At 44.1% G+C, this 60,948-nt stretch overlaps 1 protein-coding gene across 1 annotated transcript; it reads left to right on the top strand.

Annotated features, from left to right (window-relative positions):
- Nucleotides 1-1,973: 1,973 nt before the first annotated feature.
- On the top strand, nt 1,974-32,825 carry foxo6b (forkhead box O6 b). The gene is made up of 2 exons (XM_030063988.1): nt 1,974-2,471; nt 31,061-32,825. The coding sequence occupies exons 1-2, from the start codon at nt 1,974-1,976 to the stop codon at nt 32,765-32,767; spliced, it is 2,205 nt and encodes a 734-aa protein (XP_029919848.1). The 3' UTR covers nt 32,768-32,825.
- Nucleotides 32,826-60,948: the final 28,123 nt, after the last annotated feature.

Raw genomic sequence — 60,948 nt, 5'->3', positions numbered from 1 at the left:
TCCAGGGACTATTTTCTGGCAAAGAGACCGTATCACTCCGACACAAAACAGTGCTGCTGCTTTTAGGAAAACTAATGTGGACGACTTTATTACAGTGATGGAATACTGGTGTGAGGAAAGTTTGAAGTCTCTGAGAGTTCATTTTCATATTGTAGTGGAATGAATGGAAACCAGCGGCTGGATAAAAGGGAGGGACAATGATGTGAGAGTACTAAAATTTGACTGCTTGTTTTGGGAGAGTCTATACATTTTGTAGATGTTACTGTAAAAATCAAAATCATCGGTCTGACTGGTTAATATGTGGAAAGAGCATCAGTCCCTTACATATATGGATTTCCTTCCACTTACAGATGTTACTAGCAGCCCTAGTTACTTACTTAAGTATGAATCATTAAATTAGAGATGTGCGATGTGGATATACATGTTAGCAAGACATTGTGAATTATGAATCCTGTAATAAATCAAGCCTGCGTCCAATAAACCTAGACTGGCTCATTAATCTAAACTACATGGGAAAATGGTGTGAGCTTCATCAGGTATTACCAGTGTAGGTCACACTTTTCACCTGTACAGTCCTGTGGAGTTTCCGAACATCACACAGGAGACTAAAAAAAAGCATTCTTTAAAAATATATAAAAAGCAACAGGTTTTTTTTTTTTTTTTTTTTTTCATAAAGTTTCTCATCATTAGTCTTCTAATTGATGAACAGCCTATTGCTAATTGGAATATTTAAATACAAACACTGTATGAGAAAATGGGGAGAAAAAGTAATTAATAACAATAATTGAATTTTAAAAAATCATCTCGGCTGTCATCGCGGAAAAAAATATGATGATGATAAATTGCGCACGTTGGATTCAATTTGTTGGTGTATGTTCTCCAGAAATATCTGCCTTTTTTTTTTTTTTTTTTAAATAGCGTGTTTAGGAGAAGATGCTGCCCCCCCGCCCCTCTCTCTCTCTTTCTCTCTCCCCCTCAACCCCACCCCCTCTGGAAACCTGTTCTGGAGGGAGTGACTTGATCCAAGCGGCGTCCAATTATATGGAAGCAGCACTTATTCCACTTTATTCCAGGCTCCAGTTTAGTGGCTTGAAGCCTTCAGAGACACACAGGCTCGTACTGTACAGGCAAGGGAGAGGGGGAAGAGAACGGTACCCATGTGACATTTGAACGGGAAAAGCTAAAGACAAAGGTAGAAAAATCTAGTTTTCTCTATGAAGTCAGGCGTCTTTGGCGTGGCAGGGAGACACAGAGGATGCTCCACATGAAAAAAACAAATCCATGAGGGTTTGTGTTTTTTTTTTTTTTTTCTCTCGTCTGGAAATTCTGCGGCTTCATATAAATGATTCATGAGAGCCTATTTCTATTTCTAAGGGAGTAATTGCGCTCGGAATGAGTTTCAACTGAAGCCGGTCACCAGCCTGCAGAGAAGACGGTAGAAGAGGGGTCAGCCGGAGAAAATAAAAAAAGTCTATTAATTTGGGGGAGTTGATAAGCATTCATTTCGCCCGCACTGGAGCTCGTCTGTCAAAGGGATCAACTGTTGCTGCAGCCGGAACGACCATAAAGACATTCTCCAAGCGTGTGTCTGGCTTTCACAATGGATGTTTGACCGTCACTTGGTCCTGCATGCAGCCCCGTAGCCGGTGTTGTGCAATTAACATGGAAGAGAGACTGATATTGTTGTTGATGCCTCGGATACACCTTCATCAGTCCTGATGTGATGCCACATTGTTGCACTGAGGAGAATGATAATATCCCACAGCGCTCCCGGCTTTTTGATATTGGTTGATCATCTTTGTGTGTGAAACAATAGCGTTTTTATTTTTAATTTTAATTTTTTTGTTTTTTAGACACGGACGCAGTTTTGGGCATCTCAACTCCCTGGCAAGAAGTAAAAAAAAAAAATTGATCGTGGCTTTTCGTTATAGTGACCTTGCCCGGTTTTGGCATCTATTCAGGGGGAGATCACCATGCTGATGATGATGGAGAACAGCGGCATGGATGCGCATCAGGTTGATATCGATTCGGAATTTGAGCCTCACGGTCGGCCGCGGTCCTGCACCTGGCCGCTGCCGTGTCCGGAGGATTTCCCGGGGGGAGAAGAGGCGAGTCGAGGTCTGGCCCTGGCATCGGTCAAAGTGGAGCAGTACAACGTGCCTGCGTGCCGGGCCGAGAGAAAAGGCGGCGCTCCGGCGGAGATAAAGCATCCAGCCGGCGCCCCAGCCCCCGTCGTGGCCGCTCCTGCCTGTATGTCCGGGGCTGCGCTCGATGTGGCCGGCCAGCTGCGCAAAGCCAAGTCCTCCCGGCGGAACGCATGGGGAAACCAGTCCTATGCAGACCTCATCACCCGTGCCATCGAGAGCGCCCCGGAAAAGAGACTCACCCTGTCACAAATTTATGACTGGATGGTTCGCTTTGTTCCTTATTTCAAGGATAAAGGCGACAGCAATAGTTCAGCCGGCTGGAAGGTAGGCCATATGAAAGAATTTTCTGATACCACGGTGAGGGTTTTAGTGGAGAGGCTGCACTGTAGCCTATATAATCTCAGGCTGTGTCTGCAGCACAACTCGTGTTCCGTAGCCTGTATCTTACAGCCACATAATTGACCCTTGGTTCCAGCAATTTATGTCAGTGGCGTGTCCCCGTGTCACTCCACGCTACATTGTGTGGAAAGGGGCGGTGAGCATAGTTGGATAGGAGTTCACTGGGTTCATCGTATTTAGGGATTGCGGTTTGTGTAGAGAAGAAGCCTCCAACGCACCCCCCCACCCCAACACACACACATACACACCCCCTTCACAGCTCCTTTTGGGTAGGCAAGTATTACGCGCTGTGACGCATTCGTAAAGGCTCTGATTTCAAGCCTATATTTCTCTGCATTATCGGGTCACACGAGGGACAAAGTGTGCTCACGGTCAGATTAGCAATTCCTCGGCTGAAGCGTCACCCATGCCGCCTGTTGGGTGCTCTGGATGAACCGTTTGGCGCCACCCCGCCCCCCTGCTATCCATTGCGCGCACGTTGAATTACGCACAGGCTGTGCAATTGCATGGTGCGAGGCAAGGGGCTTTAAAAGGACAATAACAAGAGATGATGACATGGGGTGTCACACCAAACAGATGAAACTCCAGATTATCCCATAAATTCAAATTAATATGGGGTTAATCTAATAGATTGGTCGCTGTAATCTTCTTAAATTTACCACCCATTCTGTGCAGGGATTAATGGTCTTTTGTTTCCAAGCCCTGTGTAGCTTTCCTTCATTGAAATCTTTATCATCAGCAAACTTGTGCTTCCACATGGCCCTTTATTGAATTCTCCACTAATTTCACAACCTGAACATTCTTGTGATTTGGCCATGCCATTTCCACCATGTGTTTTAGGGATATATTCTTCATAAATTGGTCCTCTGTTACAATGTTTGGCAGAGCTCCACTTGGCTTTAAACCTCATTGGGAACAGAGGATGAATCAAGACGCTCTAAATTGGGTTCTAAGTCATATTTAACCACAAGTAAGTAAAATTGGAATCAGATTTTTTTCCAAAGTATCTACATGAGTGGGAAAGTAATGGCTTCGACAGTGATTGCTTTCAAAGCCTTCCTCACAATATTTTCACTCATGTTTAAATATGGATTGGTGACCCTACACTCTCTATTTTTTAACCTATATTGTTTTTTTTTTTATATACCAGAGGTCCAGTAATAATCAGTCGCTGGAGTTTAGGGAAATATTTTAAAGTTAGTGCTGCCTGGACGCAAACACCTGGGGCTTCAAATATTAAACTCAAACACAAATCCCCTCTTGATTGACAGCAGGCTTTTATATTTATTTGCATTGTTTTCCCCAGGAGCTTTAAAAAGAGAACGACTCGTCTATCGTTTACCACAACGGAGGTCTAATAGATGGCCTGGAAGCGTTTTTGAGGTTCCTCTGAGGTTTGGAGATGACTGCTGGTCAGCCCACTTCCCTCTGTGGGTTTTCCTTATGGAGAGGGGAAGGCTGAGGGGAACACAGAGGAAGGGGAAATACAAGTTGTGGCGGAATTAATAGGCATCTTACACCGGCTCTGGGCGGTTGACATGGGACCGATCCAAAAATCCAAACCCCATCAAAATCCAAAATCCAAACTCCATCTTCAGCCCATGCCGTGTTATCTTATCATGAAAGCAAGTGTCATTCTCTGTTTCTCTCTCTCTCTATCCATCTATCACACGCACACACACAAGTTTCAAGTTTTCTTCTGGCGTGATACCAGCCTCTGAAAACATTCGTAGACGAGTGTTATTAAGATGCACATTAATCTCAATAAAGTCACCATTTGATTTAGGTCTGAGTACATGAAGCAGCAGCGGCCCAGTTCAATCTTTATGGTCTGGGGTTTAAAATTGGATTTAAGGAAGGGCTTAATTCCCAGGGCCTTGTTTGTGCTGCCCAGGGATGCCCAGCTTGATGCCTGCTCCCATTCCAGCTTTGCGTGGAGGTTTTGATTGGCTGGTTTGGCAGCAAGCTGATTGGTGCGGAGGCTCCAAGTCGAGGCAAAAACAACTTGATTCAATCATAATAACACTCTTTAAAAAAACAAAAACAAACAGAAAAACACACACACACACACACACACACACACACACACACACGCACATGTTGGACTGTAACAGTTGGCAGCGATTTTAATGAGATCTTAAGGATGGAGGTGCACACACACACACACACACACACTCACGCATACATTTGCGTACCATACACCCTCACACATTCCTATATGTTTCTGCTCAGATTGAGCAGACACAGGGGAGGCGGAGGGGGTTCAGTGTGTGGGGGGGTCTGGGGATTCGGGGAGGGGTACATGGATGGATGGCTGGATGGGACGAGTGGGAGGGAAATAAGATCCAGTCAGAGTCTTGCTATTAAAAGCAGTCTTTAAGAGCTGTTGTGTAATCCTGTCTGAGAGCTGCTGCTCAATTCAGCCGCTGGGCTCTTTGTCTTCATCTCGGCCAGCAGCTTCTCCTGCCTGTTAATATCACACACACACACACACACACACACACACACACACACTCACACACTCACACAGTAATTTAAGTGTCACACACGTGTTTAAGTGTGAAGCAAGCACGGCTCCAGTGATGGCTATGTATGGATTTCTTGCACTGTAGGTCACACACACACACACACACACACACACAGATTTGATTAAGTCTCCAGTGGTAGTGCATGGAGATCTTTGATTGTGGTACAGTGGTAGCACACGCAGAAACACACACACACACACTTGTTTAAGTATCCGGCAGGCAGTGGGGTTACTGTGATGACTATGTATGGATTTCTCTGACTGTGGTTCAGTAATTGCGGTCAAGTGTTTTGGCCATGTTTACTCCAAGGAGGAGGCTGCGTTGGTCATAAGAAGCGAGTTCTGTAGGTGGTCGCTCGGGGAGGGAGTTGTGGTGGTGGTGGTGGTGGGTTCTAAGCCCTGCTGGAGCACCGTCATGGACCTTTCACAAGTGGCTCTGCGTGGGACAGGATGCGCCGTGCCCCCTGTCGGCAGCTGTCCTGCACACAAACGGGTAGAAAACTAATGGCTAACACTTTACCTTGAAGTGGTTTTCATAAGATGTTACAAAGTATCATAAGCGCATTAAAATCGTATTGCACGTGTACGATAATTATTGTAATCAGACTGCGACATAATGAACGCAGCAGCAAAACGCAGGGAGAGATGAATGCGTTATGGAGCAACTGTATAGTTACAGACATGTCGTTAAATTGAGTATAATTTTTTGATGTTTGTTGGGTGATTACATTCTCTTCTTTGTGGCTTTGGAAAAGTAGAGGTAACTATAAAACAGGGTAAACTATGAGTTCCATTGGGTGATCATCATAAGCCAAACAACCACAATAAAAATAAAAAAAATCGGTTTTGCTTCCAGAAAGGCTTTAATTCCTGTTTTTCTTCAAAGACCATATCCTTATGTTACTTCTAATGGTGGTAAACTGATTTTAGCTGAGTTTACCTTCTATTACGTCCCTGATTGCATTGTAAGAAAAGTTTATCTGTGCCTCTAATGGGCTTATAATCTGCTTGGAATGCCTCACAATACACTTCAGGTAAAGTGTTGACGCCCACGTTGACGGTCACCACCCTATTCTGCTGAGTTTCCCCGTGCAGCGGGTTGACGAGGAGAATAAGGTGTGCAACACAGACAGAGAAAGCAAGAGAGAGAAAGACAGGAGGTGGTGAGGAGACATTTTGAAGAACAAGGTATTATTTGTCCTGCCAATAAAACCCTTTTGAATTGAATTCTGAATTGAGTGGGAGAGGGAGAGAGGCGGAAAGAGAAAGAGAGCGAGAGAGAGAGAGTGAGAGTGGTGGCGGTGGCCCCTGCTGCTGAGCACATTGATAGCAGCCTTAATGCCTGTGATGCTCCAGTGCCAGCCGAGACAGAGGGGAATTGGTTGGAGATGGTGGAACAGGCTTAGAGGTTTCCCTGTGCCAGCCGGCCTGGCGCTGCCTCAACAGAAAGCCCTCTGCACCGCTACACAGTTATTGTTATTATCACAAAGGCGCAGCAGAAGGAGAGGCAGCTCTCGAGTTGGCGGACTTGGCACTGGGTCGGCTGGAGGCGGGGAATGGGAAGAGGGATTGGAAAAGGAAGGGGGACGGGGGGGTTGATTCTGTAGGCCACCGTAAAAACTCATTTGATCAGTCCTGTGAATGGAGGCAAAACAGACAGGGAGAGTCACTTAGGACTAGAAAGACAGCGGATTTTGAAACGAGAAGATCAGCTGTCATTTGATGCAGGACGTTTGATGTAGGGTGCTGGGGTGGCGATCACGCCTTCCGCAGTCTTGAGAGAGGGCCCGGAGATAAACAAGGGATGCACCGATGGTGGAGGCGGGGTGTTCGCGGCTGCTTAAATGAGTCATGGTGGTTGGAATAGAACACAATATTCTCAACTCTTCAATCGGTTGGAATAAATCTCCGTTGAGGATGTTGAGAAACGCTCTTTGGACGGAAATTCCAGAGAGGAAACCAAGTCCAGACGCACACACACTCACTCACAGTCAGTCAGTCAGGCAGACTGATCTTGGGAATTGTGCCTGGTGTGTTGTAAAATGTCGGTCCCAGCGCACATTGTCTCCATGTTGTCTACCAGACCTCAGGGCTTCAAAATGTGTCTGGCTCGGCCGGCTCGGCCAATGAGTCGGGCGCTAGTCAAAACCCTCAGTCCTTGAACTACACTGTCAGACTGTGACTCAGCAAACAATCAGCGCCTTATGTCCATAACTAGTTAGCTCTTCAATTTACAAAACAATACATAGAGGGAAAGCTCTGACAAGGTTATTATAAATCTCTCAATTCCTCATAAATGTATCCCTTCATATTACTGCTGCAATTGCTAGATAATTACTCAGAGTGACAGCTGCGGCGCAGCACAAATAAGAAACCTTTTGATTTCACACTATGAAATAACCTTGAAAGTAATGTCTTACCGGATAATACACACAATAATGAACAATTACTTTTCAAATAATCCTAACAATCCGAACATATCTTTTCAGTGCAGCAAAAATTTTGGGAGCACTTCAGCTGAAGTGATACATTGCAGGTAGACTTTGAACCGATTAGAGGCTGAAATAAACTTTTCTTACAATATAATTATCAGACTTCAGCGTAATATTGTCTCATTAAATATGCAGTTGCTTCATAAAGTATTGAACCTGCTAAATTTCATTATATCAAGCACTGATTATCATAATCATCATGCACTCAGGCCATGCTTATAATGTGTTTGTGATGCCTTATAAATGCCTTATGAGCACCACTTCAAGTGTTACTGAAAACAGGATTAGCTTTTGAGTTCCTATACACACTAAAATGGGTTTGATAGAAGTTTTTATGGAGGACGATTCTGTGTGTGTGTGTGTGTGTGTGTGTGTGTGTTGTTTGCATCTGTGCTTGTTGTTGTGTTGCTAGGCCTGATGGGAGTCCAGGTCCGGGGGGTGCAGCTCTAGTTAATAATTCAGATGAGGCTCATTATCAAGGCAGCGCAGATCTCTCTCTGATTCCACCTTAATTGCAGGCAGGATGTGCCTCTCAGACACTCTCAAAGTCACTCTCCCTCCTGTCTGCAGCTGCAAATGACTAACACACACACATGCGCGCACACACACACACACATACAGATCTCCACTGGTTCTCTTCCAAGGCCTCACCTCAGTGCAGTGGGTCCCCTCATTGAGATCAGGCCAGTATCTTCATGCTGCTTGGACCATTTTGAGATAAGTAGATAAATCCAACTCAGTGCCTTTGACTATTTCAGAAAATTGACTCAGAGGGCAGGCATGTGCTTATATTATGAGTAACTTGCATTTTTAATCAGATCCTCATAAGGGCTTTCTCCTGTTGGAGGGCTCAGCAAAGTAAGATTGATGGGAGGTAATCAGTCAGAGGACAGCAGCTCTGTGATTAATGCTGTGGGAGATTGAAGCTCTCAGCATTGGGCTGGACAGGCTGGATCGGGGGTTCACAGCCCTTTTTCCACTCTGAACCACAGCAAATTTTTGCGGACTTGGCAATGGGGTGGAGATGCAAAAGACAAGAGCTGGTTGTTGTCCTTTAAGCAGTGACAGATTTATTTCATAATCTAATTAGGGCCTATTTCACTGTAAGGCTTCAGTCCATTAGGCAACTTTGCACTTTGGCAAAGATAACTGAATTGTTGAAAGTTTAAAGGCCTTCATCGCCCAGAAGTCATGTAACCTTGCATCAGTAAACTGCGCCCTCAAGCCTAAATGTTCCCTTAGTGCCCGTAGTGTGGAGAAGAGGTTGTGGAGAGGTTCAACCTTTGTTGGAAACAATACTGACAGCAGAATTACATTAGAGCAAATGGCGTGAATCTGTGGTGTCTCAGTTAGTGCGGTTGGGACGCTTTTCGCTGCCACACTCTTTGTGAAAAATAAAGGTGCCAGCTGGAACCAAAAATGGTTCTTCAGAGTGCTGCCACAGAAGAAGCAATTCTGGTTCCACAAAGAAGCAATCAGACCATGGCCCTTAAAAAAAAAAAAAAAAAAAAGAAACACTTCTTAAAAATAGTTCTTCAAGGAATCAGCAATGGCTGCTTCAAAGAGGGGAGAAGAGAAAATCTAATGAAAATATCCTTTAATTCTAATTTATTAAACAAAAATAGGTGTCAGCTGAAACTGAAAATACAGTTCTTCATAGTTATGGTATAGAACAACCATTTCTGATGCCACTAAGAACCTTTATACTGTGATTCTTTTCTTTAAGTAATACTTTTGAAAAAATGCCCCAAAATGCTTCAAAGACTTACCAAAAACAAACAAGCAAAAAATATATTTTTTTGAAAAACTTTTTTAAGAGTACAGTGAAGAATGCTTTTCAGGGTTTTTATTTATTTTCTTAATGAGGAACCATCCACCAAATAGGTGTCTCTTCATGCTTCTTAGTGGAACCACACAGTCTTTTAAAGAACTATTTTGGAACCATTTTTTTTTTAAGGTTTTCATGAAAGGGTTAGTGTTTACATCCAAATCTTGGTTGGTGCAGCTTTGAATGATCATTTTGACATCAGACAATCAAGAGCCTGATATTCTGATGGATTTCTGATTGATCCATTGAGCCACACAAGCTGTTTTCCACTGGATAGCTTCAAAAAGGCCATTCTTGTTGGAGAGATTTACCGCACCACAGTAAGGTTTGGTGTTTGGGAACCTCTGGCTTTGAAGTGCAACCTTCCACCATTTTGGATGCAGGCGTTTCTGTATTCAAGACCAAGGAGAGGCTTGACCAGTCCTTCAGCTCAGTATGAATTTTGCTGATGGAAACGGTCCTGTAACCATTGGGCACCAGCACTATCAGGGTTAGGGGGTTGATTTCCCATGGGGCTACCCTTACTGAAAATACATGGATTCTTTGTTCTGAGAGATATTTTGGATAAAAGCTTCAACCCAATTGCATATGAGATAGAGGGGAAATTATTCAGCAGTGGTGCAGAAAAAAAAAAGAAAAGAAAAGAAAGGAGGGGTATTTTCTAAATGGTGCCGAGGAGGTTAAAATGTTTTTGGTGGAAGAAAGGGTTGTAATTGTTGACAAAGAATAGCACGGCACATACGCAAAATGCTGTGCTCCATCATTCTGCAATATTATCAATCACCATTAATGCCAATTGTTCTCAGAGGAGTGTGCGCGTGTTCAGGTGATGTTCAGCATCGATCAGGCCATGCTCATATGGTGGCTATTGCATTGTTCTAGACGTATGTAATTGCACTTTAATTAATAGTTGATAAATAGCTGGTGAACTGTTACTTTTGAAAAATGTTCACTGTATGTAATGAAGAAATTGGCATTAATATCTTAAGAGTACAACATTCCTTGGTGTTTATCTGCAGGACTATATAGTTACTGGCTCATTATCTTTTTAAAGAAATGTTAACAAGTTGCCACAGTTGTGATGTGTCTGCTAACGATGTCACGTCAAGCTTAGACATAAGAAGAAAAAAAATCACACACAACATGTCTGTTGTCTATTGTCACTATAAAGGAAGGTCAGGGAGGGTATTTTTTGCTACTAATGAATATTCATCAGTTTAACGGCATGTTTGTACAAATTACAATACAGGCCTTTCAAGCTGGAGTTGAGTAGAATAACTTCCAATCCAGCAGTTCACAAGTTTATCAATCATATATCTTTAAACTGCTTTAGATCATGGCTAAGCAGATTTACTGTACATTAGGATATGGCCTTATCATACAAATTGAGCGTGTGTGTCTCTGTGTGATGGCTTGCTGAGGGCGGGCAGAGGTTAGCAGTGTAAGACGGCCTCTCCGAGTGGATTTCTGTGTCAGTTTGATGAAAATAGGTCAGGATTCAGTGCTCGGCGTTTAGCATTCTACCCATGTGATGGCTGACGCCGAGCCTGACGACAGCTAGCCTCGAATGAACTCCAGACTCTCTCTGTCTCTTCTTTCTCCCTCCCTCCCTCCTCTTTCTTCCTGCCTCCCTCTTTCTCTGTAATCTAAACTCTGTCCTGTCATCCTCTGTCTCTGCTGTGGCTTCTATTGCTTGAAGCTCACATAGTGAAATTCAAATCTGCAGCTGTGACCGTAGACTAAGCCTGCTCCTCCACAAAAATTGCTCTTACATCCACAGTAATCTGCGTTTCATAGAATTTATATGATTCAGATGTACTTTTGGATATTGTAGTCCCGCTTTTGAGAAAGAAAATGTAGATGTGCTGCACAGTTTATGAGGATAATATATCAACCCTGGCCAGCATTGACCTAACTCATTGTAAGGTCTACAGTATGTTTGGTCACCTCTGGCTTGATTTATTATTTTCACACAGCAAAGGCCTTCATCTCTCAGCAATGAGAGATCATCCCTCCAATATACATCAAGTGTTTGTATTTTCATCACAAATCCTCCATGTATCATTATTGGAGGTGTAGCAGAAAATCAAACATATGTGATATGGCTCAATATCGAAAAACCTGAAAAATATTATCTTGGGATTTTTTTTTTTTGAAAACACAACCTTATTTTTAATTTTAAATTAAAATTAAAAATCTATCTATCTATCTATCTTTGTAGATATGTATATATAATTATTTCTGCGCACATAAGAACACAAAAAACATATAGGTCTATGTCTTCACAATAAAAGCATGTACAGAGAAGCTGAAGAGTGACCGCAGTGGTTTGTTTAAATCCCAGAGTTCGCCACAAATGCAAGAGCAAATACGGTGAAAAATGCCTTGAGAGGGTCCAAAACTGAAGGGAAACAAAGCTGAATTAGAAAAACACAGCTGAGCGGTTTATGTGGACCGAGGAAGAGGCCGACGTCCTCCCACAGTCACAAACGAATAAAAGTCGCCATGTTAAAAGGAAAACGCCGTTTTCACAGAATTCCAATCAGGTGAGCATTTTTTTTCCAAAATTTTCGGTGAGCAAAAATGGCATTTTCATGTGGATAGATGGAAAAGACAAAGAAAAAAAACATCACTGTTTGGACGTAGTCTACATTAGCCTAAGAAGAGTCAATTAATATGAACTAACAGTTAGTGTCATTATCTAGCCAATACCCAGCAAGTGAATTTAACCAAGCAGTTATGATGGTAATGGCAATGATGGTAACCATATTTTCCAGTTAGTGAGTTAAAAAGCAGAGAGTGGTTCAACACAGAATTTGTCATACGTATTTGTGGTGAAACGGTTGGTTAAAATGGTTGAAACAGCGTAAATGTTACCTGAAAGTCTTCCGTGTCAGTGTGTATCTCTGGATACTATGGAAACATGTCCAAGTTGCCTGTAACTGAATTCCCTGCCAAGCCGTGTTCCCTCTGTAGCTTTTTTCCCTCCTCCGTCTCTGCCTTGTGCTGTGTTGGACTGCACCTCCCTAACTGATTTATTGGCCCTCTGAAAGTCTGACTTCATCAAATCCTTGATACCGATAGTCATATATACTGTCTTTGATGAGTGCCACCGAAGTCAATGTGTGGATTTAATAGTAGCATTAATCTGCCTGTTTAATGGTGTTGTTGAGTGGAAGGTGGTCACCGCAAGACGCGGCACTAAAAGATGAGTTATGGGCCCAGCCGTCGAACGATGAAAGGGCAAAATGCAAAACAGTTGAGATGTGGAGGAGACTGACATTAAGAGAGAGGTGGCGGAAATAAACAAGGTCTCCATATACACCGTATAGCAGCGAGGGAGGAGGACCAAGCCGGAGGAGGAGCAGCAAGAGAACGCTGAGCTTGTTAGGGCTTCAACGCGAGCCGATAAATAGAATAACATTTTTTTCACGTCATGTTGGGAAAGTTTTAAAGAAACCTGTAAGCGTCTCGCAGCGGGAACAGGAGGTCTCGCTTAACAGGCTTTATTTGCAATTTGTGTTTTATGCTTCATCTAATGTCAGCTAATTTATTGATGATATATGATAATTGATTTTCATGTGACATTTTGATTGGATCGGCATTATTTTCCATCTCTTCATAACCCTGTTTAGCTAATGGGCATGACAAAACTATGGTGGGGATATTTAGGCAAAACATGTTAACACCTTTTTTAAGTTTTCTGTTTCCCAAAACTGACAATGCTGTGACAACTTGCTCGCATTATAATGACTCTGGCAGTTTTTCTTTAACACTAAGGCTCTGGGAGGATTTTTACAAGGATTAATTGGCTATGTTAATAAATAGTTTTATACTAAATATATAAAGCTAATATTGGCCTGTAATTAAGAATCAAATACCGACCAGTCAGTGTGGTCTACCTATGCAATGATGCATAAATGCAGTTTGTTAGATTATACATGTATGACTGACTGACTGTCTATGGAAGGAATTTAACCTGAACTGATTCTCAATGCACAGTTTGTTCATCTGATTTCATCAATGAATCAAAGAAAGATCAATTTGAGTATCAGTGAATTTATCTTATTCTCAGTCCTAGTGTTACAGTTTCAGTGTCCCATGATGTGCCTTAATACAGTTTCAGAGGCTTTTCCAACAGTACAAGTCTGGCAGAATCAATTAATACTTTTATTTTTATTTTTTTTGTGGGAATTGTTTTGGCATCGAAATAGAGTCGCATTCGATATTGGCATCAAATATCATCTATGGGCAGCTTCAATCCAAAAATATCAATATGGGACACCAGGTGAGCCCTACAGTAATGAAGATGATGGGTGGAATGAAGAGGAGAGGACGGCTGTAGCGGCGTGATTGCGTGACTGAGCAGCACGCTGGGCTGTCTCTGTAATTCTCTCAAGAAGGATATTAAAGGCGTTGTGCTGAGGCCTTCCCTCCACTCGGTCCCTGCACGCCCTCTCCTTCTCATTCTCCCTTTCCCTCTCTTTCCGTTTCCCTCTATGTCTCTGCTAATGATCTGCTCCGCCTGTCGCTGCCTGGCTGACTGATGCCCACTGACAGCCTCACTCAGGCGGAAAGGCTGTAGCCCCTCCACTCCCCACCCCCTCAACCCCTCCCACCCCCACCACCCCCCACCCCTCCGCTACACAGACGCACACAAACTCACTCACACACACACACACACACACACGCACACACACACAGAGTAATGAACTCCTACACATTTGATCATCACATATTATTATGCATGTGTGACACACTTGCACCACACACGCCAGCTTGCATAACCGCTCACGGTAAAGCGAGGATAGATCTACATTAACAAATCACGGTGATTTGTTCAGTCACATGTCAACAGTGGTGTATGTAGAGTGGATGACAAACACACATGGAGCGCATGCAGCATACATCACCTCCATAGATAGGGATCGCCGTCCAACATCCAGCACCTTATGGGCCTTGACGGTATAGCTGAGTGTTTTTTTGCAGACGATGATGCATCGTATTGTTGTAAAAATCATTTCACGTTTGCTTAAGGTGGAGAAGTTTTTGTTGCTAGAAAAAAATAATGAATGCAACAAATACATGGAAATGCATTTGTCATATAAATAATGATGCAACTTTGTTTTGATTGGCTGAACAAATGGTGCTGTCTCATGAAAAGTAGATTTAGATGTTCTGAAATGTCTATAAAATATCTAGCCATCCTGACTTTGTAGAGGTGTCACAGTGCTATTTTCCCATGTGTCTTGCCAATCATGTGCTACAAATTCACCGAGCCCATTTCTTTGTTTTCATCTTCAATTAAGAGCATGAAATGTGGCAATCAGCCCATTACTCCACTGTGAATTCTTGAAAATTTGGTTTATTCTCTATTTTCTGACGGAATCCTACATTTAGGAAGCATGTGTTTATTCCTTTCAACCTAGCTGATGAAAATGCACCTATTTGCTTTAAATCTGGGACGGAAACGTAACTGGTGGAGTGTCTTTGAATGTCTCTCCCAAGCAGGGTTCAACTGATAAGGGCTTTTGAATGCCAATACTGGTTTTGATATTTTAAGCTGTTGATAGATGACATTTTCTACCAAAATTCAGTGCATATTCATGCATATTTGTGTGGAATTCAATCAAAATGTTCCATCAGATTCAATTATCACAAGTTGTCAGCACATTAGCAGGTATTAGATGAAGCATAAATACTTAAATGGTCCTCAGAAAGGAAGCGTCACCACTTCATTTATTAGCAACACTTTGAAATTGGTGGCAACTGGCTGCAAGAGCCCTTTAGTGTTTTTTAAATGGATGCACTTGAATTTGTATTATACTTACACTATACTTAGACTTTTTATACATCTCTGAAGCTCAGACTTTTTTATTATTAGTATTTTTTTTATTTAATGTTTTCTTTTTCAAAACCAGTTAAACCGCAGCAGGACATAACAAAGGCTTTATGGGTACAAATATTCTGTGATTTACAGAGATCAGGGACATTCCTTACATCCAAGTAAAACTATTGGTAGAATGGGTTACATCCAATGTGATTTTGCATTGCTAGTTGAATAGTAACTTTCACCCAACATTTAACAAAAATCTCCAATTGAAGCCTTTGTATATACATCAGTTTTTCCAAACGTAACTCAGTCTTGATCCTAAATAGTAATTGCTCCTTCCCAATAATGAAATTGCGTGAAATTGCAATTTGATTAAAACATCTAATTAGAACCAGGGCAAGTTTTTTATGCCAGACAAAACCTGTGTAGTACTGATCAATTCTGCAGTAACATTCTGTAATCAGTCTATTATGGGTGGATGAGATTGACTTGCTAATGTCTGATCTCTAATTCTAAGGCCCATATCGGCTCTGTGTATCGGTCTAACCTTCCTCGGCTCCGTCCCGCCGGCCCATCTCAACATCAGTGTCTTGCCAGGGGAGTTTCGGGGAGGTTAGAAATGAGGTCAGTAAGCAACACTCTGACGCAGGGCGACACCCTTGGGCTCCCCTCGGTCCCAGCCTGCACACGACTCATGATCCCCCAGCTGATGGCTCAGCTTACCCATTATAGCCAGCCAGGGTTATGCAAGGCTCTCGGAGGCCTGCCGGCTCTGGCACAGATCTGACCGGGACGGGGCGACTCAGCCAGGTACTGCACTGCTGCACTCTGTCTCAGTCTCTAAATACCACTGGGCCACACACAATGGAGTTTTATGAATATTGATTCTGCTGTTGTACTGATCTTGATTTTCTATGACTAGATAATATCAGGCTATTATTTACTAGAAAGGCAGGTTAGGCTGATATATTTGTTTGCCGATATTGTCCTTTTTGTTAAAAATCAGATATTGGACAATCTGTTCCACTGATAGAATGAAGGTTCTGCCTTTTGTTCATTGGTTTTTTGTTGTTGTTTTTAATAAATTAGGATTGTGTAAAAACTGAAAAAGTAAAAACCTTAAAATTAAAAAAATATTACTTAAAACGATTTAATGAATTCTGGGGGAAATGCTAAATCTTATAATAGGCTGGGCTTTCGCACATAGAAATTTAAAAGGTAGTAAATGTCTGTATGGATGCTGGTATCATTCTTCAAACACACACATCAGTTTAACCCTAAATGAAAGTGAAACTGAGCTATTAGAAAAGAATGGCACACACACACACACACACACACACACACACACACACACACACAACCCCATCCTATTCCATTTTATCTCATGTCGAGCGACCGTTTCAAACTTTGTTAGCTGTGGTCCAAACCTAGAAAATGGAGAAGTTATTTCTCTCAGTGGCGGTTCAAGGCAACGCGCTGCTGTTTAGATGTGCAGGAGGAACAACTTCAAGCCTCTAATGAAGTTTCTGCTCTTTGAAAGACTGAACGCGCCGCGATACTCCACCCCTCTGCTACCAGCTTGACCCCCCCACCGAACCCACCCACTCACACGCACACAAACACACAAATGCAAACACGCACACATGCGCAGACACTCAAATGCACAAAAAAAAAAACACACATTCCAGCATCTCCATTAGCAATTCATGAGCGGCGTCTCATTAGACTTTAAGTTTTACCATAGGCCTCTGAAGTATATGGCTGGAGCAGTTATTAATATTTCATAGTCTCCCATTGAGGAGCTAAAAACGAAGTCGACCCGCTTCCGCTACAAAGTGACTCGCGCTCTTCTTCCTCCACCCTCCCCCCCCCCTTTTTTTTTTTTTCTTTTTCCTCTACTTCTTTTTTACCCCCACTTTTCCCTGTTCGTTAGACTGCCTTCTCTCTCCTCGCCGTTCGCTCCTCGCCGCCGCTTTTTCTCTCCAGCTTCCTCGCTTCCTGTCCCTCTCTGCCACACAGACCTTAACTCAAACTGACTTAATTGGGCTGTCTTTGTTCCGGGAAATGTGGGCATACCTTCCCCTTCTCCCCGAATCCTCGGCAGAGAGAGAGAGAGAGAGTAAAGAGAGGGAGAGGTGTAGAGAGAGGTAAAGGGAGAACGGGACGGGGTGAAACGAGGGGAGGGAGGGAGGAGGAGGGAAGCGGGGTAGAGGGGGGGGGGGAAATGAGGGAACAGAAGATGGAGGAGAAACCCGAGTGAACCCTGCGATTGCTCTCCCAGTGCTCCCAGTGCCAAGCTGGGGTTAGGAGGTTCGGGGGGTGGGGGGTGTGTGGCATATGTGTGTGTGTGTGTGTGAGTGTGTGTGTGGAGGGACGGGGTGATGGGGATGAGGATGGGGGTCTCGGGGGTTCATGGGGTGTCTGTCAGACTGGCAGACAGGAGCTCTGCCCCCGAAACAAACCCATGCATGAATAAGTCAATAAAGCCATGTCTCCGTGTTTGTGTGTATGTGTATGTGTGTATGTGTGCTTGTGTGTGTCACGCGCATATGTGTGTGTGTGTGTGCCTGAGCGAGAGGAAAGAAGCGGAGGAGAGCATTAGATGAGGTTGAGGGTGATGAGGCTTCTTGTTTCCCACTGTCTGTGAGAATGAGGCAGACGCCACATTCCCTGGCAATGAGAAACAGACTGAGAGAGAGAGAGAGAGAGAGACAGAGAGTGAGTGATGAAAAGAGAGAGAGAGAGAAGCAGGGAGACAGAGGGAGCACAGCGAATTGGCTGGGACAGTCGCGGGATGTTTGCATTTTGCACGAAAGCCTTTTGGGTACGCATGCAAACACATGCGGGCATGCAAACATGTTCGGGAATGCACTCGGCACTGCGTGTGTGTGTGTGTGTGTGTGTGTGTGTGTGTGTGTACGGGCATACAAGAGGTAAGAGGTGTAAATATGCTCCACAGTGCAGCCTCCACTGACACACACACACACACACTCACAAAACATACCTCAATGTGATTAGGTAGTTTTAAAAAATGAAAAGAATGATTTAATAAGAGTCTAAAAGAAACAGAGAAAAGAGAGAGAGAGAGAGAGAGAGAGACAAGAGGACAGAGAGAGTAATGGAGGATTGAAACAATTCTGTGTCCTTGGAAACCAACAAGGCTAATTTGAATTTGAGACTGAGGACTTCTCTCTTCTTTCTCCTCGTATGACCTCCTCCTCGCCCTTCTTCTGCATTCCCCAATCAGTTTAATCTCTCTCTCCCTCTCTTTCTCTCTCTCTCTGTGTGTGTGTGTGTGTGCGTTCATCCCTCCCAGATGCTCTCTCTTTCTCCCTCCCTTTCTCTCTCTCTCTCTCTCCCTCTTTCCCTCTCCCCATCCATCGTTTATTACCACTCACACTCTCCAAAGCAGATTTCTTTCCATGACGGATGTGCTCTGTGAACACGCGTCCAAAAAAGCGCTGTTAGATCTTAACGCCGTAGTAAAGCCGAGAGCCGAGCGGTTCACTCCAGGACAGGCGAACGCCGCGGTGGGGAGGAGGCTGGGGGGGGGGGGGGGGGCGAGCGGGGCTGTGGAGGGGGCGAGTGTGTGTTCCCTGTGTGCGTCTCCTCGGCGTCTTTGTCAACGCCTGGATCTAGTTGTGGTCGGCCGGCGAGCAAAAAAAAAAAAAACCACGTTGTGCAGACACCAGGCCGACACACAGGAGGAGACGCAGCCGCGCATGCCTGGCCATGGGAAAGCCGCGCACACACAGGCGCGTTCAAAAGGAGGAGGGGTGGAGGGGTGGAGGGTGGGGGGGGCTTTTCAGGGTCTCCCTCTTTTCCTGCTTTCACCTCATCAATTTTCGCCGCACATTGTTTCAGCGCTCTCTCTGCGCTTCTCCGACAAGCCCGCTGCCTTACAGGCGTCTTTACAAGTCCTCCTCTTTCAACATCTTAACCATAACCCCCTCAAGCCTCTCTCTCTTTACTTTGCGCCGGCCTCGCTCTCCCTCCCTCTCTCTCTCTCTCTCTCTCCCCCTCTCTCTCTCTTTTTCCCTCTGTCTACGATGGTCAGGTCTCATGGGGGAAGACAGTTGGCAGGATGCAGGCTTGCTGCCATGGCAACAGGAACCCTCCCTCTCCCTCAGGTCTCCTTAGCAACTAGTAGCTTGGCATTGTAGTAATGAGCCGGCCCAGCGTGCCATGCTAGCGAAGCACGAGATGTGTGTGTGTGTGTGTGTGTGTGTTTGCGTGTGTGCACTTCTTTGTGATGTGTGTGCACTCTCGGCGCGTGTTTTGTGTAGATACTTGAGATTTAAATTGATGCTTTAGGATGAAACGTCCATCCATTCAGTGTATTATTTCTGCTTATAAAATTTGAGTTTTTAGTTTCCACGTGTTGAGCGTCGTCGGAGTAGTTCTGTGTGGCACTGAGGCTCCGTGCACCCCTGATGAAACCTCGCTGCTGAAACGCCGATAGCCACTACACATCGCACATGAGGGAAGAGTGTGTGACTATCGTTTTTTTTTTTTTTTTTTTTGAAAATTGGCATGCCTCAAAAGTGCACATCTGATCAGAGATGTGTTTCTCTCAAAAGAAATTTGAGCCTCTCTCAAAAGGTGTGACGGTGTGAATTTGCAAATGATTTCCTAGGAAAAAAAAAAAAAAAAAAAAAAAGTTGCCTTAATTCACATTTAGTTTTTGCTGTTATTTCCCAACATTGGCTTAGTCCAAAAAAAAAAAATAAATAAATAAATAAATAAATTGCCTTAATTCACATTTAGTTTTTGCTGTTATTTCCCAACAATGGCTTAGTCCAAAAAAAAAAAAAAAAAAAAAAAAAAAAATTGTATTGTAGAGTTTGAGTGTAGACTCTTCCTGTAAATTTGCTGTGATTACTATTTCCAGCTTGCTTTTGGTATTTCATGGTAAAATCCCTGTCTTTGTGTCGGGGGCCCTGATGCAGATATCAAGTTACAAAGATGCAGTTCAACAAATGATTATCCCAGATGAACAGAGACGCTTCACCCAGGTTTCAACACAATAGGAAGCAAAGCGTGTGTATTCTTACGGATGGGCCTGCATCTTATTATCAGGGCTTCCAGTGAGACATGACAAAACATTATTAAACTATGACACTTTTAAAGATGAAGCTATACCGGAAGAGGTTTGCAGAGGCTGATGTGACATCGCCGTTTCAAGTTATTATACATTTAATGTGCCGCTGAAAAGTGCCTGTCATCGCCGGTGTGTGTCTGCAGCTCTCAGTCAGTGTATGGACGGGTTTGACAGCTGAGTGTGGAGGTGGGTGGTGCTCTCTGGAGACCCGGTGGCAGGTGTGATCAGGCCTGTTTCTCAGCTTCCTCTCTTGCAGCCGTTGGCTCCCATAGGTGTCACGATGCTCCACCTGGCGTGTGAAAGCCCCCATGGGAGGGATGAAAATCACAGCCATGGAGGTGACTCCTCTCATAAGTGCAAGTCAGGGGTGGAGGTGACAAACTATTGCCTACTTACTTTTGTTACCGTAATTATCCACTGCTGTATTTATTGTTTTAAGTAAGTCGTTTTAGTTTCACAAAAATCCCTTCAACCAAATGTTAAATCACTCCAACATGCAATTTTGTTTGAACTAAAAAGCTGTACCTGCATTTAACCTAAGCTAGCATGTGGTGGATCAACTGAATTATCTAATCACAGCTTTAACCCTATAAAGCCATTTGTATCATATATGATACACATTTCAATTCCATTTTTCATTTTCAGTTTAATCAATACTTGACCAAAATACTGTTGTATACCTTTGAACACTTCCCCTGTTCACCCTGGACCATACCATTGGCACTTCAAGTACATATCATATATCATACACCAGAAAGGTTGTGTAATAACATATTTTTGATTTTTATATATATATATATATATATATATATATATATATATATATATATATTTTTTTTTTTTGTTATAGGACTAAATAAAGGGTTCAGTTTCAAAAAATTGGAATTTTCTGCCAATTCTTTCATAGTTCAGGCTTTTTAGGGTTAAAAGTTATCAAATATATCCGTGCTATCATCTTAGGTAGCATTAGCCATAAAGTCATCCATCTGCAGTATTAACCTAACAGGTTTGTGTGTCTGTTTTTTTGTCTAGCATGTTTTTTTATGTATAATGGGGATGGCATTTAATGTTTTTTTTTTTTTTTTTTTATCACAGCTTGAAAGATAGAAATTTCAGAATCTTGTTTTTAGAGCGTTCAACACGGTCAGTAACAATGTGCCCGTCTAGGCTAACTCCAGTTCTCTGATTTTAATATTTTCACTTCACTTCAAGAATTCCATGCATAGCTATGGATTGAGAAAACTGTATGACTTTTAGGTGAATGAAATCTTTTAAAAAACAGTTGGGTACATCACACAGAACAGGGTTTCAGGAACGAAGCCTGACTTTGTTAGTTCCTTAAAAGTTGTGAGGATACGAGGTTTTCATCCGACAGCAGCGATAATGAACTCTCTGTCCTTTTGTCCTTTTTACATTGCATGGGAAAGACCATATGTAAACAATAGAGAAAACTGTTGCGCCTGCTTTTAATCCTTTAGCGCAATTGGCAGCAACTGTGTAGGTTCCAATAAAGACAGGCTGAGGAGAAAAAGCAGGGCAACCGCATACTAATAAAAGAAAAGTAGAGGCAAAAAGTCATCTCATGGTATTTGTTAATCCATACTCTCTCAAAAACATGCGCAGGGGAAAAAGTTCAACATGCAAATACCAACTAACAGGGCTCTGACACTTCCATTGATGGACGTACAAAATGACAGCAGATTGTAGATTTCTGAGAGCTGAGCAATCATTAACATAATTCACGTTTACTTAGTAATTTTTACTGAGTAGATGTTAAATGAGCTACTTTTTACTTTTACTTAAGATCTTGACACCTGCAGTGTTACTACTTTTTAAATTTTGACACAAATTTCAGCAAAGTAACAGTCCTCTCAGCTGGTCGGTGCCTCTCTCACCCCTGGTGTGTGTGGTGGGAGGAGTACTGACTGAAATGTCCTGGAAGGAATGGCCAGCACCACAACAGGAAGGCAGCATCACTCTTGGCCCTTCTGGGCCCATCAGCCTGCCTAGAGCTGGCTGTGGCCCGAGGACCAGGCATCACTGGCACACAGGGAGGATTTTCCGATCCCCTGCCCCGCTTTCAGATGCTCGTTAATCTGCCGGCTCTATTTTTATCTGGCCTCTTCTCCCGCCCCCGGGCTCTCCTCCTCCACTCGGCTCCTTATGTCCATCCGCAGAGGGAGAGGCTGCCTCGGCAGGCCGGCAGCTCCAATTAGAGGCCTCTCCGCTGGGGATTGGACTTGCTGTCCGCCCCCGGCCCCCCAGGCTCTCTTCCCGTCTACCTTTCTCAGGTTAGCCCCAGACATCGCCTCGCTCCCTACCTCTTTCTACCCGTCTTTCCCTTCCTGCCTGCCTTGTTCCACTGTCTTCCCGGAGCAGTGGAGCTCCACAGGGAGTATGGGGGAGTGAAAGGCCTTCTGTCGCCTCAGGGCTGGCTCTAGTCCCTCTGCTGTGCTTTGAGGAGAAACTGACTGGTGCACCTTTTAGGAGACAACCTCTTCTGCTGTCGAGTACTACTGCTGCCGACTCTAACTCCCATACTCCTGTTACAGTGGACACTATTTCTTATTCTACACAGAAAAATGAGGCTTGTAACTCACTTTGGCTCTAGAAAAGTTGTTTTAATCCTGCCTTTTTGAACCATTTTAATACATTCTGAAGTGGTTCTTTATAACAAGGCAATTATTCTACGTAGAACCATTTAAGAATGGTGTTATCGAGACGTGTTCTTCATGGAACAGGTTTGACGACCACAATGTATCATCAGTCATCCATCACTGCACCTTTAGACATTATGTTGTCTATAATGTTTTAATGGTATAGTACAAGCATTATTGTTTGAGTACGAATCTGAATTGCTTTGTCTGTGCCATTTCTGGCCTCGTACACAACCAAGTTATTGTGTTGCCAGAATGGTCCTAGTTACACCGCATTCCTCTGTATGCTTTGACCTATTATTTCCTCCAATCCACCAAAGAATAGTATCTTTTTTTTCTTTCTCAGCTTAGTCCCCCCCCCCCCCTCCAAGTCTTCATGCTCACACCTTCCCCAACCCCATTAATCCCTCAGCCTCCCACTTCTTTATTTCCCTTCAAAGAGACAAGCGCTGCCCGTGACATCAGTCACAGGAAGTGAATCTTTAGCGTTGACTAATTTCCATCGATTGCCTCCAGACAGGCTTAGCAGACGAGACCCATTCCCACACAGAGCCTGGCTGCTCTCATTTAAGTCTCCCCGCCTGCAGAAAACACTCCACAATGAACGCAGTCAGCGCTTTTATCTTCTCCCCCACTCCTGCTTATTATCAAATAAATGCGCGGCATAGAGAGATACCCATTGACAGGACCGTGCATAATGACTCCTGGCTGTGTGAAATGGATTAATAAATAATGGTTGAGCAAGGGGAGAAAACGGCTTTGCCTAGTCCCACTAGTTCTCAACAAGGCGGCGTAGAACAATCCCCACAACGCTCGGCTGGATTGTGCCGGACCACATCTAATGGAGCGCTGCATGGAATTTAAAACGCAACACTCCTTTTGAATGCTCCGTGGAATGCGTCATAAATTAGAAGGGGCTCCTTAAAATGTGGAGCAGGAAGCACTATAAAACCCACTACATGATGTTCCCGCGAATCCTCCAAAGAATCCCCCTCCAACAGACTTCTCCGCGGAGGATAGAGAGGTAAACGCAGCCTATAAAAATGTCCAGGAGCAGAACTCCTCTGCAACCTGTTCCCCCCTCTCGCTGCTGACAGACCTGCAGCAGAAGGTAAATCAGTTTCCTCTCAGTTTCTCGCTTCTGCTTCCACTCTCTCTCGTGAGTATACCGGCGCTTCTCGCTGTAACGCACACATCCTGCAGTTTACAGGTGCAGGCTGTATTGAATAGCTAGCAAAGAGACACACACCGGAGTGCAGATAACACAAGAGGCCTCCTCGTTTTTAACAAAGCATCGCCATCCATCTCCACGCGTTGACATATTGCTTCATTAACACTCTGGGCTTTGTGTATATATCGACAGCGCCCTCAAAATGGGACCGAGTAAAAGTGCTCTTGCTGCCTGCGCTGTAGTAAAGGGGCTTATACAGACTATAAAACCCAAACTGAGTCTGTAATAGTGAAATGTCCCCTGGCTGGCACTGTACCAATGTGCCAAAGTAATAAGTCTGTCTGAGACACGGGGTGAAAAGGTCTCAATCTCCTTAACGCTGGATTAAGGAGCAGCTTGATCAAGGCGTCTTAAGTGCTTCATTTTGGAATCAGGATCAATGACCGCTAAGAAGAATTGAGCTAGGAGCTTCAGTAGGTAGAGCTGATTGAATAGGGTCTAATGACTTCTCTGAAGCCTCATACACAGGAGGAACAACTCATAGATCCTGGCCTCGTTTGAAAATGGTTTTATTTTAGCCATTTATTTCGCTTTCCCCGTGAAAAAACACAGAAAAAGGTACATCTATTCCTCAGCTCCGGCTGTCAAAGGTTGCATACAAAGTACCGCAGCCTGGCATTAAAGTGGACACGGTAACCCACTGAACTCTGGTGAAAAACATGTTTTCTACTGGAGCGGCAACAACAGCAAGGCCCTGACGTGACATGGCGGGGGTCAATCTGGACGTATTTTGAAGACCCGTGAAACCTGTGCTTGTTTTTCTTGGCTCGCAATGACTGCCCGACCAATTATGTCTATCATCACCGCGCCCACCCTCAATCGCGGTGATCCGACCAATCCCCACCCTGTCTCTGTGGTTTCAGGGTGAAACCCAGCTGAGGAGTGCCCAGAATTAACCAGGATTAGCCTCGGATTGTCGGGGATTACTCAGGCTGGAGAGGGATTAAGTATGATTGCCAGTTTTGGGGTGGGAGGGGGCTGGTGGGGGGCAGTATGTGTACGTGCGTGTGTGCGCGCATGTGTGTGCCCATCATATGTGAATGTATGTAAAGTTGTGGAATTGATATCGCTGCGAGTGCGTCTGCTGTGTGTTTGCTTCTACCAGGTCGAGAAAAGAATGGAGAATGAATTGAATTTAATTTCCAGGATTCAGAAAGTATAGGCACTGCATAAAGAGGCTGGGGATGCCAACATCTTTCATGTACAGTCTGATCCCTTGTACAGTCCCTTCATTTATACAATAGAACAGGTTATTACCTAGCCAACTGTTGGAATTATTTGTAATGTGTTAAACTGTTAACTAGTTCACATTTGATATTTTTATTTAATAAAAATATCAAAATATATTTAATCCTTTTTTGAGTGTGGCTAACTTTAACATTGTGTCATAAACGTTAGCTGGGCTTTGTGCTAGGTTTGTGCCCATTCGTCTGAAGGCCTATTTTTCTGCCTGTTATCATGAAAACAAACACCCATTATTCCAAAACTACTATAATGTGAGAAATGTCCATGCTATATATTTGGTTACGTTTAGACAGGGGTTTCCTCAGGTTAGGGTTTGGGGTAAACGGGTGCATGCATTTCCTGGCCGGGATGCAAAGCTCAGTGGGCTATGGGCCTTTGGAGCAATGGGTTTTCGGAATAACGGGCTGTTGAACTGATGGGCTTCCGGTCCAATGGGACATTTTTTGGAATATTGGGGTGTCAGAATAATGGGCTGATGGTCCAGTGGCATGGCACTGCAACTGCAACCAGAGTTACAGTGTTTTGAGATGAACATCAAGGACAACTAATTCACAACTGGATGAAACAATAGCGAATTAACCCTATAGCCTGAAAGCCTGAACTATGAAAGAATTGGCAGAAAATTCAATTTTTTTGAAACTGAACCCTTTATTTAGTCCTATAATAAAATATATAAAAAAAATAAAAAATTCAAAAAATATGTTATTACACGACTTTTCTGGTGTATGATATATGATATGTACTTGAAGTGCCAATGGTATGTGTTCAGAGTGAGCAGGGGAAGTGTTCAAAGGTATACAACAGGATTTTGGTCAAGTATTGATTAAACTGAAAATGAAAAACGGAATTGAAAATGTGTATCATATATGATACAAATGGCTTTATAGGGTTAATAAAAAAATACTGAATTATGTCAAATCTGTCCTGTTAAAATTCAAATGGTAAAGGTGTAGGCTCGTGGTTTATAGTGGAATTTTTTTCATGCCATCCCCTTAACTTCAGTGTTTGTGGCATCAAAGTTTGGCACCAAAGCAAATTTAGAATGCTGTCTCACCCTAATCCTGTATTCCTTGGGAGAAAGAGCTAATAATTCCTAATAATCACATAGCTCAGATACTTGAAAATAACTTAAAAAAAAAAAAAAAAAAAGCCCCAGTGCCTTCTCAGACTGATCACAGCCTGATCGCAGACTGATAAGGTCTAGTTGACAGCCATATTGCCCTGTGCTCATCATCATACTGAACACTGGCCAACATCATCAAATTCATTCAAGAAAGGAAAACCTCGAAAAAAGTCTGGGGCTTTCAATTTGAAAATGTGTAGAAGTCCTGTGTGTAGATACTGTACATCAGTGTGTTCAAGGGCCATTAGCTAACCACTCAGCTGGCTAGCCACTGACTCAGTGGAAGCAGCAGTGTGTCAGGGTCAGGCTCTGTCTCTATTTATGTATAAAACACAGTGTTGGACATGGATATAGTGCAGCCTATTCCCTATGGTGGAGCCGGCTGGATGTGAGGACAGTTTCAGTCAACAGTCTGTCTGTAACAGTCCATCTCCCCCCCGCATTAGCACAGGGGCAAAGGCTGAGAGCAGAGGGAAGGCCCCTCTCCACCTCAGAATTGGTCTTTGGACAAGTTAATATATACACTACACCAGGGTTACACTGACAAATTGGGCTAATATTGGCCTTTTGTTGAAGTGGTAATCTGTAAGTTCCTTGTTTTATTATTTTTTTTCTTGTCTTTTGTGGTTAGCACTCTTTGCTGTGGTGCGCTCTGCTCTCCCCTTCCTAGGGATCACTTCTTGACAATCAAGCAGTGTGTCCAGCACTGTGTTGACTTTTTTCTCCGATTTTCTGTTTGAGTTTCTGTAGGTGGCGCTCTTTGTTTGCTCACCACCGTGGCCATCGCGGCTTATTCTACTTCGGTTTATTCCAAACAAACTGGAAACATAAATCATTTCCTGTGTGCATGAGGATTTTTCCAAGGGAAGACCTACCAGACACTGAGTATTTACAACAGCCAATGTAAAAGGTGCCATGAATTGGCTATAGGCTGAAACTCTGCTGTGTTATAGTAATTATTGACAGTGATAAAATGGACAATTACTATTGTGAAGATTTTGTGGATTATTACTGTAATGACTGGCTATTGAGCAGCTAATGTCACCCACCACTGATATGTTGAATATGATGTAGCTTGATTGATTACATATTTAATGTTGAATTGCTGCTAAATTGTCTTATGGGAGAGCTCAACCTAAATTGATTATGGAGCAGCATTTTGATTAGATTCCACGCCAGAATGTATGGATAATCAGAATCAGAATGAGAATAAATAAATATTAAGGAGAAAAGAGCAATTAGGGGAGGACGGAGTGAGGTACAGTGCACGATTGAAACAAATAATATTTTGAACTTTGTTGAGGATTTGTGATGCTTTTTTTCTTTTCTTTTCTTGTCTTTCTTTTTTTTTTTTTTTAATCTTTTTGTGTTTAGATGATGGGTCTTACAGGTCCTGGGTTCAAATATTTAAAGAAAATCCCATGTACCTGAGTTTCAAGCGATTCCCAAAATGGAAAGCATTTAGGCAAGCCATTTTAATGTTTACAGACGTTTTACAGATATCTATGGGAAGCCCTTAATCTGAAGTTATTCCTTGTGCAGTTTTCATGGAAGCTTTCCCACTGTCAAAATACGATTCAGGGGGGGAGAAATGCTGAATACTGAACACCTTTCTTGATTTTTTTTTTTTTTTTTTTTTTATGAAACTGTTTGAAGATACTGAATATCACAAAAAAATATTTCTCATTGGCAGCTCCAATACATAAATATCAAAACTAATTAGTTGAGCCCTAATATTTACGTTATATTGTGCAGATAGTTGTGAGATTACAGTACAATGTATCAGTAGGTGTAGGAACAACAGTCTACTCTTGTGGTATAATGGTTGTTCTGGTAGTTGTACGAATACTGTCTCTCCTCACACACAAACACACACGTGTACACACACACACACACACACGACTTGCTAATCACTGCTCGGTACAGGTAGTGAGGCGTTGGGACTGCTGGTGATTGAGCCTCCCCGGTGGATTGGAAGCAGGAATCTGACAGACTCAGATAAAAGGCTGTTTGGAGTTGCCTGCAGCATCAAACAGCATCAGCCGCCTTCTTGCCTCCTCCCTCTCCTCCCCACCATCACCACCGTCACCTCCCCTCTCTTCATTTCTCCCTCTTTTGGTTTACTCTGTTGCCATGGCTACGCCCAGCCGGAGCCGTCATGTTGTTGAGGAACCTGTCAGGGCGCCGCTCTCAGATCACCTGACGTGGGTCGCCTCCATCGGCGGCCTCTTTCACACGGCGTCATCGGTTTCAATTTGGCTTTGATTAAGTCTGCGCGGTGCGGCGCGGCCGTGGCTGCGGAGTGCGGTCCGCCTATTTTGTTGGTGAGCGCCGAGCTTGTGCAATTTCACAGACGGCGCATTTTGGAGAGGACCCCTCCAAGGGGCAGGAAAAAACAAAACACACACACAAAAAAAAAACCCAACAAAACATAAATACATCTCATCTATCCAATTTCCACCTCTGTGAACTCAGCGTAGTCGAAGCAGCGTGTTTTGAGTAGAGCTTGGGACGAAATTACCTGTTAGGAGTCATGCTGAGTGGCTGGGGGTGGGTTGTTGGAGGTGGGGGGAGTTGTTGTGGGGTCTTTTTAACACGAGCGAGAACGGTGCATGGGATGCAACGCTGATTTGCAGCCCACTTAAAGCTGAATTTCTCCCGTAAACATTTCGCGAGGAGCCTATTACCCGCTGCTCCGGATGCTGCGCTTTTTCATAACAAGCCGGAACAACAAAGAGGCATCACCTCTTTCAGGTGGCCGTCCAGTTCTCAGCCGTGCAAGCTACATCAACTGGGGGTGGGGGGCACGGGGGGGGGTGAAACACATATGCTGACTGTATGGATTGCGCCGAAGGGTGAACGATTAGCTGCCCCGCGAACACAGATGTGCATCTCTTGCTGTTTTTTTTTTTTTTTCGGGATATTTGGTTGACTTTCCATGCGAATGAGCGAAGAACGAAGGTTGGGAGGGGTGGGGGGGGTGGGGGAGGGCAGCAGGTTGGAAATTGTGTCAGCACAAGGTGATGAGAGGATGGATGCGGAGCGGGAGAGAATGAGCAATGCCGTGATCAAGAGACACTGGGACATGGAGAGGGAGATGAATGGGGCTGAGAGCAGGAAAATTGGACAGGAGGCGGGGAGTGAATGAAGATAGAGAATGGCTTGAGATATCAGGAGACAGAGATTGTGAGCTATGTGTAGGTAATAAACAAGGCAGAAATAGATAGATATCTCCAGAGAGAAAAAGAAAAGTGTGTGTGCATGTGGGGGGGGGTGGTGGAAGACGAGGGGTGTGTGTGTGTGTGTGTGTGGGGGGGGTGTTTCTCCCAAAAGATCAGAAACAAGAGAGAAGGTAAGAGGGAGAGAGCGAACTAGAGAAAGAAAGGGGAAGGCAGACGAGCGAAAAGGGGGGGGGAAGCTGGAGCAAGTGTGTGAATAATGATACAAGCAGGGAAGATTTGGATGAACATGCTGTACTTAGACTAACTTGGCCAGCTGAGATGATGTGTATCCCCGCTAAGCTCTCCTTTAGGCGGGCTTAGATCTCATCAACTCACTCCAGGTTGGCACCGGCTTCAAATGCTGCTGTGGAGCCCTGGATTAGCTATAGAGCCATCACTCAGACACTTAAACACGGGTCTGTGGAGGCTTATCCTACACACATCTAACCCCCCCCACCCCCCCACCCCCACTGCACTAGCACCACCACCACCACCACTCCCCTTCAAAGCCAGTCGGAGGAAGACTTCATCATAATGATATCCGCACAGCCGTCATTGCCCGCGGTCATGTTAATTGTGCCATGATTTTAAAGGAGGTTAAATGAGCACGTCTCTCCCCTCATCCCTCCCTCACTTCCTTCCCCTCTGTCTTATTCCAGCCGTCTGCATGAGTGTATGAGATGCTTTTTTTTTTTTTTTCATTCTGGTGCTCTTCCAGATCTTCTCCTGCCAAAACCCCCCCCCCCCCGCACCCCTCCCAAGTCTCCCTCCCTCCATCGCTTGCTCCCTCCCTCCTTCCCCGTCTTTGGCTGGATCTCTGGCTCTCATATTTGGAGGCCCTGCAATCGATATGGGCTGTCTGTGATTGGGTTGCCTCGCGTGATTCATTTCTGTAACCTTGGTGATGGTTTGATGTGGAGGCTGCACCCATGTCCATATTATGACTCAGTGAGCGCGTGCAGAGAGGAGAGGCTGGTCAGGGGAGGTATCGATTGGTCCTTCACTCTCCCTGCCCTCTTTACTCTCCCCTCCATCTCCCTCTCTTTCTTTATCCATCTTTTTTTCTCTCTCGCCGTGCAGCCTTGATAGTTTGGCCATAATTTGAAATGACTTCGTGTTTTCAAGAAATGATGATTTAACCCTAAATGTTCCCTCGGGTGTTAATGTTTATCTCTTTTTTTTTTCCCTCCCTCCCTCTTTTCTCCCTCCTCCTCCTCCTCATCCTACATCCCATCTATCTCTCTCTGTCTTTCCAGAATTCAATCAGACACAATCTGTCCCTGCATACTCGCTTCATCCGCGTGCAGAATGAAGGGACCGGAAAGAGTTCCTGGTGGATGCTGAACCCAGAGGGAGGGAAGATGGGGAAGGGACCCAGGCGACGGGCTGCCTCCATCGACAATGGCACCAAGTACCTGAAGACCAAGGGTCGTGTCAGCAGGAAGAGAGCAGGGGCCATGGGGCTGGGTCGGGGCCAAGGACATGGGGCTGGGCCTGGGATACAGGGCTCCCCAGAACATGGCAGTCCTGCAGGGAAGGGAGGTGTAGGCATAGGAGGGGAGGAGTATGATACCTGGACTGATCTCCATTCCCGCACCTCCTCCTCTGCCTCCACGCTGAGTGGCTGCCTGTCTCCGATCCTGGCCGAGGCAGAGGCTGATGAACCAGAGGAAGGGGGTCTGTCTTGCTCAGCTTCACCCCGACTTTACCCAAGCCCCACCAGCACCCGCTCCCCAGCCCTGGGCACTGGGGGCCACTGCCCCTCTGTTGAGCTTCCTCAGCTCACCGATCTCACCGGGGCAATCAGTCTAGATGAGAGCGGCTATTCCCAGCCGCCACAACTCAAATGCAATGGTTACCCCTACGTGCCTGGGCCCAAGGCAGAGGGTTCCTACTGCGGGCCCGTCTATGGACAGCCGTCCATAGGCATGCTGCGGCACCACACCCCCATGCAGACCATCCAGGAGAACAAGCCGGCCAGCTTCCAGCGCCCCCTGAGGGGCTACTCAGAGAACAACGCCTTGCAGAGTCTGCTGACCGGAGGCCCTCAGTACTGCAGCAAAGACATCGTGCTGGGCCAGGGACGGGACACACATGCACTAATGACACAGGGAACCAATGGCGTTCACAACCAGCACAGCCACAATCAGAGCCGCAGCCACAATCATAACCACAATCACAGCCAGGAGCACGCTCACAATCCCAGTCTACATAATGGCCACGGCTCGGTCCATGACCAGAACACAAGCCACCATCACAACCACAATCAGGGTCACAAACACCACCCCAACCTCGATTACAGCCACAAGCCCCACCCGGCCCACGATTACAGTCATAGTCACGAGCAGAGTCACAAACTAAACCCCAGCCATGATCACACCCCTCGCTCAAGCCAGAGCCACATGCATAGCCACAACCCCCTTAACCCCATGCACAGCGGCCCCCGCCCCCAGGCCCTCTCCCCTCGTGTCAGCACTGACATCCTGCAGCCCTACAGCCTCAAAACCTCCAACCACTACGGGCCCCGCCCTCACCTCCCAACATCACCGTCCCTGCCGCCCAACCCGGCCGCTGTCATGGACGTTCCGCAGGATCCCTGCCGTCTGGCGTCCGCCCCCCACCCCCGTCACCAGCCTTACCCCGGGGCCCTCCACCAGGGTATGACCGACTCCTGGCTCAGCTACTACCACCACAGCCACCAGTCGGGGACCTCTGGTTACCAGGGGCAACAACACAGCTCCCACAGCAGAATGGCTGCTGACCTGGAGATGGAGAGCATCCCCACCAGCCTAGACTGTGACGTGGACTCCATCCTCCTCAATGACTTTATGGACACAGAGGGTATGGACTTCAACTTTGACGGCTCTCTGTCCCAAGGCGTGGGCATGGGCATGGGCATGAGCTTAGGGGCGTTTGCTTGCCCTCCACCGGCACACAGCAACCAGAGCTGGGTGCCAGGGTGAACCCGGGCCCAAGGGCTCGGACAGAGACACGACAGGAACGCTCACCCACCAGTCCAGGCTGCAGGCGCTGGTGGGCTGTACCCTTGGACTGACTGTGATTCTGTTTCTCTGAGACTGTAGAACAAAATACGTATTGTCATTTGTTTCCTGGGGAGTCCCTTTAACACCCCCTTTCCCCGCCCTTGTCTTACTCTCTTTCCCCCCTCTCTTTTTAATGCCTTGTGTCTCCATATTGAGCCTGCTCCCCAATGCACCCAGTGCTAAAGCCCCCCCACCCCCCGGTTTGTGTCCTTCAGTTTGTTTGCTCTCCTCTCAATCCCATCCTGCCTGTCCTAAGCTCTCAAGCACTTTACATCCATGCTTTCATACAGATGCAGTAACACAAAGACCAGGGGAAGTCACATTGTGCGTTGGCTTAAGTTTAATGTATGCAATCCACTTTACAGTATTATCTCCTCCTAAAAAGGAGGCGTTGTTTTTGACTTGAGAAACAAGATCAAACAGCTGCATAAATATCTGCTGGGGTAGAGGTGCTCTCCGAAATGGGGGGGGGATGTTAGAAGGCAACGGAGGCTTTGAGGTTTGGGGGGATGGAGCAAAAAAGAAAGGGTGCAGGAGAAGAGGGGATGCAAGGATGACGGGGATACAGAGGAGAAGGCTACTCCAGGGTCAGTGTGACTTGTTTTGTCTCTGGTGGATGGCGGCATTTCCAGTACACTTCAGCGCAGTCCAGGAGGACAGTCATCCATCAGACGGCCAACAGCAACGCTCCATTGAAATGCAACGTCCCTTCTTTAATTTCCAAAGTAATGCCACAGTGATGCATCACTATTGCAAATCTAATGCGCCACTCTGTGTTTTTTCAACCCCCCCCCAACACACACACACACACACCCACCCTCCCTTCACCTCCGGACACGCCGGCTTAATGTGTTTTGGCGAAAGTGATGATTAAAGTCACTCTGCACTAAATGGGGGAGGAATTGAAAGGGAGGGGGGATACGGGGAGGTGGGGCATGGAGGGGAGATGATAGGAGAGGAGAAATGCAAATATTCCCTCTGTGCCTCTTCCTCTCCATTTTGTGGATTTATGTAGCTTTCCCCATAATGAAATAAGCAACGATCAGAGCCTGCTGTACATCCTGAGGAGCTCTCTGATTGGCCTGCGCTGGGCCGCCTCGGCGTGGCTCCTTCACCGGCTGACCCCAGAACAGCTTAGTGAGCAGCCGTGGTCAGGCCGGGATGTTGATGGAGCTGCCGTCCTCAGACCCCGGGCCAACCTTGTCTAATTCACTAACACCCAGGTTCAAGCCCACTACGTGCTTTTTACTCCTGCGAATTGCACACTGATGAACAGCGTCAGCAGATTACTATTTGGTGCTATCTCCTCTTCCCAGGCTGCCTCCTATCGCGCCGCCCCATCCCGAGGTTACTCGGAGGGTAAACAAGAGTAATTAACCGCCAAACAAGATGGATGATTTATGCAAGTGCGTGTATTCGCTCATCGGCACAAAGTCATAATTCTTCCCCTAGCCAAGCGCAAAGGAGGGCAATTTTTGAGAGGTGGTGCCCAGCGACGAGGTAAAGCGGCTGGCGAGCGACATGCTCACGGCGAAGCCCTTCCACCGGCCCCTTTACCGGCGTTCCCCCCCGCCCCGTTCTGGCCATAGCTTTACTTTGCTGTCGTCTTTTCTTGTGCTCGTTCCGTGATTGTGCAGTTGTCCGTCCTGTTTCGATGCAGCGTGGATAGAAGCTTTGTGTGCATTTTTATTTTATTCCAGAGGGAAAACAGGCGAGGGGGAGCGATCGCCAACCCTCGTCCTGGCACCTGTCCCACTCAAGACAGAGAGAACAGGAGCAAGAGGGAAGAAGGAAAGTCGTTAGATACAGAGAGAAAGGGGACTGAACGGGAGGGAGGTAGATGAGTAGGCAGGATCTGTGAGACCGGGAGAGATTTTCCAGCTCGGTAGCTTTCTGTAGAATTGGCTGTTTGAATCAGGCCAAATGTCAAGTGCTACTCAGCCAGCTCCAGCGAGCTTCGACCAGAAAGCCACTTCTCTCCCCTGATCAAGGACAATGACGGGTATTTTCATACACGTTTCCTTTTGCTTTCTTCTTTTCTTTTCATGAGTTAAGATGGCCCATTGTTGTAACCCGACTGTAATTTGTTCTCTGGCCTGTGTGCGCTTGTGTGTCAAGCTTATTGTGAGCGTGTGAGTGTGTGTATGCGCGCGCGTGTGTGTGTGTAGCACAGTGATGTACAAGAATTGATTACGGGAATATGTTGAGAACTAACTTGCCCTGGTATTGTCTATGCCTGGCTAAGTGCAGCATACATAATATATACAGTTTATATTTATTAGTTGGGGAGATGGTTCTGAGGACCGCTCGGACCCCTCACTGCTTTGTCTTCTTTGTGACAAAGAGGCAGAATGCTATTTCAGTTTGACTACATTTCATTCTGTACATAATCTGTATTGAGAAAATTGTACTATAATTTTTTTGCAAATATCAATTTCTTTTCTAAAATGATGTATCTGCTCATCTGGTGACCGTAAAATAAAAACAAATGAGAACATAGGCATTTCTCTGTGTTATTTCTGTGTCTCTCTCTTATTAACATGTGGAATATTTGCTGCTGTTTTTTTTTTTTTTTTTTTTTTTTTTTTTTTTTTTTTTTAAATTTTTTAAGGGTTTAATCTGCACCAACAGTTTTAGCAATTTCTCAAACCACAGACAAACTAGGGGTGGGAATTACCAGGTAACTCACAGTATGATACTGTCATGATATACCACAATGGGATCACACTGCAGGTAATTATGCAATATGCAGTATACTCTAAGATAATCAGTTATGATACATCACAATATCAGTAAGTGAAGAGAGAAAAAAAAACTCCCTGGAAAAGGCAAATTAATTTTTCAATAAGCAGGAATCAATCATGTTTTTCAGTGTTTTAACATGCAACATGTACATGACAGAATTCCAACTACCTACAGGCAGGGAAAAAATACGCCTCATAGGAATACAAATGCACATATAAAGTTGAAATAACTCTAACCCGACCCTAACCCTAACCCTTACCCTAACCCTACTCCTTGGCACAAGTGTATCAATTACATCTCACAAGATATTGTGATGTATTATCGCTTTATTGTTCCACCCTTAACAGAGTTTATTGGCCTGAACTGGCTGAAATCTAACCATGTAAACCAACAAAACTGAGGTTACAATAGTTTCACTTGACAGCAGCAACACACACTAATATGCCATACTGCTGTTCAACAGTAAGTGCAGGGCAGCAAATCATACCCTACATCTTGGTGTGTGTGTGTGCATTTGTGTGAGGGAGTTTGGCACCTGGGTGGCTACACGTATCTGTTCCTTTACATGTGAAGAGTTTTTTTTCTTTTCAGAATCATGAAACTCCAATTTTATTCATTTTAATTAAACCATGTTATTTTTCCTGGTAATATTGATCAAAAAATCATACAAGTTGGCTAATGCATGAGCAATATTGGGTTTTGCATCAAAATTGTGAAATTTGGATTCAGAAAGTATTAAAGCATTGGAGACAACAGTCAGTCAGTTCAGTTCAGCTCTTCATGTATTTATATATGACTAGCACACACACACACACACACACACATATCAGACCATGTGTAAGGGAGGGAGTAACAACTATGTTGGTGTATACTTCATGTACCTGCATGAGTTTATGTGTATGTGCTCACATATTTACACGTGTATGTGCACATGCATGTGTAAATGAGAGTTTCTGTGTGCTAGAGTCTTGCACGTGCGTGTTTGAGTGTGTATGTGGGCATGTACGTGTGTCTGCACGTGTGTATGCTTGTGCATCTGTGTGTGTGTGTGCATGCTCATGAAAGAAAGAGTCTAACACAGTAGCACATCACATTGTACCTCTTTGGTTTTGTGATTGTCTCTATGTGCATGTGTGTGTGTGTGTGTGCGTGCATCTAGTGCCTGTGTGATAAGGCTCGTTAGCGACCCGATGCCGTGCCACAGCTGTGTCTGTCCCAGTGGAGGCTTCCTCACTGAGGGACTGACTGCATCTGCACTGCCATACTGTGCCACACACACATGCATGCACACACACACACACAACTATGTCCTCACTGCCTTCTCGCTCTGTGTGTGTGTGTGTTTTTGTGAGGTGTGAGAGTGGAGGGGGAAAGACAAAGAGATAGTAAGTGGCGTTTCACCTGACAAGATGGCTGATCTCTGTACACCTGGGAAGATGGCGGCCTATCCCCTCCCACCCCACCCTCACCCTAACACACACACACACACACACACACACACACACACACACACTGTCAGAAGCCAATAACAGCTTTCCATCATCCCCAGCTCATGCCGTAGTATGAAATATGCCTCTCGGATGCTAGTTAGTTCATATGGTAGAGGGAGGAAGGTTAGTCTGAGACAGAATGCATAATAAGGACGGGCTCCTGCTGCACTCCATGCAAATGTGAAGCCTGACGTGTCAGAGGAGTGATGGATCTATTCTGACAGACACAGTGACAGCCCGGTGACAGCAACTTAAAAACCTACACTCCTCTCCCTCTCTCGCCCTCTCTCTCTCTCTCTTTCTCTCCCCCTCTCTCTCTCTTTTCCCTCTCGTACATATTTACAAGTGGAGCATCTTAATGCACTTTTCTCCCAAATCCCCCATTTTCCCCTCTACCTGCTTTCATAGGGTGGTATGATCGGATAAAGGTTGTATAGACTCATATGCACACTTCTTTAGTAGCATGCAGTATTGCTGCTTAAAGGGATAGTTCACCATTTTGAAAACGTGATAATGTTCCACTTCCCCCCCCAGCTGTTCTGTAGGACAGTAGTGGCTCTATCTTCCTCTCATTGTTACTGAGTGCTGGATACTGGCTGGATGCTCCACATGCTAACTGTTAGCCTCCTGCCATTGAGGTGGACTTCCCCCCAGCTAACATTCTGAAAAATAAGCATTTTAATCCACTCAAAGAAGGTTTTACATCACATCGTTTTCTGAAATCAAAACGCATATAGAACTACCAAGTGCAAACAGATGATAGTTTTGCTCAAATTAGTGTTTTTTTTTTTTTTTTCTCTTTTTTTCCGGTTATGAACACCTGGAAAGATCCGGTAACTTGTGCACTTCCTGTATCATGCAAGAGCAGTAGCCACCACAGAGACAGAAGTAGATTAGTGAGTATAGTGTTTGTTTTCTTCACTGTAAGGGTTAGGGTTAGGGTTAGGGTGGGGGGGCTGAAATAATATCACAGATTTCAAAATGGGTGAACACTTCCTTTAACAGTGCCTTGTACTATGTAGGTGCTGTGCTAATGAGGCTGTACATTTTAAGGTTGGGCTGTTTGTGAAGGCTAATATTCTGTGCAGATATTCAACATTGCCAATAAATTCCCACCAGAAATTTCATCTTGTGCATTACCTTTGTATCTACTACTACAATGAATAGGTAAACCAACAAACTGCATAACATCCATGCTGAGTTGGACCATGCAAGCAAAAGGACATGACCAAATTCCTCATACTGACATGGTCATAATGCATTTGTACCTACACCCAGGCATGAAACTGAGAATATGCCACATTTGCATCACACCTGATCTGACACAGAGTTGTCCACCCTTGCTTTATTTGAGTCTTTCTTCACAGAACACAGAAGATGATCCAGAGGTGGCCAGTCAACATGTGGACATAAAGCATCTGTCAAGGTCCTGTCTCAGTGGTCTCGTTCACCCCATGTGGCTCGCTGAAAGACGCTGGGACAAGATAATGTGTGGGACTTCCTGCTGGCTAGAGCCGCTACAGTACGATGAGCATTGCGGTTTATTACAGTAGAGCCTCCCCAGGGATGCAGCTGATGGCGAACATCAAAGCTGTGCCTGGCATATTATAACAGCGAGAACGTGGGTGGAGGTCATCTCCAATGAATTCTGCCTCATATATGGGACAAACGCCTTCAGCACGTTGCACGAATGTTCATTATCAATTCATGGTGCCATTGAACGCTCCCTATTTCTCTTTTTTTTCAGATTCTCCATTTTTTTCCTTCTCTTTAAAGAGAGCTGATTTTTTTTTTTTTTTTTTTTTTTTTTTTTTTTATCCATGCATGAATTTCGACAATTCAAACTTCCGCTCAATGACAAGCTACGAGTCCCACGCTGGAAAAAGGTCCCATGTGTTTGAAGCATCTAGGCCGCTCCATCTTTTTGATCAGCGGCTCGGCTGTGAATTCTGCAGATCAGAAAGTGGATCAGAGGCTCCCTGGGGACCGCCATTTATGCCTGCCACCAGCAGAGGAGAGAGAACGTAATTAAGAGTTTGTTAAGATGCCCAAATTCCTTCTCATTTCCACCCGCCTCCCTCCATGCGCCTCCCATCCCGTCCCTCCCCCTCCTGCTCCCAGTAGCTCTGATCTAGCCACAGATTAAACCTCTCATTCCCTATAGAAGATGAAGCCATGGAGGGGAGTTGCAAGCTTCAGCCACACAGGCTGATTATCTTAAAGAGTAATTAGTGAGTGTGACAATCCCGGAGACGGAGCGCTGTGTCGACATGATGGAGATGGATTATTCTGACTGGGGTGTACACACGGGCCTGTCTGAAAGACACAAGAAAGAAACGTGTATGTGTTGCATGTGTGTTAGTTATCAGTGTCACTCATTCTTTATGTGTCTTTATGTGCTTGATAGTAATTACTGCTCATGTATGTGTATGTATCGGTGTCAGTCATTCAGCGAGCGACTTCAAACCACGGCAAGGCAACAATTACCATCTGAATAATGCATGGCTGTGTATTAGTACATACTGTGTGAGAGCTGATGTTGAGTGCTAAGTAATTTTCTAAGGTAGGGTGATTACTACTTGTTAGTAGGGGAGGGTAAAGACCTGAAAAAATGCATTTCTCTTTGCATAGCAACCTGGCTGGATCAGTCACTATGAATATATTATATTATATTTTTTTCTGATGACCAGGAAAACAAAAACACCATGAACATGTAAGTATGGTGGACTTGCAGGGAAGGAATAAAAATTAGTATAATTCCCGAGCAATGTTCCTTGAAAACATGAGCATCAGCAATGATTATTTCCCTCAAAATGACCTGGCTTCTAATAGTTTTATATAACAAGTAGAGTCCCAATTTGGTCAAGGTTTTGGTGCAATATGGAACCACAATGACTCCATGAAGTATTCTCTGACTGAATCAAATTAAACAGTAGCAGAGAGTGGCAGTGTGGTGCTGGGAATGTTTTAATAAGGCCGTGCTTGAACAGTCATTTTCAAAGGGTTCTCTGCAGCACCATAAAGTTTTTGTAGAGACAAAGGTTTGGAGAACCTCGCTAAAAGGGATCTTCACAGCACCATACAGAGTCCTGCTGTGGTTGAAGCCTCAGCAGCCATTTTCTTGCACTATACTGAACCCCTTATGTTAAGGGGATAGTTCCCCAGCTTTTGTGTAGGACAGTAGTGGCTCTGTCTTCCTCTCATTGTTACTGAGTGCTGGATACTCCAAATGCTAAAGTTAGCCTCCTGCCAAGCTGGGGTGGAAGTGAAATGATATCACATTTTTCAAAATGAGTGCATTATCTTTTTAAATGTTTCTGTGTAGATAAGAAAATTGCTTATTTGTAGTTCTCATATTTATTTGTAAGATTTTCTTATTTTTTCTAACCAGTTTCATTTTTTGCTATCCAGAGTTTTTTTTTTTTTTTTTTTCCACAGTGTATTTGACTGCAGAACGTAAGCGTGCAAGTCTGCGCAGACTTCTTGTCAGCATTCATCATGCACTGAAACACAAGCCACAACGCCGAGTGAAAAGACCACAGGAACACAAAAGATCACATTTTCATTTCAGTCACAGGTAGAGTCCTAGTTTGCATCTAATGAAAGTTATTAGGCCTGTCTTCATTTAAATACGACCAACAGTAGCTCACAAGGAAAATATTCCGGCAGGGATTATCCAGCCACTACCTTCAGGCCTGAATGTTGTCTGCAGCTGCTCATCGGTATGCAATTTCTGTTGTCTGCAGCTTTCTTCGCTTGCGATAATTGTCAAAACCCTTGTGCAATGCGATTTCTTTGCTAATGGATAATTGATGCAAGTTAAAGGAAAGAGTTGAGTTTTTGGTGGGGAGCTGGGCAGGCTGGTACAATTTGGAATATGGCACAAGGACTCGGTATTAAATTCAGTGTTATTATTGGCATCCCTCTACATGGGGCTGCACTAATTTGAGAAAATCACAATGGTTTGGTTAGAAAATTGTTCAGTGGGCACAATAGCACTAAGCACTGGTCCTACCACACAGGATGTATAGTGATTCAATGGGCATCTTGCTTGGTAGGGACAGGGTTCATTTTATTGCTTTGTGGACAGTTTTTTACTCCACTACCCTAGTCCTACTAATTAGTTTGCTTTTCCTCTATTTCTGCTCAGTCACATTCAGAAAACCCCACACATAATGACCAATTCGGCTTCAGTGATGTTAGAGAAGGCTTTAAATCATTTGGAATTCAGCACATGAGATTCAAGAGCTCACACTAACAAATGAAACAAATGAAAAAAAAAAAAAAAAATTCTCAGTCCAAGATATCTAAATGCAAAGTTTCCATTTTAGTCGGAATAGTCATTAGAGTGATGTGTGCCAAAGAGACAAAATGCGAAAGATTTCCAAGTTATTCAAAGACACTCAAAGGCCCAAAAATACAAATCCAAAGATATCACAATTAAACAGATTGAAACAGGCTTATTCTCGACAAATATTGACACCACGCGACCAAAGGGAAAACACCCCACGGTACAGCGTGCGTCCATATGTGCATGTTTGTGTGCGTGCATCCATGTTTGCAGACATGTTCTCGTTCACACATGCACACTTCAGAATTCTGTATGCGTGTTGCAGAGTGTGAATAGGGATGTAGTGAAGGGTGAGTCCACCAAAGCTTCACTGTTTATCCACTGTTCTATTTGCAGGATAGAGTGTACCTGCCATAAATCTCTTTGGCATGAATCCATAGTATAAATCACGATATGTTGTATCAAACCAACTGTATGAGGAGCAATAAAAGTCTAAACTGAAAACAGCTTTTCTGAAAATATACCTCCTTTTTGTTCAAATCGGTGTTGATATTGAGTAGCCTGCCCTCCCTTTTATTTTTATTTTCCCACTTAACATACTTGGTGTGAAACTGTATTTTGGTTCCTCTATATATATATATACGCATGTATATGATTCCCCGCCTTAGCTTGTGCACACTAAGCTGAGCGTGATCCTACTTGTAGCCACTCTCTGCAGCCCCTGGGACTTCTTCTGTTGACTCCATGTTGAGATGCCCAAACAAGCAGGAGAGAAAACAGATCAATGAAACACCATATCAGATGATGGAAAGCTGCGAGAGAGGAGTATTAGCAGCGAAAAAGCTAAGATCACACTGGGCAAACAGGAGTGACATTATCACCTATTGCCAACTACTATCACACAACACCCCGAGCTTCACGTGTGGCTCCCTTGTGATCTAACTTTGACTGAAAGGAAAATTGGTGCGATTATAAACTGCGGTTTGTTTAATGGTAATTGATCAGCAAAGTGTGCATGGACGTATATCTATTCTCACAGAATGCTGGCCAGTTAAATTACTCCCAACATTTTATAAATACAAATAAATATATAAATAATTGCAACACTCTAATTGATGTAACACAATAGTGATCCAGCCTATGGACAGTTCATGAAAGCTTCCCTATTCACTGTTATAAGCAGTTTGCGCCCGGTGGATCTTTTCTGAGAAAAGTCCTGGCACAGGAAGAGATGTGTTTTCCAACTGGGTACTTACCATGAGTGCTAATAGCCACCAAAGACTAAAACATGCACTCACCAAAACTCATCGTCATCATCAGAAAGACCAAGGAAAAAGACATCAGAGACTATGGGAAATGTAGTGCAAAAATACTACAGCGACGAGTGCTTACCAACAAAGATAGAGACAAAATGAAAAGACCGAGGATCTCATATTTTATTCCTTTTCATACAGTGCAGCAATCACTGGAGTTTCTCAAAGCCACAATGCACAATACTTTGATAGCACAAGCTACATGATGTTTATGTGTTTCAAGAAAAAAACAGAGGTTGGTATAATGACATAAACTGAGCAAGATATGATAATGCTAAGGAATGGCGATGCTATTTCATGTTACCATATTTAAAACATGAGGAATCCCACAGTAACAGAAAAGATTGAAAGGCAGGAGGACAGAGAGAAGGGAGTGTGGGATTGGATGGCAGGTAAATTGCATTTATCACCACAGAATCATCTCCCCCCAAAACACTGCCTGCCTCTGTCCTCTCTTGTTTTGTGAGGGGGGGAAATTCTCGACGATTCCCAGGGTGTCAGGCAGCGCTATCATATCACACTCTTGCCATCCAAGTCTGGCTACTTTGAAACAGAGGAGGTGACGTCGAGCCAGGCGATAGACATCTCATTACACTTTCATATGCTGCTAACCGCCGCGGGTTGGCCGGCTGGTCACAGGGAGTCAGACACAACTTCAATGATTCAGACGGCTGCTCTGCTCTGCACGCCCAGAGGCAGGTACTTCACTCCTTTCCCCACGTTAATTAATTTCCTAACGCGTCACTCCTCGCCGTTCCTCGCGGTCACGTCTCCTGCTCTGTTCCCCGTGGCTCTGCTTTCATGCTCATCTCCTATCAAACGCGGAGATGTTTGACATCAAAATGGTCCACTGTGGTGCCGAGGGGGGGGAGCCTCAGCCCCTCATCCTCCGTGGCCTGGGATTGACCCAGCCTGGCGTCGGCTAAGCTGTCAGATAGAGTACACCCTCTGCTGACAGTCTCTCTCTGTTTTACCCCCCAACACTGGAGTCATTCATTCCCTGCTACACTGGTCCATGCAGCTCGCCAGGCATATGGCTGGTGTACATAGCCCGGGGTTAAGCCTGGGGGCTGGTGTCCCTTCTCTGTAGGCCTGGGCTCCCTGAAGAGGCAGGTGCTGCCAGATAACAGCTGCTGGATGCAGCGGGGGAGATTTTTCCTCTGGTGCCTCCCTCCTTCCCTCTCCTCCAGTACCACCAATAGACTCAGTACACCAGTGGTTCTCAGCCATGTGCTATTTGAGGCTAAAAAGTGTGCAGGGGTGTTTCTCTTTTTTCATTCTTGTCCATTCTTGCCTCCTCCATGTTGTGGTTTGACATTTATATCTCATAGCCGAAGTATGACTCAAAAGCAAAAGGAACACCGAGGACAAAGGACAGATGAAGTTTACTTCACAACCAAGGATGCATTGTATGGTGACCTGGACTTCCAAAGCAAATGGAAAGCCCCAAGATTCATTGCAAGAACAGCACATATGTCAAAAGCGCACTGCGGTCAATACTGGAGAGTAAGTTGAAACAGTTGGAGAAATTAATACCTGTCTGTCCCAACTGATGGCGCAAAACAGTGTCCTCTGTTCTTCACCTCAAACTGGAAAGATGTTGCGTGTTCTCCAGGCCACCTCAAAGTGTGTATTTTTTTTCTGTTCTTCAGCCAATCTCAAACTCAGAGCACAGAATATCTTTCAAGCTTCAGTCCATCTCGAGCTGTGAAGATGTTCAGCCTGAGGTGTTTATTAACAACCTGTCACTACATCAGGTGAACTTTCTCCTTTCTGAGTGAAGGTCTATTGATCAGTGACACTGGCTGCTGTAGCCATTTGGCTGCAGTGAAACCCTGCAGTCTTTTGGATCTCGATGGCACACCACTCATGTAGCTCTAGAAGATCCAACCCTTCCAACAGACCCAGCAAACCCAGAAGACCCAGTGAGCCCAATAGGTTCAGAAGACCCAGTAGACCAGTAGATCAGGTAAACCCAGAAGACGCAGTAGACCCAGCCCCAGGCTACCTCTCCACCTCTGATCTGTCCAGACAGTAAGCCTCTTGTTTACCTAGACAGAGATTTTCACACCTAGTTGATTTAGATCAGTTATCTCCAACCCTAGAGTGGTGTCCTGCTTAACTAAGTTCATTTGGCCATAGCAGAACACAGTAATCACAGCTGGATTGAGGCCAGTCAGACTGAGACTTTGTTGAGAGGGAGCGTTTTCAAACAGCCTTGGTGACCCAACCCAACGAGAGGAAGCTCTGTGCATAATCCTGACAAACATGAATTTAAGTTGAAGCAACACCCTAACCAATGTGTGAAACCCTTTTTAAATACACTGCCACAATGAAAATTGAGATACCAGAAGGTTGTCTATACCTGTTACCTGCTTTGTTTTGTGAAATCAAGACTTATATAAAGATATTTTTGATATTGGTTCAAAGTAACAGGAGTGCCCAAGTCCACCAATCCACTGGTATAGGGCCGGTACAGGGGATATGCAGTTGAAGAATGGAGCAAAAGACAATTGTATCCACAGTAAAAGCAATAGTGGCACAAAACTTGAACATTGCATTCTGAAAGGTTTGCATTGAACATTGGCTATGAATTATGAGCTTTAACCCTGAAGAAAGTCCCTCTCTTACAACAGTGGTTCCCAACCTCAGCTCTACTCTTTCACACCTGATCCATTTAAAGGCTTTATGCTGATTGGTTGAAACAGATCGACCTGCACTGCAAAAAAGTCAAAATCTTACCAAGATTATTTGTCTTATTTCAAGTCAAAAATGTCTTATTTCTAGTCAAAATATCTCATTACACTTAAAATAAGACATGATCACCTCAGAAGTAACTTGTTTTTAGACAATTTTCACTTGTTTCAAGTGAATTTTCACTTGAAAATTTGCTTGTTTCATTGGCAAATTTTGCCAGTGGAAAAAGTGAAAATTCACTTGAAATAAGTGAAAATTAGCTAGAAACAAGAAACAAATTTTGCCAATGAAACAAGGAAATTTTCACTTGTTTCAAGCCAATTTTCAAACAAGAGACAATTGTCTAAAAACAAGTGACTTCTGAGGTGATCATGTCTTATTTTAGGTGTAATGAGATATTTTGACTAGTAATAAGACATTTTTGACTTGAAATAAGACAAATAATCTTGGTAAGATTTTGAGTTTTTGCAGTGTGAACAGGGCGTGCATGAAGGTGCACAGGCCTTAATATAGTCAGGTGTGCAAGAGTAGAGCTGGAACAAAAACCTGCAGGGTAGGGGGGCCTTGAGGACTAGTTTGGGAAACACTGTCTTACACCAAACATCTCACCAGAGAGGGAAATGACTACTGCCATGTGGCCTTTCTTCATAAATGACAGTTTCTTAAAGGTTTACCATGTTAAACACATCAACTGATCAAAAGCTCCTCCAGATTTTAGATTTGAAAACATCTTTACAGATAGAGGCCATTACTAGGCCGTAGTGACCTGGAGCAAACCTCTCTCCCAATCCCCCTCTTTATCCCTCTCACTTGAGCTGCAGCCACACTGGTGCTAATTGAAAGTGCAGTGAAATATAAATGAATACAGGAAGCAAGGAGGCCGCTCCTTCCCTTTCCTCGCTTGCATCCTCTATCTCATCTCTCCTCCCTCTTTATCCTTTTATCTCTTTATCTGCCTCTCCTTCTCGGGAGGGTCATATTTACCCCCTCTCCATCCAACACACACACTCACCCTGCAAATTCTTTTTGATTTTTTTTCATGATTTCAGACAGGTTAGGTGTCACACTGTAGTTATATCCCCGTGCTCCACAGGGTAGGTCAGATGGCCTCTAGTAAAGAGTTACAGTCTAGAGACCACCTGTGGGTATAAGGGGCTGTGATTGGGTGCGCATACACACACACACACACACATCCACACACACTATGTCGACTGCCAGACACTGGTTTGCAAGCGGCATCGAACTCAAGGTTACAGGGCCTGCAGGGGCTCGCTCAGCTCCAAGAAAATGTCTCTGAGCGTCAGCACTTTCACTTTATGACTGCCTCATGCAGACATACGCGTGCAAACACACACTCATACACACACAAACATGCAACCCCAAAACTGCTGGTTGGTGCTGCATGAGCATTTGATATGGTTTTACCATCCATATGAGCTAATGTTCTGTGTCTGTGACTCTGTGAGCATACGTGAACGCGAACGAGTGAGGAAAAAAGGTTGTTTGTGTGTTTGTCTGCGAGTGTTTTGAGTTGATCCCACTGAAAGTCACCTCTGATAGCCATTATACACCCACGCACTGAAATATCCCTCAATTTCTCTTACCCCCTACCAGCTCACTCCCCCACAATGCACACAAAAGAGACATGGTTTGTTGCTATGTTTTTCTGATTTGCCGGGGATTTACAACAGTACTATGGCCATATTAAAAGGGGCTATGCTTCAAGGACTGGCTGGCGGATCTTAAGCACAGCAGTATATCTATGACGCTCCGAATGAGAATTTGGATTTTCAGGTCCCTGCTGAATTGAGAATTAAAAATGACTCTGGCCGTCAATGTAAAACACTTCACTTCCACCACCTATTTCAATGTCAGCTTGGGATGAAGGAAAAGGTGTTAGTGTGTGTTAGTGTGTGTGTGTGTGTGTCAGAGGGAGAGAAACAGAGAGAGATAGAGAGAATTTATGTACGTGTGTTTTCATGTTTCTGTGCATTATAGGTGTGTGCCTGTGGCCGTGAACTGAGCAGGCGAGACTACATGTGTGCAATTGCGCAGGGAGACTGCGTACACTTTTATTTGTATGTGTGTGTGTGAGTTGTAGGAGCCTGTAAATCACCTCTGTGCCTTTGTCGTGCTGTTGCTTGCTTCTGTGTCTCTGTTCTGTGATAGATCCTGACAAGCCGCTGTCTGAATTATTGATTCTCTGATCTGAAAGTTTGATGCTTAGCCTGAGGGCTGGATTAACCTGCCGACAGCACACCATCCACCCCCCTCCACCCCCCGCAAGGTAACCAAATCACAGATACACGCACACACGAATGCACGCACACATGCACGTGCTTGTATGTGTTCCTACACACACACACACACACACACACCCGACACCAGATGACGTTCTGGACCCTCCTCTCGGCTGGTTAGATAATGCTGCAGATTGCATGCAGCCTCCCACCCACAGCTATAAGCAGACTCAAGGCTGATTTTCACTCTCATGCCCCCTCTGTTCATTTGTCCCTCTGACCCCATCGAATGGCTCTGGTTAAGGGGGTAGAGGCTGCTCTAACCCAGCTAGTCCCATAAGTAATGCACTTTCCATGTGGGAAATTAATTATAGTCCAACCGATACAGGTTTTTGAGGCCAACACCAATACCAGTGTGTTTGGACTGAAGCTGCCAATAGCCCATATTTTGTGCTGATATTCAATATCTTTAAATTTGACCTAAGAATTACATGGATTCAGCGTTTCCCTTGAGTCTTTTATTCTTGTAAGGGTGAAAAGCCTGTGAAACTCACACCATCAATTATTTTAGGATTAGTGGCTCCTTGAGGCAAGGTAACCCACCCCACCTTTTCAGCGGTATGGGACACTCTGCCTTTAAATGAAGAATTTATTTACAATGAAGCGTTATTGAAGAATTAATAAAAAATAACATGTGCAAAGAAAATAAAATTTCATTACAGGTTTTATTGGCTGTTTTTATGTAGCTGTGGTCAGGGAGAAATCTCCATCATATCAGAGGTGGACAGCACTGACTGGCTGATATCTGATATTTAATAAAAGGCCAATAACAAGGAAACTGTGTTGAGCTAGTATCATGTCCATTCAAACGGAGGGGGCACATCCTCAGTCTGGTGTTTTATATCTGACATCTCCTTGAGTCGCACGGTGCATTGCAAAGCTGTTCTAGGGTGAAATGTCTCTGTGGAACATTTTGTGATGCAACCCAAACTCACAATAGGTTTCACTTTTGATCACCAACACCATGGATCAATCACCACAATAGAACAATAGAAACAATAGAAACCCCCAATGTAAAAAGTGGAAGTTGCGTGAAGGCAAGCAAGCCTGGCCTTGCATAAGCCACATTTTTGTCAAAGCTTTCCATTCTTGAGCATGTGGTAGTCTTGTGTCTTTGTTGTCGGAGCCAAAATTACAAACCAGAATACAAACGTTGACAGAAGCTCGGCCTGGCGGTGGCGTGGGAGGGGTCCGTACAGCCAGCTGAGGTCAGTCCTCCTAGGCTAGCATTGTCAGAGAAAGAGGTCAGAAAGATTCCCATCAACACGACTTTGTTGGACAGTAAGGTAAACTCACATCACTTGCACAAGTTTATATCAAAAGGTAATTTCACAAAAGTATGCTCAGTTTTATGACTGGTAGAGGTGGCAGCATTTAGTTAGGATTTATTTACACCAGAAAGGTCGTGTAATAACATATTTTTTGAAATATATATATATATATATATATATATATATATATATATATATTGTTATAAATAATAATAAAGCTCCTACTAGCTCCTACTTACAAGTCAGAAGTTGGTACTTACAGTAATACCATATGACCTAAATGCTATGTGTAGCATTTTGACATCAATAAATCATTATTATATTACTTGCGAAACGTTGTTACATGTAACCTAAATAAATGAGACCATCACTTAGAGGACTGGTAGACGATGTTAAAGGCCTCCACATTAGAGTTTAAGTTGGCTCTGTATTTGCAATGAAACCTGTTTCCTAACAGCTTGATACCAAGTTGGGGATGTTCCTTCCTAGAAACCTGTTTTGTCCAGATGGTTACCTGAAGTTAGACATTCTATGAATGAAACATGACTAGTGCAGTGGAGTGCTACACAGCACCATGTTGCTGGTTTCCATGCCATTCAAGCCTCAAATAATGTCATATTAGCAACCTTCCAGCTAGCTGGTTAATAGTGAGCTAGGCTTCCTCTGGTTGGATAATTAGCAGCTATTTCTGGCGAGTTACATCATGATATGATTGAGAAACAGCATATTTAGGCAGTAAAGCACACATAATTGGGCATAACCAATGCAAATCAATCCCCCATAGATTAAAACATTCAAGGCCACTTATCATGTATTTACATTTAATAAACTAAAATTCCAAACTTGCCCTCAAGTGATGCTCCTGTCTGTCAAGAAGAGTTCTTGGCTTGTGGCTCGGACAAGGACCCTAACTAGGATCCTAACCTAACTGTGTCCTGTGCCTCCCAAATGTAATGAGACAGTCGGGAGCCATATTTGCCAAAAAAACGCTGCCTAATGCTGCATTTGAGACGTCCTGGGAACTGGGAGGAGTCCCAGGTCCCATTAGGATAAGAGCTCTTGAACGTGCGCTCTCAATGGGAACTCCCACTGGGTTTGATTTCTGAACCCCCAGTTTGAACAGAAACAGCACATGACGTCAAAGCAAGTCCCTGGCAACGACAAAAATCGTCTGTCAGCTGAAAACTGCAAACAAAAGCACAAACTGCTTTATTAAACCATTGTGTCTTTTTTGTGTCTTTTTTTTTTTTTTTTTTTTTTTTTTTTTGTACCCAAAACTGCGGGGTAACGCTTTGAGTTATAGCGAGCAGTTGACAAATAAAAATTGCCTTCTGTATCTTCTCTCCTTCTCAATGTTGTTTGCTTGAAATCAGCATAAAAAGCTGTGATCACTTGCGGACGGCCATGCTTGTTGTTTGGTTTTCCCCAATCGGAGGTCTCGCGCGTGCACCGGTGGGAACTGGGAGGATTTAATGTGGGCACTTCCCGAGCTCCCAGGACGGTTCAAACGCAGCATCATTAGGAAGCCGCCTTGCATATGAGACAGTCCTGCTGTGCCACGGAGTCGGCTTTGGCGGGAAACGTGGCTGGGTTGCTTTATGGCACAAAACAGGCCGAAGGAGCTAAAGCATTCGCGGCGTCTGGCAGCCTCTGGCAGATGGCGGAAAGAAAGAAAGGCCGATGGACAAATCCCTGTTTATCCCCTTCAGGTAGAGGGAGGGGGAACATGAAGCATCATTGTCACTGGGAAATGTCGTCTTAATTTTAAGAAACACTAACACGCCGGAGTGAGATCGAGGCTACCGCTCATCTCCACCGTGGTCTCATTTGTTTACAGTAATTAAGCCATGGCATCAAAGCTGATTTCACAATGATTTATTAATGCTGCACCTATTCCACACCTAGCACCTCTACTGATATGCATCGTCAATATGTTTGAGAGAATTTGTGCCTCTTGGAAAAAAAATTTGGGCACACTGCTCTTATGCAGCGATATCACATCTTACTCTGCTGACTACACGACAAATTGCATGTCAATTTCTACTGATGCTGGGGCTGAGTTTATTTGTTGCAAATGATGGGTTTAATTATGAACATGTTGTCCCTGTTTGGAAACGGTCATAAAAAAGCACTCTTGAGTTGTTAGATAACAGATGAAGGTATGCGGTGGATTCAGCAGTACAGTAATTACAGCCTTGTTAGGAAGTGCCATAAACTAATGGCCTACATCAAACAGTGCTGTTCTCTTTATTGTTAAAATGCAAGTCGCTTTATTTATGTCTGTCTTTCAGTCTTCCTGCCTCAATCCTGAAGCCTTCCTCTCTTCTCTCCTTCCCTCTCTCTCTCTCTCTCTCTCTCTCTGCCTCCGTCTCCTCCAGTGTGCTGTTTCTCTTTGCTTATCTGTCACATTGCTGAGGTGAGTCCTCTGTCTACTGATTTATTCATGATACGACTTTTAATATCATTCACTATGACACTGGAGTCTGCATCTCAAATTAAAATCCTTCAGGCAAAGTGTGTGCTGTGTACTGTGCACAGTGTGGGTGCGCGTGCATCAACGTGCACGGGCGTACGTGTGTGTGTGTGTGTGTGTGTGTGTGTGTGTGTGTGCTTGAAAAGAAAAAAGACAGAGAGAGAATCTATCTCCATTGATTTATAAGCTATCTATGCTCGGAGCAGATGCTTAAATAATCGATTATCTGATTACATGAAGTCATTGCACTTGTATGCAAAACTGCAGTATGATTTCGAATAAAAACACAGTAGAGTGTGTTGATATACAGTGTGTGTATATATGTATGTATAAGCGCATATATAGAGCGTGCAGATTGTCTTTGTGATTCTGTATGGCAGTGTGTCTACATCTCAACAATTAGCCAGGTGTAATTGAGTGGGGTACATGATTGTCACCAGCAATTGCAATGATGGAAAGGCACGCCATTCAAGAGCGTGTGGGCGTTAACTATGAGTGTGTGTGTGTGTGTGTGTGTGTGTGCGCGGCTCCATGTGTGTCTCTGCGTTTTAATGGGCGCTATAAGCTTTGATGGAACATTACCGGTTTGTTCATGAGCGTATGTCAACATATGTGGGTGGAAAGGTGCATTTCTGAAGAGCTTTTTCTGTTTAAACGTGTGGGCGGGATTTTGTATGTGTTTATCAGTATATTCGAGAATTTGTCAGGAGCTTTTGAAAGTGAGAAAGAAGGGGGGAAAAGCTAAGTGAAGACTTAAAGATGCCAAGGTGTTTTTTTTTTTTTTTTTTTTTTCTCCTCTCCACGGCTAAGCCAATCCTGCTTGTGTTCGTTCTTTAGGTCGCCTCCTGTGCAAAAGCGTCTTCTCAATAGCCTCTTTTCTCAAGGATAAGATGGTCACACTTTGTTTGCGCTGATGACAATCTGCTTGCTGTCACCTCCACATCCCGATCGCACCTGAACTTGGGGCGCGCGGGGCTGCCAGCGGTGCCTTCCCTTCCTCGCTCTGTGCCGCACAAAGGAAACGGGACTCGATTTCATGGAGATGAAATTTTATGCGCTGGTATATTATGAATGACAGCACCCGCACTTTAATGATATGGTGGTTACACTCCTTACACCCGCTGCCTTCCCTGTCATTACAGGCTTTCGCACACAAACAGAAAAAATATGCATGTGATCATATAGGCCTACGCATTCTCATGTAAAGAATGGCTTTCTGTGCTTTCTGTCTGCTCGCTGTTGGGGTGGTGAGTCATTATGCGTGTTACCACCTGGCCCTGCTCTTACCCATAATGCCACGTTGTTCTGTGGTAAGACATACCCCAAGGAAGGGTGCAAGGGGACGACAAAGGATGAAGATGAAGAGGAGGATGGGTGCATTCTGTGCCTCAGAGAGTGAGTGTGTGTGTGTGTGTGTGTGGATGTGTGGCGGGGGGGGGGGGGGGGGGGGGGGGGGGGCATGGCTCAGCAGGCAAGGCAGTGTCCCCTCGATGCTGGGTGGTTTTTTGATGTTGAGAACTCAGAATGGGCTTGGTTTTTAATGTTATGCAACTTTGAAGATGGAGTGTTTGAAGTTATGCATGAGTTGGACTCATTTCCAGCTTCTTCCTGATTTGTTTTTGTTTTTTTTTTTCTTTTTTTTTGCCCACCCTCCCCCTTTCCCTCGCTTCTCTTAGAGCCTTTTTCTATGAGAAGCACAAGTTATGTGTTTGAAGTGGAGGAATGTTTCAAGGGTATCTGCCAAAGCGCCCATTGTGGTGGTGGTCTTTGCTATGTTCATGGCTTAATTGTGTCTCTTAAGAAATTGTAGCTGCTACAATTTTTCTTCTTATTTCCACCCTCCTATAGAATCTATACTCTCCTTCTCTGTCTCCAGCATGCATCTTTCGGGAACATCTGCAAGTTTTTGCAACAGGATGTATGGGAGAATTTCTGGGAGAGTTTTGCTTTTCATAATTCAGCCTCTGCGAGGGTCAGGTGTCACGGCATTATTCAGAATCGTGGAAATCTCAGCTGGCTAATTTTCAAATTCAAGTTTATTTTGTCGCTTAAGTGAAGTTCTCCGACAAAATGCCCTCCAGTTTTCTGCCTCTTGTGACTGGAAACTTCTTCTCAGAGTATTAAAAATGGGCTCATTTGTAGCTATTGATAGATGCAAGGATTTACTGGGTGACATTTAATGGGATCAATATGTGTTTCACCCATGCCAGCCTCCTAATCACTGTTGGCCCCGACAATTGCTTTTTTTTTTTTTTTTTTCTTTCCTGCAGAGCAATACAGTACAAAAAGTTTATGCATTTTCTACTGCGCTGTTTGTTATGTTTTTACTATTACAAGCAATCATTTTATATAATTCTATATAAAGACCACATAATAAGGGGGTAATGGTTGGGTCATGGTGGCAACACTTGCTTTAAATTCAAAAACAATGCCAACATGCTTTTAATCTCGCCGCTCCCTAGGGGACACTCACTCAGTTTTACAAGTGTTGAGGGATTGGAGTGAAAAATACATGTGTCTGATACAGGATCATCAATATTTTTATCATGCAGCTCCAAATTTCTCTGTGTAACTCTCTCAATAAATAACACAGACTGCTTACCACAATCTATTTCTTTAGCTGCTCCTCCCTGCACCTTGTCAGAAAAAGACAAATGATGTGAATCTGTCCATTGAAGTGTGCCGCAGCCCATTTGGACCATTCTGCAGGAGAAATAGCACTGTTCAATATTTAGGATTAGGCTTTGACAGCATTGAAAAGGGACCATTATCCCATTGTCGTGTGAAGTTGGAGAGAGCGGTTTGGATCTGTGTGATGTGCACTTTTAATGAGGCCCATTAAATCAAGTGGCAGTTCCTCACAAGGAAAAGTTGGTTGGTGTTTAATAGTTTCACCACAAGCTTACATAAGCCCCTTTAATTCAGCGCTCGGGCGCTCTTTCCGGGCAGCGCCGGGAGAAGGCTCCCTTGCTCCGCCGAGAGGCACGCAACGGCAATTAGCCGTCCTCTGGAGTCTTAATTAGGAAGCCACGTCGACCTGAAGACGAGCGCGTGAGAGGACCACACGTCGGTCAACAGCCAAACAAAAATAGATGAAAAAGTAGAGGCTCCAATTAATTACAGACTCTAAATGAGCATCGAAGTCGTAGCAGGCCTGGAGAGGCAAGTGGAATGAAGTCAGGCAGAGCTTGTAAAAACGGTACTGGTCTGATGGAGGGGTGCCACCAGTTTACCCCCCTCCCTTCAGAGGCTGCTTAAATTCAGTTCCACCACACAAGCCCACAAGCAGAGCTCACTTTAAAGACGTGGAGGGGAGAAGCTTATCAGCCAGCTCTCAATGCCCAGGGGCAGACTGATCTGAGTGATCTTAGATTGTACGCTATATGTTCTTTAATTAGCTTGTAACTGTCTTTGAAGGGCTATTGTCTCCACTTGGTTAATTGGCATTCAGTGCATGGGCTTGTGTGTGTGTGTGTGTTTGTACGTGCGCTTTTGTGCATATGTGTGTGACCCCAGTGTCTTTCTCGGTTCTGTCTTCTTTTGTTCGGATAAGGATCCACGCCTTTTACTCCGTGCGAAGCAGGTAGTGTTTCCGTGGCCATGGTGATGAGAAGTAGTGGCAGCAGAGACAATACAGGACAAATCACCATGGCGACAGTGTACAATAGTTGACATGCATCAGTTGATATTTATGTTAAAGATGGGACCAAGGTTTACTGTTAGATATGGTGGTGTCGTGATGCGGCTTGGAAGATTGATGTGTGTTACGGCGCTGACAGTGATAGCGGGGGGTTCAGCGATGACAAAAAGTGCTAGTGATGGTGACGGGTGTTATGGCAATAGGTGTTACAGTGCTGACAGTAATGGTGGGGATGGTTTCAGTGATGAGCGTTATGTTGATGATAGGAGTTAGGGTGCTGATAGTGACGGCAATGAAGGTTTAAGCAATGACTGTTATGGTCAGGGTTGCACGGCATTCTAATTACAAGTATTTGAAATAATTCTGTTTGAGGATTTTGCGATTTGTATTTAATCAATTTAATAAAACATATAAAATTATTTGTAATATGAGACTAAAATCCATGATGCTTGGTGTTTCAAAACAGGTAAAATCAGACCGTAGCCGAGTTACTAACAAAACGTTTTCCTATGTCCGTGTTTGAAAAAGGTGAATTAAAGTTGTGTGCTGCATCCAGTCTTCAAAATATCAGTGTTTGCTTTCTACAGTGTAGGCCTACAGTCGTTTTTAGAACAGTGCCTGATTCTGAATTTAGAGACAAAATTATGCCCACAGTGGCCTATCGGTCGCTTCAGACTGGAACTGCAACTTTTCCTCCAGGATTTTACCGTGCTTTTAAACACCAAGCAACTGCACCCGGAAGATTTTAAAATCAGCCTATATTGTATATTCCGCAAGTACAGCAAGTCACATGTAGCCTCTGTGTTTTCCTGGCTGGTGTGAATGTGACTGCAATAGTAACCTATAATAACTATTTGAAAATAGAAAATACATGTATTTTCTACATATACATTTTTGACACCAGAATTTTTTTTTTTTTTTTACATACATTTGATAAGAATATATGGATGTATATGTGTTCTGTAAGATAGATTATGAAGTATCTTTAGCCATATGTGGTTATGATGATGATGAGCATCGCAGTGCTAATGGCGATGGTGGTAAAGATTTCAGCGATGAATGTTAAGACGAACGCTGCGGTGGTGATAGTGGTAGTGGTGAGGCCTGAAGCCCACAGCACAGGTTTCTGTATCAAATTACTGCTGGTCTACAGGCAGAAGACAGCCTGGGCTGCAGCCTCTCGTTAACTTTAATGAGATAAAGAGATGCCCTGCTCTTTGTCTGGGGAGTTCTCTTTTTTGTATTTGAGAGTGTATTTAATAGTGTGTTGCTGTGCGTTCACGCCTGTGTGTGTGTGTGTGTGTGTGTGTGTGTGTGTGTGTGTGTGTGTGTGTGTGTGTGTGTGTGTGTGAGTGCCCGTGCTCTTGGCGGAACGCTGCTCTTCCATGGCCACTGTAACCCCACAAACATAACGTAAACAGCTACATAATAATGTCATGTATAACAAGAGAATGTCAAATCTGATCACCAGTCATTTGTATTCCCTTTGATTTTTGGATCTACTGTATGTGTAGGGCTGCATTTAGCATATCTGCTCTGTATACTGTTCGTGTTTTGCTTATTTGCAAATGAGCGATGCTCTTGCTTCAACAGACCTTGACAGCTGACATTATACCAGTGCTACTGTGCATCTGTGTGAAAAACTGTGTCTATGCATGTGTGTGTGTGTCTGCCTGTAAAACAGCGAGTATATCTTCGCATGCATCTATTTGTGTGTTGGTTGGAGTGTGTGGCTGGGCGTAATGCCAGGCTTTAAGTGACAGCACCCCCTCTCGTTGGCGCATCTTTGTCTCAGAGACTAATGGCACAGAGAGAATCAATTACCGCCATAACGCTGGTGATATGCCAGGGCTGGCGGGGCTGGGGTGGGGAGGGGGGATTAACCCATTCCCATGCACCCACCATTTTCTCTCACCCACCAACCTCGCGTCCTCCGCCTTCTCTTCCTCCCATGTTGTCCATTGGCTGGTTCCAGACAGTGACATGTCCCCTCGCTTCCCGTCATCAGGCCTCTGTGGATCACCGCAGGGAGATGGCACCCATTCCAGACACTCCCCAGAAGCCACAGTTGCACCCCGTCATCAGAGAAGCCCAGGATCCCACTGGCGAGGCGGGGTGGCGGGGAAGGACACCCTGTGGCTTGGAAACTCAGCGGGATTGAGTTCCACTCGCTCGCCAGTGTGGCAGTAGCTTACAATTTATCCTTTATGCAATCTAGCCTGATGCTCTGATCCAGAGGGATTTACAGTGAACCAGGGAGGTCAGCGTCCCGCTCAAGGATGCTTGGACAGGATGCTGATATTTCTGGGTGGAACTTGCGGATAGACAATATTTTGCACCAGTGTTCAATATCTTTCAATTTGATCCTTTTTATGCCAAAATTCCCAAGTATTTCCTTTTTTGTCGGGGTGGAAAAGCCTCTGAAACCCCATAGACCAGCTGTTAGATCAGCAGTTGTCAACCAGCCTCGCCTCAGGGTCCACTTTTGTCCTTAGTCGCTAAGGCATACATTTGATTATGCAAAAGGAAAAATGCAGTAATCCACAATGCTTTCATGCATTGTTAACCCCCTGAAAAGAAAATACAATTCCCTTTGTTTATTTCCAAAAATATTTTAAGATTGTACTTTGGCTGATTAAGAAGCATTTTTTTTTTTTTTTTTGTCATAAAAAACAGACTGCTGTCTAAACAACAAGCACATGCATTCAAGTGCTGCATACTTGGAAAAATTTTCATGGCAAATTTCACAGGCTAATGGAGCATTTTTTTTTATTACTTAAAAAAGATTATATATTTTATCATATTTTTTAAAATATGTTTTATACTCTGCTTATACTCTCTCTTATATTCTCACCGTTGTAGAGTAAAAAGGATTTTTTTTTTTCACATTTTATATATATATATTTTAAGACATTTTTTTGGATCCTGGAGTGGAGGTCCACTCAAAATCAACTTGTGGTCCATTTTTTGGACCATGACCCACCAGTTGAGAACCACTGCTGACCATCATGGGACACTGTGCTACACTGAAACCCAGGATAATAATAAAACATACCATGCGCCTCAGAATTGGATTATTAAAAACTGCATCAGAAACAATCCAGGCTTCCTATAGACAAGCAGTGTTGTATCGATCAGTTCCACAATAAATATTTAATCAATCAAACCATAGCATTTTCTAGCCAATATGGACCTGATAAACCAGTTGAACCCTACGTACCTAAAGATAATGTTTTTTTTTTTTTTTTTTTTTTTTTTTTTTTTCAGTTTTTATTTTTATTTGCTTCCAACATTGTATTTTGAAATATTTGGACTGCAGTGGAGCTCATCAAACTGTAATAGGGAGGGATGCTGGGATGCTTCCAGACATGCTTAGATACACCTGCAGTAAAACCACAAATATCCCAGGCAAAGTGTCTCCACTGCACACAACTTTTAGTACAGGCTTTCTTAACAGTGAAACAGCATGAGCAACCACATGAAAAAGGTTGTGGCTGCAGATAGAGTGCATAAGCGGTCTCAGCACAATGACTGCTGGATTTAAAGGGCCACAGAAAGGGAACAAGTCCCTTTGTACGACCTGTTTTCTGAGGCCCCGCCACCAGAAGCCAACATCAACTCGGCCCTGATCTCACGCGCTGTGTTTTTCAAATTATCCATCAAACAGATCAGATTTTCTCGCTTCTTTCACAGCTTCAAACGAGCCCTGCTATGAGAGAGACAGAGAGAGAGAGAGCAAGGGGAGGAGAGACGGAGAGAGAAAGAGAGGTGGACGGAGGCATCTGACAAACTCATCTGCAACACAGAGGAGAAGCGGAGTGTATGTGGTAGGAAAACTAAAAGAGATGTCTGTCTTCTGGTTTTACAGTAAATATCTTTTATACTTCTGTTAAAAAAAAAAAAAAAAAAAAGTACCCTACACTGGCTTTGAAAACTGTCGCGTCTAGACATGGTAAACTGGCTACAATTGAAGTGTTGCCAAATAAAAGATGAGCTGTTACTCAAAGGCCTTTTCGCTCTCTTTATCTCCCCTCAGTCTCTTCTCCCTCTGAAGTTTCTACCATTCGATGCTGATGGCACCTGTTTTCAGGAGGGTATAACTTATAAATGGAGTTAACGAAAAAAAAAAATCTCTATATAGGGGTATCCGTCCAGATTACGAGCCATAAAATTCAGCTTGTGGTTGGATAATTTATTTATAAGTGAGAGCTGGTTGGGGTCAGAAGCCAGCACTGTCAGAGGAAAAACTATTGGCAAAAACGTACAATTATTTCTTTTTTTGACTGTAGGGTTTTGATATCACTGCAGTACTATTTGTTTTTTCTCCTCTGATAAATTTTGCAGATTTCTTCATTCTTTTACAATGTTTCTATGTTAATACAGCATATAGTTCCTATTTTTACATATTCGTGTACTACACATAGAATATGTACATATTATACAAGATAATGCACAATACTGTTTTTTTTTACGTACTTTTATGTCTTATAATTCCAATAATGTGTTGTTATTAAGTTTACTACCTCATGCAACTATTTACATATGTTTTCATTGCTGTTATGCAATTTCTCTGCCCCTGCCATGATTTCCCCACTGTGTTCAAAGGTTTTTCGTATCGTTTTGACACTATTGTAGCTTTCGTTCTGAGAGCGCGCACGGTCATTTACCAGAATCAGGGTGGAAGAACCCAGGATTCGCAGGCCATACGGCTGCAGGCCTCCAGACCACAGGGTGGAGAGTCTAGTGGCCGAGCAGGAATGTGCTTGGCCAGACTCAGAGATCGTCACCCAGCTTCTCTCAGACCGTCAGGTCTGATTGCCGGTAGCTGTGTGGGAAAGGAGACGCATTATCGAGAGCCATGGTATGGGCTGGGCTTTGATGAGGTGGGTGACCAGAGGTTGAATCATGTAACATTGTCGGCTTTTGTGGGCAAAGTGTTCCTCTTCCCCTCCGCGGTGACAGTAAGGCCAGTATTTTAGGCCTGCGGTTTAATTCTCAACAGATTCCGATGGTGTGAGATGGTTGTGTGTTCATCGCTCGTTAGGAAGCTTCTTCTCCACTGGTGTGTAAACACAGTAAACTCAAGTAAACACATTATACAAACACTCATACCCCACATGCATATTTGCAGACACACACACACACACATGCATGTTCACATTCACACAATAGCACACACGCCATTCCAGCTGTAATGACGGAGAGCTCCCTTCTCTGCCACTGCAGGGGGTGTCAGTGGGATAGACACCAATAATAATTTAATACTTTCATGAATAGACAAAGTGATTCACTGCAGCAGAGAGGAATTCATTCATTCTTATGGGGGGTATGTCTAACATTAGTGTTGATCACCAAACACCAAGGTGGAAAGTTTGTGTTTGCAGACATAAATGTCTCAGAGGAACTTAAAAAGCACAATTGTTGTATTCTTGACTGGTATTAGCCTAATAATCTCTTCACATCTCATCAAGCTTATCTTACAGGGGCTCACCTGGAAGAGGGCGTGTCACTTATCACATCCTCACCACAGCGGCCTGGAGCAGCAATGGATGCTACCAAAATGATGAAGCTTCTAACCCTCATTTCAAATCCCTAAATGTTACTTTACCTAACATTTAGTCATGATAGTTAACTTAGCTGATGAAAATATGAGATGAGGATACAATTTCATCGTCTAAGATTGTATTTATGTGTAGTGTTCCGACTTCCACTTACATTTGTATTGCATTTGTATGTAGTCATCGCTTTCCTTTTCACTTGGCGCCGCTGCAGCTTTCCAGATATGACAACTGTGTAAAAATGGATTTTGGAACATGGAGGAGAGCAAAGGAAACACCTGTTGTGTCCTCAGAAGACTGGTAAAAAAACAAAGGCCGCGTA

This window comes from Myripristis murdjan, chromosome 11 (assembly GCF_902150065.1).
Source record: "Myripristis murdjan chromosome 11, fMyrMur1.1, whole genome shotgun sequence".
NCBI classification, from domain to species: Eukaryota; Metazoa; Chordata; class Actinopteri; order Holocentriformes; family Holocentridae; genus Myripristis; species Myripristis murdjan.
Note: the sequence above shows the minus strand (reverse complement) of the source record. Positions and strands in the feature narration are given on the sequence as shown.

Excerpts from the sequence above, each read along its gene's own strand:
- foxo6b (XM_030063988.1), top strand. The coding sequence starts at position 1,974 with ATGCTGATGATGATGGAGAACAGCGGCATGGATGCGCATCAGGTTGAT. Across the intron at positions 2,472-31,060 it reads ATAGTTCAGCCGGCTGGAAG|AATTCAATCAGACACAATCT; the intron begins GTAGGCCATATG and ends CTGTCTTTCCAG.